This window comes from Bactrocera tryoni, chromosome 3, assembly GCF_016617805.1.
Source record: "Bactrocera tryoni isolate S06 chromosome 3, CSIRO_BtryS06_freeze2, whole genome shotgun sequence".
Lineage (NCBI taxonomy): Eukaryota > Metazoa > Arthropoda > Insecta > Diptera > Tephritidae > Bactrocera > Bactrocera tryoni.
This window is the reverse complement of record NC_052501.1, coordinates 39808128-39863357: the sequence shown is the minus strand read 5'-3', so window position 1 is coordinate 39863357 and position 55230 is coordinate 39808128. Positions and strand designations below refer to the sequence as shown.

Sequence of the window (55230 nt, the reverse complement as noted above, 5' to 3'; positions counted from 1 at the left end):
AAATAACATGTCATAAATTTGCTACCATTTTGCCTTGCCATCAATATAGAATTCATTGCGAATTCTCAAGAGCTGGCAAGTTTGTGTCTTAAGTCTTCAGTTTATGACTTGATATTGTGTTTTATACATGCCTGTGAATTTAGCTCAACCTTAATAGTAATAATATTATATTTATTAGGTCACCAAATACTAACTTATTTCCGGTTTTAGTCGAATTAAAAATATAAGTTATTAAACATTAATACAATGTGGAATATTATATATACTCAACAGTATACTATATACATTAACGGTGCTTTTTAACTTTTGGTGTAAAATATATATTTATTTTTCAGAATACGTTACACAAATGTACATCGTAAAGAACATATTTGATATATACATATAGTGTTTTACTTTTAAAATACAGTAAGGCCCCGCTTAAAGCACATAATGCGAAAGAGCGCTTAACCAGGCTATTATAATCATATCATGTAAGTAAGTAAATAATGGGGTTGGGGGTAGATATGTGGATAGAAAATTTGCTTGATATTAAGTTTAATAATTTTGTTTAAAAAATAAATCTTAGAAAAACGATATAAATGAATATACTTATAAAAAAATTAAAACTTTAAGACAGTTTGATCATTCAGTTAGGTTGTGTATCCGTTTTTTTTTGTTGCCTTTTTTCAAGAAGGCTTCTAGTGTAATTTGCGTTTTTCTTTAGCCTTCAGTTAACAGAGTTGATAAGATCAAAAAGCATCTTTAATACTCCATCTTGCGTTTGTAACTGAAATAAAGTTTAGATAATTTTTAATTAATTGTTCAATAATTTCAGCTATAGTAGTTAAACTCCATTTTACAAACTCCATCAGATGTTCTGGTCTTCTTCGAAATCACTACTCTCAATATGTTTGTTTTCTTCTTGCTCAGCTAATTCCTTAGAAGGACTAGCTCTTGTTTCTTGAACTATTTCAATCACACTTCTACATTTACCTTATCTAAACCGGATCTATTTCTAATCTCATTATTTTATCCATATCAGCAGAGTATCTTCGCTCTTAGTACATTCAGTCGAATGTTCTTCCATGATCCTTAAAATATATCTCTGTTAAAACCATTGTATTTCTGTTACCTCATTCCATGAAAAGCTATTGTTTTCTACAGCATTCACGGTATTGTAGTTTTTCTGAAATTCTCTTACTGATTGCTTCCCTTTTCCGTCTACTTTTTCAAACCTGTAATGTTCGCCGGAAGAAGTAAGCCTAAAAATTGAATATAACACTTTGGCATAATTCTTAGTGGAATTTCCGGGTCAAATTAAGGCCGTGCTCAGTCAAAAAGTAACATATACGTGAAATAATCTCAACTAAAAAGATAAAATTTAATATGTACATATATTGAGTATATGAGGAATATATCAGCTAATATAATACTTTCCGATCCTCTGGGATCATTATATTAGCTAGCAAATATAATTTGTACTAAAACTGGTCCGTTTACTTTTATAAAAATATCCCACATATTTGCGAAAATCAGAAGTCAATATATAAGGAATTTTGGGGCTGGGAGACAAGCTGCACTGATTCCATTAATAGTACGAACTACTGATATACTACACGAATTTATATCGGGCGGCATGAGTGCTTGCACAAGCTTGTATTTTGTACACTTTCAATTTCAGATTTCGATGTAAAATGAGCCAAGTTGTTCCATAAGTTAGTCCAACGATGAACGGCGCCGAATCGACTCTCCACGGTCTTCATGTGCACTCTCAGCTACGGGTGCTATATATTTTCGCATAGTACGCTCAGCTGTTCGATTATGTTGACCATAAGCTGAGCGAAGCGCGAGAAACACCTTCTTTACCATGATGATCTCCAGTCAAAAGAACTGGCGGCTAAAACACATTAGAAACTCCAAAAAGTTTGCGGAGATGCTGACCATTGTGAAAGGACGTGCCGTAATTTTTAATTCACGACCGACCGCATGAAGGAAGGCCAAAAACCGTTGAAAACGGTGAATCAGAGACATTGCACGATGAGGGTCCATGTCAATTGCAAGAAGAGTTTACTTCAACATTGGGAGTAACCCGCCAAGCCATTTCAAAGCGAATCAGACTCAGGTTACCCAGCCCGTTAAAACTTACTTGAAAATGCTTAAATTGGAAGTTCTACTCCATATTGCAGTGGATATTGCTCCACCGATTAATAATTGTTCCGTTCGATAGCATATGGCTCAGAAGCAGACGACATCGCAAAATGGCTTGAATCATACATGGTATCACCAGATCAACAGTTTTATCGTAATGATATTCGATCTTTGGCATAAAGATGGGAAAAAGTTCTGAGTAGCGATGGACTTCGAACAATAAAGTTTTAACCATTTCCTAACAATAAAATTGCGTTTTCGATAAAAAAAAACTATCCAAAACTTAGTTACGAACTTAATAAAAGACACTATTTGTGCAAACTTTTATTTCAATAACGTTATCGATTCTGAATTCAAATGCTTTAAATTGAAAGATTCAAATTTAATTTAAATTTGTGTTATATGGGTCTAGTCTTGGCTGGATTTCGCTCATCTTTAATGTATAAAATGGGAATTTCAATTTGCACTCACCCTCGCGCGAGTCTTTAAAAAAGAAAAGATGTATTTGTGAATTTAAAACAAGAAAAAACGTTAACTTCGGCTCACCGAAGCTAATATACCCCTCACAGGTGCATTACTTTTAGTAACTATGTGTTCAGTTTGTATGGAAGCTATATGATATAGTAATCCGATCTGAACAATTTTTCGGAGATTACATTGTCAAATGTGAAAGTTTTCCATACAAGCCCTTGATTCGGATCGTTCAGTTTGTATGGTAGCTATATGCTATAGTTAACCGATCTGAACAATTTTTTCGGAGATTACGTTGTTGCCTTAGAAAATAATCTATACGAAATTTGTTGAAGATACATTTTCAAATGTGAAAGTTTTCCATACAAGAACTTGATTCCGATCGTTCAGTTTATATGGCAGCTATATGTTATAGTGGTCCGATATCGGCCGTTCCGATAAATGAGCAGCTTCTTGAAGAGAAAATGACGTTTGCAAAATTTCAAAGGGATATAAATAACATAGGTATATACAGACGGACGGACAGACAGACAGGTATATAAACTTTATAGGGTCTCCGACGCTTCTTTCTGGGTATTACAAACATCGTGACAAACTTAATATACCCTTTTCAGGGTATAATGACCAATTTATTTTGAATGATCCTTTATTTACAGAACAACAGCTTAATAACCCATCGCGTCGAACTGTGTTGGATCGCTGTAAATCGGCGCGGGTGGAACGATGTCGAACGTAGCAAGTGTGGCACAGTGTCGAATAGAAAGGCCAAAATGGATCTTGATGTGCAAAATGCACGCTGATCAACGCATTCATTTGATCCGTGAGCGCCGTGGGGTAAGGCTGTCACACACCGGACTTTGTTAGTTATTAGATAGTTGTCATCTGCGGTGGTGATATTCAATTTGTCCCCAGGTGTTGTGTATTTCTCAGGGCAGTTGAGTTGTGCTACGGTGCGCCAGTTTTTCTCGGAGTGGGGGAGGCTTAACTCATTTACCAAAAGCCATTCCGTTCCACACAGTAAAATTTAATGCTTCGGACGTATTAGGTAGGGACTTTTCGTACTTATAGTAGCTTTAAATATAACTGTTGTATGAGGATTGAGTGTAGTTATACCCCGATATCAGCTACTTACTATACGGTTGACATAGCATTAGTGGTTTGTGAGATCAGACTTATTAGGGAGTGTGACCATGCCCTCATAGTTTCATATTTTCATTTGATTTATTTCAGGCAGTTAGTCGGAATTCAACTCGTCCTACATATCGTCATTTACATATCATCGACATGTCTATTTGTATATCTATCCTGATTAGTTTCAAGTGCTTAAAAAAACATAATACTCTGCAACAACATAATGCGATAGCATAAAAATTAAATAACATAAGTGTACTCTCAGAATAAATATAATATGTAAGTTATAAATTTATCATTTATTTATTTATTTAGCCGGATTCATGTAAGAGGCAGACACACGTGTCTAAATGCGGTCAAGAACCCTACAGTCGTTGGTATTCCCAAACTGTATTATTTATTTCTGATTGTAATGTTTATTACACATTATAGATAGAACTTTATTATTTATTTTACTATATACTTTTACGAACAATAAATCATCCAAGTAAAATGTCTAAATAAAGCGATCTGTGTTCAATTGCTATCCAATAATCATTCGTATGTTTTTGTTCTGCTTGATTTAATTAAAATTTATATGCTTTCAAGCACATCAAAATTAATTGTTTATCCGGTCGACATATGAAAGCGTCTAAGCATTTAATTGCGAAGCAGAATTCTGATAATCTTTTAACTCGCTGAAGTTTTCTAATTTTTTAATTAGATTTCACAAGTTACTATATGCACTATTGCTGTCTTCTGGTAAAGAGAATTATATTTTTAAAATAGAAGCAACTTTTAAACTCAGAGTTTAATTCTAAAAAAGTATTTTCGGACTGAAAAAAAGTGGAATGAATCAGCGATAACCTTTTATGTGCGAGGCGTTCTTACTCTGAGTTTACACGACTTTTCACATTGCACATTACGGGAGCGCTAATTATTACGTTGGTATAAAATTATTGAAAAATTGAAGTTATTTTGAGATTTATATTTTACTTATAACAAGTGGTCGCTGTTGTTAGGAATAGCAAAATGGGCTTGTTGTATGGTACATATTTTCCATAACATTCAATCCCTAGAATGATGTTTGGTTGATCTCCAGTGGCATCACTAATAAAATACAATACTTAGAACATATTACACAGATAATGATTTTATTTTTAATTTGCTTAATATTTAAAAAAAAATGTCTAATAAAATATATTCACAAAAAAAATATTTTTTCAGTTTGCATTATACAAATCAGAATCATTGCAGTTATCTAAATAAAACTTTGCACAAATGGCATACTCTTCAGCTTTCAACCAAAAAATTTTAAATTTTTGAAATCCAACTATAACCTTTCAAGCAAACATGAACCAAATATATGGACCCCAGTACAAATGGCTGATTTTTCGCCGTATATATCGGTCAATCTGTGAGGTATGTTATTGAAATTCGGGCTTTATTTCCTTGACAAAAATGTATTCCCATAAACCATTCCAAAACATTTTTCAACGTCCAGTGGAAGAAACCAGTACCTTCCGTACCTTAATATAAAGTTTTGTCAACACCACAAGGTATGTACTTCCTCGGCTTTGATTCTTGCGAGTTTCTAGAATATGAAATGTTAGTTTGAACCAAAACTGCCCCTCCTTACAAGTCACTTGTTCTTTTTTGTTGTATTTAAAATTTATATTTTTTCCCCAAATAATTTACATATAAACTAACCTATATTTTTAGTTGGGTCAAACAAGACACAGTGTGCTAAATTTAATTGAAATCTGTTCAGAAATTAATTAGCTAGCGCCGGGCAAAACATGACAAGTTATTCTTATATATGTGCATAGATTGTATGTATGTAGATTGTAGTGGAATTGTCTGTTTCTCAAGCATGCCTTTCTGCTTATTAACAGCAACAGATTGTGTGAAATGAGCCTCGTCATCAATAATTGAAACACAATCGTAAATGCAAAGCATGCCGATTTTGGAGAATTTTTTCATCTTATCCGTGATAAGTACTCAGTTAAGATTTTCAAAATATTCATAGCCAACTCAAACTGAAGGAAGTGCTATAGTGCTATAAAAGTTGTTGTAGCCTCTTCGAAGATTAGTTATCATTTTACGTACTATTAACAATTATTCCAAAATTAGTTGTAGTAAAACAGCAAGTGAGTTGTCATTATAATTTGTCACCCTGAGCGTAGCTTAAAGGAAACCCCCTCAAATATGCTGCCGTGCTTCAATTGACCAATTCTCAGAAATTATTGAGGCATTCAAGTAAAACGTCTGTCACTTGGATTACATGAAGCATCATTAAGTTTTAACTGATCGCTTTCATTCATTAACAGACGTCAACTCAATGCGATGCATGAGTTGTGTTGTTGAACTGCGCAGGTGATAGCGGTGATACATTACTAAATGAGAGAGCGAAAATCCAAATCGCCACAAATGAGAAGTTGACACCGCTCAGGGGTGTTGGCAGTAAACAACAGCCGCCCCCAAATCAAATAGTTGTTTTTGCCGTTTGAGTTGTTTTTGTTGCTATTGCATGACATAACAGTCTGTAAATTACTAGGCGCATCTGATTACTTTTACTTGTTCAATTTCAATTTATATACTTGTACATTTTCTCTATAAAACAACAATCACGTTCGAGATTCACTCCAAGTAATGTACATTTCGCCAATTTTTTATTTTATTTAGTTTAATAAAATGATTTGTAATCCTATATGCAAAGCTATTTTACGAAGTGTTGACAAAAATCAACTGCAATTTTAGTATATAAAAGTAAAGAGCTATTCCGAGACTCTTTTACAGTAATTTCCTTAGCCTTCGGCATTTGCTTAGTACTGGTACTGTTCGTGGTGATGCTGGTCGGCACCACCGGTAATCCCGTCGGCAATGCTGTGCTTAATTTTGAGATAGCCAATCAACCGTTAACTTTGTTTGATGTCGACGCACAGCAAGGACATGAGAATGAAGGCGATCGCTTGGCGCGGGGCTACAGTGGCTACCGTTGTGGTTATGGTGGTTATCGTGGCGGTTATGGTGGATATCGCGGCGGTTATGGTGGATATCGCGGCGGATATGGTGGATATGGCGGTCGTCATAGTGTTCATTATGGTTAAAGTGACGAGATATATACAAAAAAAATGTGTATGTTTAATTTAAATTGTGAAATTAAAAATGTGATTTGCCATGCTACAAAAATAAATATAACGAAGATTTATAAGAATTTGTTGTATTTTAGAGAAAACATCTACAATTTTGAGATGTTATTAAGGGGTTAGGGGTAGTTAGAATTTTCAAAAAATTAATTATTTTTTGCATTTTCGTTAAGTGTAATATCTTAAAAATATTCTCTGAAAAGTTCACGTTGATCCGATAATTAATTTTTGAGTTATTCGACAAATAACAAAGCTTGCTAAAAATGCTTTAAACGCGTTTTCCCCAAAACTATGTTTTTTGAACCGGTGACAACTGTAACTCGAAAACCGTTCAGTAGATTTTAATGCAATTTATGCAGCTTTTAGAATACATAAGAAACTCGTTCCCGATTGAAGGATTTTTATATTTTCGAAAATTTCGATTTTTTAAGACCAATTAACTGTTGATTTTTTCGCAAAAATTTCTTGAGGCCGCCATTTTGTTAATTTTGAAAATAAAAAACCCTTCGATCTGGTCCTAGTTTATCTATTTATAAAACTAATTTTTTCTGTCCGATTGATTTTAGATGAATATCCAAGGACTTATGCTTGTCACCGCAAGTACTTTTTTTGGAACAGGGTCAACACAAACAACTATAACTTTGGAAATTAATTTTTTTTTGAAATTTTCGTGACTTCACGTAAACACATCCTATAATAATGCCATATTACTACTTTTGTAAAATAACATGATTTAATAGCAAAACAAAAAAAATACTGAACATTTTTTCATGCCTCTGACTACCCCTAACCCCTTAAGAGAGGGATAGAGGGGGGGGTTTAAAAGCAAAAAAAGATATATTTGTGTATTTTTTGCGGCGACATGAGTAATATAATTTTATTAAATTTAATTACATATTATTGTACAACTTTTGAAGTATATTAGACAAAATTTCCAATAAAAGATATTAATAAATAAGCCTGTGGCGGTGGATCTCCAGAAGCGCTTGGAAAAAAGTGGTGACTATTATAACTCGTTACCGAATCATCTGAAACAAAAAAATCGGTATGCTTTTGTTGCAGTACTTGGAAGTGAAAAGCGCGATTTTAGCTCAAAAAATCGCGGTTAATTTGTTAATAGAAAATAGAAAAAAATGGAAAAAACTCCATCTGATTACTTGTTGATTTATGTGAAGAAGTAATGTTCAAATTTTCAAAAGGATCAGGTTCAGTAGATTTTGAGTTCTAATGTTTACGAATTTCAAAAATAAAATTTTCGGGAAAATCAATTTGAAGTTTTTTATACATCAAAAGTCAGGTATTACGGCCGGTCGTTTAAAACGCTGTAACTCCGATATTTTGACTATAATTGACTCAAAATTTGTACACAATATTGGTCGTTTAAAAAACAATAAAAAAGATGCAAAAAAAAAAATTGAAACCTAAAGCTAATGGTTAATAGATAAAATCGGGTCGATACTATCCTAAACTGCATTTTACTACATATAATTGTTTTAATTTTTCTAACAAACAAAATGTTCGGTTACATCCGAACTCAACACTTCCTTACTTGTTGTGTTTCAGTTTTTTGTATTGTAAAACTTTCCATATTTTATATCATTAAATTAAGCACCAGAGAGTAGTTAGTATTTAATTCGTTTTGAATATTACTGTCAACCGAGAAATTATTGTATTTTCAGATATGCCTATTTCCAAAGTAAATCTGAAGCTCCAAAATTTCCTATTGCATAAAATAATGCCATAGAATCCAGTAGGTCAATAATATCATGATTTCAGTATTCAGCCGTGTAAACATATGGATGAACAGCTAAGCTATATAGTTTTTTTTAACTTCTTCTTAGTATTAGGTCTTTTTGTCATTACGTGATTGATCATACGAAGAAAGATTCTTCCAAAATTGGCCGCTTAACATATTAATATATAAGTATTTTAGATTCCAAGGGCTTATGTTTGGATTGGTTGTGCTTTATTTGTGATTTTAAATTTACGGTATCTTTAGTGTTAGTTAGTAGTCTAACTTTCAAGAATATATATATATATATATACTATATATCAAAAGAGTGTCGAGACATAACAAACGAGAAGCGCCAAGAAATCACTGACAGGAATTAAAAAGCACTAAGTACCTTTTACAGACATATCGTTTATTCTATACAGCATTTTTTAACAAGTATCATTATTAGGAATATCGTGTCATTTTTAGTAAAACTATTAGTCCTTCCTATATGTCCGCTTAACCGTAAATAGTAGCAGGATAGGCTGCGTGGTAAACTGGATAGGTAGCAACAGGTACTGGAGCAACAGTGCGGTATACAGGGTACACAGATCTATAGACCGGATTGCTGACACCGTAACTAACAACGGGATAATAGCCACGCTTCTGACGCACATGTGAATCCGTTACTGCTGCTGCATCTTGCTCTAACGGTGCCTCGTTGATGTCCTCACTTCCGGCCGGGTAGCAGTACGCCGACGCCAAAATGACGGTGAATAGCAGAAATGCAAACAATTTCATTGTGGATTAAAAATAAAGATGTGTTTTGAGTTCCTCAAAGTAAATAATCACTAGAGTGTCGAAAGAATTCTAATGAAGCATCAGCGCTGAAGCTCAGTTTTATACTAATCAAACGGAAAACCGAATTTTGTTATTTTTAGCCAAGATTTCTTTTTTAATTCTTAACGCTTTTTAATGCAAATAAAAATTTGTAGTTTTGGAATTCTATTTACAACTTTGAGGCAACTTCTTTGGAAATTGCAGATATTGCTTTTTTGTGAATATCTTCTTTGAAGCGAATAATGGAGCGAACTGCGCACTTCGCCAACAATGAGTGGAATAAAATACAAAAGAATTGGAAATAGTGTGATTTCATAGCTAGCGCATCTGTTGGTATCTAGTTTTGCGAATATGTATTAGTAAAGTTTTTGTAAACAATAGTTTGTTTATAGGTCTAGTCGCGAATTTTGTGTTTATTTTTGGTTCATTCAAACTAAAGTACTAAAGAATCGGAGGTTCTAATGGTATTCAAAGCTTAAAGCTTTTCAAATGGCCTGAGGCTTAGAATTCACGAAAAAAAAATTAAAATATATTAGTAATAAGGAAGTTATAAGATTTTAATTTTGTCTTAATACAACCAGAATTTCGAATAAGGAGGCTATAAATGAGGCTATGGGCGTAGTGTAACGACACGTAAATCAACGACGCGAAGCTCCTAATATACATAATTCTCAAAGATCCGCATTTGATAGCATTGAACGAGATAATTATTTAGATATATGACACATAAGAGTTCGGAAATTTGCTACGCAATGAATTGCGGTAATACTTTCTGAACCAAAATTTTAAGTGCTTGAAATTCAAAAACTTTGATTAAATAATATTCTTCAACAAAAATAAATTAAGATTTCGGCTGCAGCGAAGCTATATTGAAAGTTTTTTTTTTTTGGATTATATTGGGAAGTCAAAAAAGTCTTTTCGTCTTTTGTCAATAGATGTCGTTGCAGTCGTAAATCTCCAGTGATTGGTAGCATACCATATAGTGTTGGAAAGATGGGATTTTAAGCTTCACTCAATATAAAAAAAATTAAATTCCGAAAAGTTGAAAAAAGTTGTAGTTGTTTAAATTTAGTGAAAATAATGAAGAAATTCGCTAATTTTGAAATTTTTGTATAAAAATGGGAAGAATGAGAAGATAAAAGTCGATGTAATTATGGAAAAGATTGACCAGGACCGTCACATAAGCAGCCGTGATATCGCTAAGGAACTTAATATTCATCATCAAATGGTTTTGAACTGTTTAAAAAAGAAAAGCTCGATGTTTGGGTACCACATGAATTGTCTGTGAAAAATTTAATGGACCGAATTAACGTCTGCGATTCTTCGCTGAAACGTAATGAAATCGAACCATTTCTGAAGCAAATGGTAACAGGTTACGAAAAGTTGATAAAATACGACAATACGAAAAAGATCATGATCCAAGCGTTGTGAAAAAATGACAAAAAGGACTCGACCAAAATGGTACATATTTGGTTTATTAAAAATTATTAGAAATAGAAAAAAATAAGTTGAAGTTTGATTAGTAATACGAAAAGACTACCTAATATGATAATATATCTAAAAAACATTGTCCTGCAGTATTGTCCAGGTCCACGCTATAATCTTCGAAAAAAATTTCCACATCAGATCACAACATCATATAACTGACATATAAACGGTATGACCAAAATCAATTTTCTTTTTTATGAAAGGTTTTCTGCACACTTAATATATGCTTCCATAAGTATATTTTAGCAGCTTAACTAAAACTTATTCTTGTTTAGATACAAAATAACTACATTAGAAAATACTAATTAATGGAAGTTGGTCAACTCATAAAACAGGTAGAAATTGGTTGGTTACACATACCTTGTTGTTGCTTTTAAATCTCAAAATTAGAATAAGAATAAAAAAGGTTATAAGGTATTATAGAATATAAAAGGTTATGAATGTTTAATGGTATCTACACAAAATGGTAACATTTAACTCAGTGCAAATACACAAACAGTTTACATATAAAAACTTTATTAAATGATAGCGATCATCCCTTTAGAGCTAATTTTTATTATAGACATCTTTTTTTTAACCCCAAAATATAGTCGACCTTCATCTATTATAGTATATCTTATTGGAAGCGTTGATGAACAAGTTCCGGAGTACAATCCTGATTTTCTGATTGATTTGGATGCTTTGATACAGGCATGTGCAATGACTTTATGTTGGATGGGTCTGTTGGTCGAAGACAAGTTTGACTATTGGGTAGTGAGTTTGAACTTGGATATAAGGTCAATTGTAGCCATTATTCCTTGGTTCGAAGTCATTGGTATAGCAAATGGTTTATGACTGGGTTCTTGTTTAGCTCAACCAAATAGCAGTCTCCCATACGTTACACAACATTTAGGTGGAATCCAGGCATAATGGTAATGCGGTAGTTGAATGTGTTGTGTAGCAAGTAGCTCCGTCTTGTTGGAACCAGGTGTTTTTTCAAAATCAATTTCTTCCAATTACAGCCATAAAAAGTTGGTTTTCATCGATCTATACCTCTCTCCACTGACAGTAAATGTGTCACCAGCGTCATGCTTTCACCAGACCAAAAACCACACCAAACTGACAATTTAGGTGAATGTTGTTCATGAATAAGTTGTGGATTTTCTTTGCACCTGAATCACCACTAAAATGAATGTGGGCCTCAAGCCTTAAGCCTCAAGCCTGCAAGCCCAAATCCTTTTCTAAAATCAGCCAAAAAAACAAAAAAAAAAAAGACTTGATCAATATGTTGAGGTATATTAAGGGGTTACATGGGTTACATCTTATTAAGTTTTACAACACCTCTAGAATATTTTCCTAAATTTTCAAGTTGGTCCCAATAATGGTTTCGCATTTTTAATTTTTCTATAAAAATGTCACCCAAAAATCTAATTTTCATTTTTTTTCCTTCGTCCAAGTTCTAAGTTACGGTTTTAATAAAACTTTTTTCGCTTTAGATGATCTTATAAGGAGTTATCCTGCCAACGCGGGCGCATCATTTATCACAGGGGTCGCCGGAAATGGCGTCGCGATGACCGAGTTTAAAATATATGTTTCCAAAAATTTCAGGACTTCTTTGTTAATATTGTCTGTAACAATAAAAAACAATATTAATAAATGTTTCATTTTTAATATGAGAAAAAAATTTTGAACATAGGCTGATTTTTAACCGAGGAAACTGATGTAAACCCCTAAGGGGGTCATAGCTTGTGTATCTCAAAAACGGCGTCACCGAATTGCTTTAAATTTATAGAGTATACTCATCACATATAAGGGAAACGTCTCTTATGAATAAAAAAAAACTTATAACAAGAAACAAAAAAAAAATAATAACAAAATACGTAAAATTTGGTACTTTTTCCAAATGGCTACAAAAAGCCCAATTTTTGGTATATTCATTTGGTAAAAGATCATGCCCTGTACTTAAGCTTATAGATTTAAGCAGAAAAGTTTTGTTTCAGATAAGTTATGTTATACAGCCTGAATTATTAAGGAAATGAGGTCCATTTTTTCGAACTGGGGCTGTCTAGAACGCTATAAATCATGTTCACGACAATATTTTTTAGCATAAAATTTATATTTATACTTTCGAAATTTATATTAAAAAATGGTACTAAACTTAGTTCAATCCTTTTACTGGCCGTGAAAATCCTAAAAAGCAGCCGTCACATGGAATGACCACCTTAATGAAACTTAGAGAGCATTTTTTTCTGGTAATCATTTTGAGTAATGCTAAAATGTAAAAAATCTGGTCAATACTCATATATACCTAATAGATGAATATTTTGTAAGCAAGAAAATTACAAACTGAATTATCTTGTGTGAATTTAAGTACAGGAGAATGTTAATCCAATCAGTCTGGACCTTTTTTTCCTCAAATATATATTGTATAATGATATCCGGCTTTCCAGCTGACTTTAAACCGTTTAGGTTGGTCAAAAATAGTTTAGCGCTGTATATGAATGAATTTGGTGTAGACCTTGAACGTTATATCCGTTATATAATGAATTTCGGTTCTTCTGTTCTTTTCAAATGACTTTAATTCAATAAATATGACAATGAAACTTATTTGGCATATAATATAACCTAATAAAATACCAAATTTGATTGTAAGAGGAATACACACGTGTTTATAAACGACCAATGGACAGTTCACTTGTTGGTATTCCCAAGCCTTTTAATTTATTCGCACGTGTATTAAACAATCATTTCAAAAGTTATAAATTGTACAGACTCTCCCACACATACTTTCTCGTTACTGCGTGTGGTCATTAAAAATGAAATAAATTCGATTACATTTTTTTGTATTATTGTTATTTTTTGTTTAATTTTTGTAAAAAATCATTTGCTATATATTTTACTTTCTCTGCTCCTGAAAAATAACTTATTGAGTGAGAGCTTCCCTGTAAACGATATTTGCTGTTAATTTATTTTGTGCCAGCTATATATGTAAATTGATTTTCAGGACCTCCGACCCGCGATAGACCAGCATACAGTTGGCCATTAGTAAAACTTTCTTTTCGTGGGTCAATCCCTACTAATTCGAAAGTTTGGCCTTAGGACTTGTTTATGGTTAGAGCGAAAGATTGGGATTGGCAGATCACTTGGGATCATCGGCATCTATCCAAATTTCTAAATTTTGGACTATTTCGCATAGAGACTCATCCAAAAGAAAATTGTAATTATTGCTTAACTTGGAGTGGGAAAATATCTTCCCCAAGTTTAGGCAGTTGCTGTGGAAAGTCACCATTAGTGATTTTGTATTTTCAATCCAAGTCCATAAGCGCGACGTTACGTATATTAGGCATTCTTTAATTCGCGTACCTATGTTAATGACAGAAAGAGTCTGTCGAAAATCTCAAGCAAATACAAAAGTTTTCCCGCCCATGAGAGCAGAGGAATTACCAAGGTCTTTTATTGTTCTGTCCGCGTCCTCTATATGCTCTTTATGGCTCAGGGTACATGCATCCCACATAATTAATAAGGCGTCTTGCAATAGTCTACCAAGAGGCACATTTTTGCGGATAGAACATATTGTTTTTTGTTCATAAGTTATGGATAGCGGAAGTTTAAAAGTTGAATGAGCAGTTTTTCCATCCTTTAGAAGAACTACAGCAATTCCTGACTAAGCAACTGCTAATGCTATCTTTCTTGATTGTCTTATTTTAGCAAGTATAAAATTTGCAAGAAATGTCTTGCCAGTACCAGTGTCTTTGAAATTTTCTCATAATTTTAATGGTTCCGAAGGTTTACAAAATAAAAGTATGACGACAAACAACTCTCTTTTCTGGTAAACCTCTGTCACGGCAAGCTGGCTGATAGCTTTTTCAAGAACTCCGTCTACGTTTTTTAAGTAATCGAATGAGGTTGGACCGCATACGTGATGTTGTTACATCTTAAGAAAAAACACTCTGAAGGATGCACAACGTAGACTCTACCTTAACCGGGTTTTTTTTATGCCTGGATGACCAAGTATGTCCTCACCACGTTTTCTTCTTTAAATTTGTTATTAGCCCATATGTAGTACAAGGGGTTTTTGTCTGATAGCGAGGCTGCGTTGCTGGTATAAGTCTTTGTCTTGCTTATTTCTAACAAAATTCTAAACTTTAGCAAAATTTGTTGATTCATGCAAGTTATTTCTCTACTCCATTTTTCAGTTTGTAACAATTTGGTAACACAAGCCTCCACCTCACTTTGCTATATATTAGGGTTGCTTCATTTTTATGAAATCGGCACATCTAATTCGTACGCGCCAAATATGTACGAATTGCATGTCAAAAATGTTAACAAAGAGAGACATCTTTGACTTGGTATTGTATATTTTGCTCAAACCTTTCAGAATTTACTCGCCCTTATCAGTATGTTGCAGCTTGGCAAAATGCTCAACAACAATCTCTGTCTAAATTTAACATTTTCTGTTATAAGTAATGATTTATTTTTGAATCTACGCTCGTAAGTCGGTTAAAAAGGAACATTATTTGATTTTTTTTTGTTTACACAGCATTCTCATTGGACTCACTTCAACATGGTTCAGGCCATTTTTCTTTCCATGTAACGGTTTAGTCAGCTGTAGCGAACAGACAAAAATCCAAATTATTTTTATACTCTCGCAACAATGTTGCTAAGGAGAGTATTATAGTTTTGTTCACATAACGGTTGTTTATAAGTCCTATAACTAAAAGAGTCAGATATAGGGTTATATATACCAAAGTGATCAGGGTGACGAGTAGAGTCGAAATCCGGATGTCTGTCTGTCCGTCCGTCTGTCCGTCCGTCTGTCCGTCCGTCCGTCTGTCCGTCCGTCCGTGCAAGCTGTAACTTGAGTAAAAATTGAGATATCATGATGAAACTTGGTACACGTATTCCTTGGCTCCATAAGAAGGTTAAGTTCGAAGATGGGCAAAATCGGCCAACTGCCACGCCCACAAAATGGCGGAAACCGAAAACCTATAAAGTGTCATAACTAAGCCATAAATAAAGATATTAAAGTGAAATTTGGCGCAAAAGATCGCATTACGGAGGGGCATATTTGGACGTAATATTTTTGGAAAAGTGGGCGTGGCCCCGCCCCCTACTAAGTTTTTTGTACGTATCTCGGAAACTACTATAGCTATGCCAACCAAACTCTACAGAGTCGTTTTCTTCAGGCATTTCCATATACAGTTCAAAAATGGAAGAAATCGAATAATAACCACGCCCACCTCCCATACAAAGGTTATGTTGAAAATCACTAAAAGTGCGTTAACGGACTAACAAAAACGACAGAAACACTAAATTTTACGGAAGAAATTGCAGAAGGAAGCTGCACCCAGACTTTTTTGAAAAATTGAAAATTGGCGTGGCCTCGTCCACTTATGGACCAAAAACCATATCTCAGGAACTACTCGACCGATTTCAATGAAATTCGGTATATAATATTTTCTTAACACCCTGATGACATGTACGAAATATAGGTGAAATCGGTTCACAACCACGCCTTCTTCCAATATAACGCTATTTTGAATTCCATCTGATGCCTTCTCTGTATAATATATACATTAGGAACCAATGATGATAGCGGAATAAAACTTTACACAAATACGGTATTTGAAAAATATGTAAATAACGGATAATGAAATCTCGATTATCACTTTATCATGCGAGAGTATAAAATGTTCGGTGACACCCGAACTTAGCCCTTCCTTACTTGTTATATATTAGATAACAACATAATCGTTCAACACCTCGTTGTTTAGATCTCTATTATTTATTTTACGAACAGTAAATCTTCCAAGTAGAAATTCTAATCAAAACTGTGTTTAGTTGCCAATTTATTGCTTTTGGCTCTGCTTGATTCAATTTCTACGCGTTTAAGCAATTAAAAATTAATTGTTAATCCGGTCGACATATGAAAGCATTTAAGTATTTAATTGCGATCTCATTAGTTACTAAACATGCGCTATTGCTGTCTACTTATAAGAAAAATTATTTCATTAAAACTGTGCAAAGTTCTTATTATTCAGATTTTAATTGTAAACAAATAATTTTTAGACTGAAAAATACAAATTAAATACATCATAGATAACTTTTTATGTACTAAGAGTTTATACGCGTACAGGGTGGGTCATTTAATATGCCGTTATGTTTGAGATATTATTACGGAACACATTTGTATACCCTTTCAGCATGTTGTTTCGACTTTATTAGATTAAAAAACTTCAAATATTTTTCCATAACTCTCGAGCATCTTTATAGGTTTAGCGCATTCTCTTGAATGAACCAGATTTGAAGGCCTGAACAGCCAATCAATGCGAGAACGATAAACGAACGTTAGACGAAAAGGAGTAGACTTAATTTTAACAATAAGTCATAATCAAAAGAGGCTGTGAATCAGACGAAGATAAGTTACGACAAACAAGCACTCGGAATTGTAATTAAATTAAAATGGTATTTCAAAAAAATTTATTTTGTTAAGTTGGTAGGATAGTCTTTAATTTTATGCCAAATATGGGTCAGACCAGTATGTTTTAAGGCGGTACACCTCAGTAGTGCGTTGCGATTTTTACAATGATAAAAATATCTACCAAAGGATTTGCCACAAACGAATTTGCCGAAACGCGTTTTTGCTCGACTGGTTCCGGTAAAGCTGTTTTTTTTTTTCAAAAGGAGTACCATAAACCGCTCACTTTAGACATGCTTGTTCGTGCGAATTCCGATTTTACATTCATGAAGATCATTACAACTGCCAATGAGAAATGAAGCCGACAATAATGTTACTCTCAGTGGGCGATGATTAATGACTTTTTCGTGCCTGATTTGGAGGATGTTGGTCTGGACGACTTTTGGTTCCAACAAAATGACACTACATAGAGGTACATATATGCCGTACAGTCAATAAAACATTCAATTTATTGAATAAGACTTTTGGTTAGCGCGTTATATCATGTAATGAGCCTGTAGCGAAGTCTTCAAGATCGCGCCATTAAAGTTACATACATATATGAAGTCGCTTGTCTACGCGGAACATAGTAACAACTCAAAAACTAATTTAATGTCAAAGTCAGTTAAAATTGAAGTACCGAGATAAACATTTTTACACCCTGTATGCACTTTCAAAAGAATTTTGATTGTTGCGCACTTCATGAATATCGAACAATTTTCTAGTTTTAATTAACAATTATTTATAACAATTTTTACTAAAACTGGTAGTACAACAACACTGAGATCATCATTAAATGAGAGCGTGCAAATCCGAGTCATCGCAAGTGATGGTTTGAGTTGTCAACTGTTGACTGTCATATCTGTAAACTGCTAACTCTAGACTTGCATATTATCTCTATTTTTATAGAACAACAATTACGTTCGATATTTCATTTCAATTAGTTTCCTTTAATATTTATATAATTTAATTTATTATTATATTTTCTAATCTACATAAATATTAATATCTGTCTAAATCTATGAACATCTATTTTAGTATATAAAAGCAAAGCGCTATTCCGAGTATAATCAAACCGTTAGCGGCTGTTCTAGAGGTACTAGCAAATATTCAGAACCGTCCTTGAAAAAAAATAATTCAGCAAAAATGCGTACGTTCGGCGTTTGCTTAGTACTGGTGTTGTTCGTGGCGATGCTGGTCGGCACCAGCGGTAATCCCGTCGGCGATAATGTGCTCACTTTAGAGACAACGGATCAACCGTTAACCTTGTCCGATGTCAACGACAAGCAAGGACATGAGAATGAAGGCGATCGCTTGGCACGGGACTACGGCCACCATGATGGGCATCATGAAAAGCATCATGATGGGCATCATGAAAAGCATGATGATTGGCATGATGAAAAGCATCATGATGGGCATCATGAAAAGCATCATGAAAAGCATCAAGAAAAGCATCATGAAAAGCATCATGATAAGCATCATGAAAGGCATTATGATTGGCAACATGGTGGGCATCATGGTTAAAGTTACTTCAAATTAAAAAAAATATATGCATATCTTTATTTTGAACGGTGAAAGTAAACATTTGATTTAACAAATTATTGAAATAAAACTAAAAAAAAATCTTGCAAGAATAATTTTTGTGTTCTCTTTAAAAATAATCACGAAATATTGTGTAAAATGAAATTTAAAACTCTCAGTATCAGCTAATCCAATGTTAAATTAAATTGCTATCTCAGTGCATAGATCTTTTAGAAGATCAAGGATTTCACTTTGGACTATCTCAACTGTTTTAGTGGATAATATAGAGTCGAAAATATGAGGTCAAAAAACTTTAAAAGACTTAAAATTATATGAAGGTAATTTAAAACCATGAACTGATAATGCGTAAAAAGCAGAAAATTCGAAATTTTTGACCTTTAAATAACTTGTTGACTAACTAACGTTCAACAAAACAAGAAAAACGCTAACATCGGCTGTACCAAAGAGATGCTTAACAGAGTAGCTAGCTGAGCTGAACCTACATCCATCTAAAACATCGTTACTGGTGATTTGTCGAGGAAGTGAATATGACTTCGAAACTGTTCGCACAAAATGTTATTCCAAAAAGGAGCCGAATCCAAAAAAATCACGACAAATTCGGCTAAAAATTATGGCGATGCTAATCGTGTTTCCACAGGGTGACACGGTGAACAAGAAATACTATTTGCCTATTTTGAAGCATCTGCGCAAATAAATTTTCCTTAAAATATGGGGTTTGTGGGCAAAAAATTCATGGATTTATGTTAATCTGGTTTTTTATTGACTTTCGGTCAAACACTTTAATTTAGTATAATCGTGTTCGTGTCATCGCTCAGCCAGAGTGTTCACCATATTTGGCTTTCTGTTACTTTGCTTCTGATTTCAAAACTGAACAATCCGCTTTCGGGAACGTGCCAGGAGTCCTTTGAAGCCATTAATAGTCATTGACTGAAGTCACTGAAGGCTATCCCAGGGAATGCTTATATAAGGCTATGGAAAATTGGTTTAAGTGTTGGCATGTTTCACTTGGATCAGAAAATAATGTTTTTGTCCGTCTGGGTTAAATTTGGTGAAAAAGTAGAGCATCAGAGCCTCCGACAGAAAAATATATTTGACTTAATGAAATTAATTACGTGCCACAGTTTCTTTTTAACTTAGCAAATTCCGAACTTTAATGATATATTATTCGAACGACTTAGAATGCTGCTCTCAATATAGATTGGCGCGATATTACAAATGGATGAAGTCGGCGTTTTACTCGCTTCATTTCTACTCGGAGATATTTTACGCGAGTAAGTGCAACCCACTTTTTCACCACGTGTTAAATGATCTACTTGGATAATATGTACAAACTTTCTTTACAAGAATAGACATCACATAGTGTTAACTCGGTTGCATAAACAACTTTGGAGCCAGGTTGAAGGCCAGTCAGCTGATGTTTGGAGCTGATTCAATGAGGTTTCCCATGTTGAATCCCCCCTGAACTATTGATAAATTCTTTTATATTGACTGAATTTAGAATTTTAACAATAAGTTTCTTTATAATCATTTTTATACAAGTCTCATACCAAGGACAATGAACCACCAAAATAAAAATTATGCTCTTGACGAAGCACGACTTAGAAGTGAAATAATACATTTAAGAAGTTCTGTATACAAAGTCCCTAAACTTGAAACTCTCTAATTGTCTGTTGAGTGAGGCTTTCATTACGAATCCTATCTAGTCAACAAATGTGGAACAGTAACCTGGATTCAGTTTTCGTACATTTTGCAGCATATGTATATTAGCAATAACGCGGCAACTCTTCCAAGGCGACAATCGTCTCGAGCTTTTCTCGCTTAATCCCACAAAAGTTAAATCACACGATCTTGGAGATCAATAAATTAATTATGTCATTAGCTGCATCATATTGCGCCTTTTTGTTGGAGTCAAAGTTCGTTGTCATCAACATCCTACAATTCAGGCAAGAAGAGCACAAACAAAACAAAAAAATCAAGAAACAGCTGCCAAGAGACCAACTCCGAAAAATATGGCCACATTAAAAACAACATGTTTAAAAAGCACTCGTTAATATAGCAATAACAATTAAATTTTAACCCATTTGTGCTGAGGATATATCAAATCAACCGTTTAGAAAACATACACAATTCTTCGAAATATACTAGTATACTTATATCCCTGAAAAGTATACCAGATGTCCCTCGAATTTACTGAGTGGAATTATAAAAGTACTAAATACCATATATTTATCGTTTATTATAACATGCCTTTGTACCACGTATCATATTCAAGAATATCGTATCATTTTTAGAAAATTATAAGTCCTTCATATTTGCCCACTTAACCGTAAATAGTAGCAGGATAGGCTGGTTCGTAAACTGGACAGGTAACAACAGGTACTGGAGCAACAGTGCGGTATACAGGGTACACAGATCTGTAGACCGGATAGCTGACACCGTAACCAACAACGGGATAATAGCCACGCTTCTGACGCACATGTGAATCCTTTACAGCCGCTGCATCTTTCTTCAATGTAATATGATGAATAGTACAAATATTTACAAACAATTTCATTGTGGATTAAAAATAAAGATGTGTTTTTTGTTTCTCAAACTAAACAATCACCTGAGCGTCGAAAGAATTGTAGGGAAAGAGCAGCGCTAAAGCACAGTTTTATACTAATCAAACGGAAAACCGAATTTATTTAAAATTTATTTATTTTGCATTTTCATGCAAATAAAATTTGTTTATTTGGAATTCTATTTACAACTTTGAGTTAACATCTTTTGAAATTGCATATATTGCTATTTTATCATGAATATCTTTTTTCAAGCGAACAATGGAGCGAACTTCGCTCCTAGCCATCAACGAATGGAATAAAATACCAAAAAAATCTAGATGTAAATCTTTCATTCACAAACGCATTTGCTGGTCTCTAGTTCAACGAATAATAGTTTGTTTATAGGTCCAGTCGCGAGTTTTTCTTATATTTTTAGTTCATTTACACTAACTATATGAAGAATCAGACGTTCTTATGGTATTCAAAGCTTGAAGCTTTCTAATGGTCTGAGGTTTAGAATTCGCGAACATAATTTGAATATTTTAGCTACTATAAGAAAGCTATAGAAAAGCGATTTTCGCAAATATTCGCATAATACATATTTAACACACAAATGGGGAGAATAAGGAAGCCAGAACATTTTAACGTAAAAACCTTACGATTACCCTCCAACGCGAAGGCCGCAATCCGCATACATACGTGCGGAATTAGCCGAGCCTGAAAGGCAAGAGAGATTTTAAGCGACGAAATCTAATACTGATTAAAGGTTAGCTAAATTCAAAATTTGGTATACAAATTTTAACAGTAAGGGTCTAAACTGCCTCAAGGCGAGAACCGGAATATTGAATTTAATTTCAGACAGGAGAAAAGAACTGCAAACTGTTCCATTTAAGATTTTTGCTAAAAATGTTACGCAAAGCATTTTCCTACGACTAGTAAGTGTAGTGTTCCATTCCTAACTACGAATCCCAGCCAAGGCGGAAAGTTAAAATTGTTATTGACCATACCCTAACTTATCAGAATGGATTTGCTAATTAGGGTTTTTCACCACAGAACCCTAGTAAAGTGTTGGTCTAACCAAGTTATAAAAGGTGTTTCGGATCGCTAAATTCTTTAAACCAACATTTAACAAAACAGAGAATAACCTTTGCTTTCACGACTACGGTATCAAAATGAGGTTTAAAATTAAACCTGAAGGCAATAGGAACTCCACAATCAAAAAAGTTAAGAACTTACCTTAGTCTCTAGTTTTTAATTCCATTTCAGCAATGATCTACGGAAAAAGCACATCGCCTTACATGTTTGGAGATTCAATGGCAAATCATTTCTCTTACACCTAGCAACCAAGGTGTTTAAGAATCTTGTGTTTTATTATAAAGATAAGAAGAGAAGAGGAAACTAACGGAGATATCGAAAAAGTTATATGGTGTGCAATGATAGCTTCAAATAGTTTCGGTATAACTGAAAGTTTTGCAATACCTCTATAGTTTTCAATGTATGTATAATCTAAATCCGATTTTATGCGAAGGGATTATAAATGGTTGACCATGTTACGGTAGAAAGTCCTCTATTAAACTTTTTATACTCTTGCAACATGTTGCTACAGAGTATAATAGTTTTTTTCACCGAAAGTGTGTATGTATTATCTAAACCCAATCGAGATAGATACAGGGTTATATATGTATGTACATTCTTATCTATTGTATAGTTCTATAAAAGACAAAGCGAATGAGAATTGGCAAAAAGTACATCTCATGTTTAATAGAGACAGGTGCAAATGTATCACTTAGGCAGCAATGTGTTTATGAAAAAAAATTGATTACAAAAATGTCTTGTGAAATTTTATGGTTTGGGAATAATTGCGATTGCGGATAAAGGTTCGTTATCGTTAGAAGTTGAAGTTGAAGTTGATAATATAAAAACTGAACACATTCTTATCGTAGTTGATCTTTGTTCCAATTACATAGAATTTAATGCTAAGAGATATTTTTTCTCCGGTAAGACAAATATACACGAAAAGGTCGAATTAAAATGCGTATGCAATATTATAGAAAAAGTGCCAGAAATTGGTGTCCCGTCCCAATATAAAAACGATGCTATTAAACTAATTAATGAATACAATCCTGCAGTTAACCCGATTGAACATCCTTAGCTGAAAATAGTCCCAAAAGACGACCTGTTTATCTGCAGCAGAGCGTATCGTTGTTACATAAGAGTCAAGCATATGTATGAGTGGTTAAAACTTGGAATACGCAAATATAGCCAGTAAAGTAGTCCGCAAAGAAAAAAGATGGAAGATGTCGTGTTTGCATAGACTTCTCTTAAAAGATAGTTTCTCTGTTCCAGTGAACGACGAAGTGTTAAAGAAGATGCAATCAGCGAAATTCGTTTGGGAAATGGACCTCAGAAACGGGTTCTTTCACATGCCAATCGAAGAAAGTAGTAAAAATTATACAGCATACCAGAGAATATTTATTTTAATTTGTTAAGACACCCTTTGGATTTTGTAACCCACCATCAGTGTTCATACGGTACGTAAGCTGTATTTTTCGGCAGATGATAAACGACGGTATCATGGAGTTACATGTAGACGATACTGTTGCTTTCGGTTTTGCAGAAAAAATGTGTTTTTTGGTCTGGAAGAGGCGTTCAGGCATTTTTACTACAAATTCAGAAGGCACAACAAAATGATGAGCACCTAAAAGCGATAACTGCAATTCACGACGATAAACCATACGCATATTACGTTATGAAAAACAGAATGTTATATAAGCAATGGAAAGGTCAAGAGCTATTGGTAGTACCGAGAAATATGGGAAAAGATATATGAACTCGTAGAAAACGATGCATGCGATCGACCAAGATTTTTTCATAGCACATTGAGAAAAGAAGGTGAAGTAGCACATATCAAACTGCGTTGAGTGTATAGTACTCATCGCAAAGCAGGAAAGCAAGAAGAATATTTGCATTGTGTAGTTAAGAGTAACTTCCCACTGGCAATGCATAATAAAGCATTTGAGTATTTGGCCACCATTTTTGAGAATCCGCAACGTATGTATAATCAGTAAAGAATTTTGTAACGAAAATAATATTGATTGGCGTTCCGTGGGGCAATGTCAATTGACAATCTACAAATGTTGGCGAAGTTGTCAGCTAATGATCCAAAAAACGAAAAAGCAGTACAAAATACCAAAAAGGAGATTTCTTCTTCTTCTTTACTGGCGCACCATGCGTTTCTTTATTTCGAAAGGTGGCGCCAATTGCAGATTCCAAGCGAAGCCAGGTCCTTCTCCACTTGGTCCTTCCAACGGAGTGGAGGTCGTCTTCTTCCTTTGCTTCCGCTGGCGGGTTCCGCGTCGAGTACTATCAAAGCCGGAATGTTGTCGTCCATTCGGACAACATGACCTTGCCAGCGTAACCGCTGTCTTTAAATTCACTGAATTATGTTAATGTCGTCGTATATCTCATATAGCTCATTGTTCCATCGAATGCGATATTCGCCGTGTCCAACGCGGAAAAGACCATAAACCCTTCGCAGAACTTTTCTCTCGAAAACTCGCAACGTTAAACAACTCATCAGTTGTTGTCATCGTCCAAGCTTCTGGACCATATAGCAGGACGGGAATAATGAGAGACTTTTTGGTTTGATTTGGTTTTTGTTCGTCGAGAGAGGACTTGACTTCTCAATTGCCTACTTAGTCCGAAGTAGAAGCTGTGACATTGTTGGTGGGGTTTATACTGGTTCCAAGATAGACAACGGTGACGTGAGAGCCAAGTCGCGAAAGCAACGACTGTTAGTTTGATGACAGGAGAAATTTCATCTTGCTCTTGTTCACTACCAGACCCATTTGCTTTGTTTCTTTGTCCAGTCTGAAGGAATCAGAACTTACGGCGCGGTATTAGACAAATTTATAAGTGCCTCGTTAAGGTGAAATCATATATCTCCGGTCCAACTGACCGATTCCTATGTCACAGTGTGAAAATGGAAATCGGACTACAATCACTCCCATTTTTCATGTAACAAAATTTTAAATTCGTTTTGATTCTTTCTCTTATATAGAAATCAAGAAGAACTTAACATAACGAGAAAAACTTAGTACGAATAATTCCTTCAGAGTATGCTACATTATAACTAAAAATTGGCCAAGTCCAGCTAATACTATTCTTGCTTCCGGTACCAAATATGTTGTGCCTTTACACCGAAAATATCGTGCATTATATGGGATATACAATTGAAACTTAGAGATATTGTTTTTCGGATAATATTATGTCAGTATGTCTAAAATTATCAATACTTCCTTCAGCTCCCATATACCTACTACAACGATTTTTGAACTTCCGGATGACCTTATACCGTATAAAACGGCCGAGCGTATTTTGCGGATAACAGTGTGTTTTTGTGCCTAAAATATATAAAATTTGACGAAAACTTGACCTATCCCCCATATGTCATATATCAGGATTTTCATACATCCGAATAACTATACCTTATGAAACCCAGGATACATAAGATAAAATCGGATGACATTACCCCAACTCCCATATACTCGTACTACAAATAATAATTTTCGTTTCTCTAACAAACCTTCTTCCGAATGTGGCGGTCAGTGTATGTATGAGTTATATAAAGTATACAAGGTGTATTCCAAAGAAAACCGGACTTAAAAAAAAAAAACAGAACAAATAATTTTTTCGGAAGAATCAATTTATTTTATTCAAAGTAGTCTCCTTCTGCTTCGATACAGCTTTTTGCACGGTCCAAAGCATGTCGAACGAGTGTTTTAGATCGTTGGCCGGTATGCCGGTGCAAGCTTTTTGAATGGCCTCTACGTCTGCATAACGCTTTCCTTTCATGGGCAAATATGCAATGCCATATCAGGTTAATATGGGGAGTGGTTAATGGTTAAAATGTGATTTTTATCAAATAATCGGTCACAAGCGTTGATCGAAGAGATTATTATTTCGGCTGATTTTTGATAAATCACGCAAAATTTCGATGGAATTTCTGGTGATGACGGATTTTGATTGGCCCACATGTTGATCGTCATTTAAGTCCTCACGACCACTGTGCAAAATCCGAAGCTGTGCGGATTTCTATGTAACCAGTTTTTTTCGTGCACATACTTTATGTAATGAATCTCGTCATCAACAACTGAACGGACAATTTCAATGTAAAGTATGGCGATTTTGGCTTATTTTTGCATGTGATTCATGATTGGCATTGCGCTTACATTGAGATGAGATTGGTTTGATATTGAAGTACCGAGATAAAATTTTGTGCACCCTGTATGCACTTTCAAAAGTATTTTAATTGTTGCGTACTTCATGAATATCGAATAATTTTCTAGTTAGAATTAACAATTAATTATAGCAATTTTTACTAAAACTGGTAGTACAACAACAACTGAGTAAGTTAGCTCATTATAATGTGTCCCATAGAAGGAAAACCGTGAAAATATGCTGTCGTGCTCGCATTGACCAATTCTCAGAAATTACTGAAGCGCTCGAGTAAGCCGCACGTAATTTGGATTACACGGAGCATTAGTCAACTCAATACGATGCAGAAAGCGAATGAGTTGTGTGGTTGACCTGGTTAGGTGATAGCCGTGATGCATCACTAAATGAGAGCGTGCAAATCCGAGTCATCGCAAGTGATGGTTTGAGTTGCCAACTGTTGACTGTCATATCCAGTGGCGTAGCTACAACTTCGGGCGCACGGGGCCAAGGATGTTCTGCCGCCCCCCTTTATCTACTTACCTACAAGTTTCATGAGGTGGTTCGAACAAAAGTGAATTTTTACAAAATACCTTCGATATTAAGTATATAAAATTTAGGAACTAGAAGCCACGCATATTCTGAAGTTCCAAAATTCTCACAATACAGTTTTTGAGGAAATAGATAGTAATGAAAATTAACAGTCAACCTCGGATGAGAGACCCTCCTTTTTATGACGACCATGGCAAACGAAATAAGGACTACGATTTGAGGGCATGGGCCTGGAATGTCCGGACCCTTAATTGGGAAGGTGCCGCTGCCCAGCTGGTTGATGTCCTCGCGAAAATAAAGGCTGACATCACCGCCGTCCAAGAAATGCGATGAACGGGGCAAGGACAAACACAACGAAGGTTCGACGTCGAGAAGCTGCAATCACAACAGACAGCCGAACGATTTTCTACTCGGCTTGCACTCCTGCTCTCTGAGAGCCCTCGTCAACAACTCGGTATAAGGGAACTGTGGGATGGCATTTCAAACTCTTTACGTACAGCTGCAACCGATACCATTGGTTTTCGGAAAGTGCAAAAGAACAGCTGGTACGACGAGGAGTGTCGTGTCGCAGCGGAGAGAAAACAGGCTGCCTACCTCGCAACGTTACGATCGACCACTACAAGTGCGGGATGGGATAGATACCGAGAGTTGAAAAGGGAAGCGAGACGCATATGCAGACAGAAAAAGAAGAGGCTGAAATGCATGAGTACGAAGAGCTTGATAAGCTGGCCGACAAGGGTAATGCTCGAAAATTCTACGAAAAAATGCGGCGGAGCATACTCGTGTAGAACCCCCAAAGGTGATCTAGTGATCGATGCCCAGAGTATACTTAAATTATGGAGGGAACACTTCTCCAGTCTGCTGAATGGCAGTGAACACACAACACCAGGAGAAGGAGAACCCGATTCCCCAATCGATGACGATGGAGCAGACGCTCCATTACCCGACCATGAAGAAGTTCGAATAGCAATTGCCCGCCTGAAGAACAACAAAGCGGCAGGGGCCGACGGATTGCCGGCCGAGCTATTCAAACACGGCATCGAAGAACTGATAAGGAGCATGCATCAGCTTCTTTGTAAAATATGGTTGGACGAAAGCGTGCCCAACGATTGGAATTTAAGTTCGCTATGCCTAATCCATAAAAAAGGAGACCTCACAATCTGCGCCAACTACCGTGGGATTAGCCTCCTCAACATCGCATATAAGGTTCTATCGAGTGTAACGAGTGTGAAAGATTAAAGCGCACTGTCAATAAACTGATTGAACCTGATCAGTGTGACTTAAGATCTGGCAAATCGACAACTGACCAGATATTTACCATGCGCCAAATCTTGGAAAAGACCCCTGAAAAGAGAATCGACACACACCACCTCTTCGTCGATTTCAAAGCTGCTTTCGACAGCACGAAAAGGAGCTGCCTTTATGCCGCGATGTCTGAATTTGGTATCCCCGCGAAACTAATACGGCTGTGTAAACTGACTTTGAATAACACCAAAAGCTCCGTCAGGATCGGGAAGGACCTCTCCAAGCCGTTCGATACCAAACGAGGTTTCAGACAAGCTGCAGAACTAAATAGAAAAGGTACCATCTTCTATAAGAGTGTACAGCTGCTGGCGTATGCCGATGATATTGATATGAGTCCACGTTACGAGTTTTCGAGAGAAAAATTCTGCGAAAGGTTTATGGTGCTTTGCGTATTGGCCACGTCGAATATCGCATTCGATGGAACGATGAGCTGTACGAGATATACGATGACATTGACATAGTTCAGCGAATTGAAAGACAGCTAGACTCTGGCTAGGTCATGTTGTCCGGATGGATGAAAACACTCCAGCCCTGAAAGTATTCGACGCAGTACCCGCCGGGGGAGGCAGAGGAAGAGGAAGACCTCCACTCTGTTGGAAGGACCAGGTGGAGAAGGACCTGGCTTCGCTTGGAATATCCAATTGGAGCCACGTAGCGAAGAAACGAAAGAAGAAACGACTGGCGCGCTGTCGTTAACTCGGCTATAATCGCGTAAGCGGTGTCTACGCCAATTAAGAAGAAGAAGAAGATAGTAAATTTACAAGACATCTTATTAAAAGCCTTAGAAAAAAACCATTTTCGCCCTATATCTTGTACACTTTTGACAGAATTTGCAGGAATTTTTGCCCGAATTGGAGTTTTTAAATACCATTTTGCCGCTTCCCAAGACGTTGCCCCCGGGGCGGCGGACCCCTTCACCCCTTCCCCTAGCTACGCCACTGGTCATATCTGTAAACTGCTAACCACATCTGAATACCTTTGGCTGTTCAATTTCCATTTCTACAATTTCTAGACTAGCATATTATCTCTATTTTAATAGAACAACAATCACGCTCGATATTTTATTCCAAGTAATTTCCCTGAATATTTATATACATAATTTAGTTTATTATAATATCTTCTCATCTTATATGAACAGCTATTTTTGTATATAAATGCAAAGCGCTATTCCGAGTATAATCAAACCGTTAGTGGCTGTTCTAGAGGAACTTTCTTAGCAAATACTCAGAAACATCCTTGAAAAAAAAGTAATTCAGCAAAAATGCGTACGTTCGGCGTTTGCTTCGTACTGGTGTTGTTCGTGGCGATGCTGGTCGGCACCAGCGGTAATCCCGTCGGCGATAATAATCCTCACATTAGAGGCAGCCGATCATCCGGTCATTCAACAATCTTTGTCAACTGTCGACGACCAGCAAGGACATGAGAATGAAGACGATCGCTTGGCACGGGGCTACGGAGGCCACCATGGTGAGCATCATGACGGGTATTATGGTTGGCATCATGGTGGGCATCATGGTTAAAGTGACTACAAATTAAAAAAAAAATATATATCTTTATTTTGAATTGTGAAAGTAAACATTTGATTTAACAAATTATTGGAATAAAACTAAAAAACTTGCAAGAATAAATTTTGTGTTCTCTTTAAAAATAATCATGAAATATTGTGTAAAATGAAATTTAAAACTCTTCAGTATCAGCTTATCCAATGTTTAATTAAATTGTTGTCCCAGTGCATAGATCTTTTAGAAGATCACACATTTCTTTTCAACAATTTCAACTGTATTAATGAGTTCCTAAAGTTAATAGTAAGTGCAGAATTTTAATTGGTTAAAATAAGAAATGTGAGGTCGAAAAACGTAAAAATACTTAAAAATATATGAAGTTGATTTACAACCATAAAGTCGATAAAAAATGCTTATATCAAGTTGGTGATTGGACGTGGAAGTGAATGTGATGTCGAAACTGCTCGACGAAATGTCATTCCAAAAATGAGCCAATCAAGGAGATGCTAATTGTTTTTCCACAGGGTGACACGGTCAACACGGAATACTATTTGTCCATTTTGAAGCGTCTGCGTAAAGAAATTTGTCGTAAACGACGGGATTTGTGGGCAAAAGTTCATTTATTTGTCGATAATCCAGAACCAAAATACCTCAGTTTCAACTTCCTGTACTAAACGGTACAACACTCGCTCTATCCCCCCAGCTAAATACTTGGGAGTGGAAACTGACACCAAACTGTCCTGGAAAATAAATATAAAAAATGAATAAATAAAGCATATTTGGCCTACTATATTTGCAAGAGAATCGTCGGAATGTATATATCCAGTATAATCATGTGGATGTATACGGCTGTCATAAGACCAATACTTACATATGAAGCTCTGGTATGGTGGCCAGCGGTAAACAAACAGTACAACATTAGAAAATTAAATGGAATACAAAGAGCAGCATGTGCAGGAGTTACTGGTGCAATCAAGTCATGTCCGACTGACGCGCTCAATGTGGTCCTGCATCAACTACCCACGGACATCTTTATTCACAAAACAGCAGCATATGCGGCGATAAGAATAAAATAATTGGGTGGTTGGAATCAGCAGAACTACGGACATAGTGTAATACTAAACAAGCTCACCATTAGTAAATCAGACTACATTATCATTATCCCAAAGCAGGATTTCAATAGACACTGCTAGGTGAGGATACCATCTAGACGAGAATGGAGATGACGTTCAATAGGAGAGGAGGATACCATCTCAGTCTATACCGACGGGCCCAAAATGGACTGCGGAGTAGGCACGGGGGTATTCTCCGCTGATCTAGGCATATCTCTATCTATACTTCTACCGAACTCGGGTAGCATCTTCCAAGCAGAAGTACTAGGCATAGAAAAAGCCTGCAAAGTTCTTTTAGAAAACCACGGGAATATACATAAAGCAACTATATTTACGGATAGCCAGGCGGCGCTCCTGGCCTTCTAGCATAGTTGACAACTGCAAGAGAGCACTACGCTCAATAAAAGACAAGCTCCAACTAGACTTGATCTGGGTTCCCGGCCACAGGAACATTTTCGGTAACGAAAAAGCAGACGAGTTGGCAAAGGCAGGAGCTTTCCTCAACGAATCCGAGGCGGAGCTAGAATAGATCAAAGGAGAGATCGATAGACAATTTCAACAAGTTGCAAATAACAGGTGGAAAAACATTACAAAATGCGTCATATCTAAACAATTATGGCCAACATATGACAGGAAGAGAACCAACGACCTACTAAATAGGTCAAGAACAAGCATCTACAGAGTAACAGCTACCACAACAGGGCACTGGCCATTTGGGGAACATGCGTCCAAAATGGGTATGCACTACAACAACATCTGCCGAGGCTGCGGAATAGCAGGGAACAAGGAAACAATTTTCCACTTTCTCTGTGAATGCCCAGCCCTAGCACTGATCCGACACAAAACATTTGGAATCCATCAAACACCAAACCTTGAATGGATTTCTACTAAAAGCTTATCAGATAAGTAGCTTCATCGAAACCTCAAAATGGTTTGAAAGGGAAGGTGAAACGTGATAGCAGATACAGAAGGTTCTACGAATAGTGTACCAAAATGGCACATCAAGTGCTAATTGTGACCGGTAGGGCTGCACTCCTACCTACCTACCTACCTACCTGTCGATAATCACATTCTGGTTTAATTTGTTTGAACTTTCGGTCAAACTCGAAAAGAGAGCGTTGGCTCATCCAGCGTGCTCGCCATATTTTTATACCCCGAACAGGGTATATTAAGTTTGTCACGAAGTTTGTAACACCCGGAAGGAATCGTCGGAGACCCTATAAAGTATATATATAAATGATCAGTATGAGATATGGTTTTTGGTCCATAAGTGGGCGACGCCACGCCCATTTTCAATTAAAAAAACGTCTGGGTGCATCTTCCTTCTGCCATTTCTTCCCTAAAATTTAGTGTTTCTGACGTTTTTTGTTAGTCGGTTAACGCACTTTTAGTGATTTTCAACATAACCATTGTATGGGAGGTGGGCGTGGTTATTATCTGATAAAAAAAACACATAAAAAACTACCGAGTAATGACAAACGAACTAACAAAGCTGGTCTGAATACCTCTATTATCTTTCCATTTACGAAAAGTGAGTCAAATAAATCAAATGTGCATTAATGAAAATTAAAATCATGACAAATGCGGTGAAAAGGTTAGTTAAGTTCAAAATTTGATTACAATATCTTAAAAGTAAGGGGTTAAACTGCCTCTAGGAACGAACCGGGATAAAATATTTAATTTCTGACAAGAGAAAATAACTGCAAACTGTTCCATTTAGGGCACTTATTATAAATATTATGCAAGGCATTTCCTTACGACTAGTAAGTGGCTAATCCTTAACCTCAAATCCCATCGGAAATGCCCCAAGGCGAAAGTTATAGTTGTGTTTGATTATCAGAATAGATTTGCTAACTAGGGTTTCACACTTCCGAACCATATTCTAATATAGGTCTAACCAAAGTTGTAAACAGTGGTTTAATAATATGCGGATCTCTAAATTCTTTAAACCAACATTTAACAAAACAGAGAATAACCTTTGCTTTCAAGACTACGGTATCAAAATGAGGTTTAAAATTAAACCTGAAGGCCACAGGAACTCCACAATCAAAAAAGTTAAAAACTTACTTTAGTCTCTAGTTTTTTATTCCATTTCAGCAATGACTTACGGGGAAAGCACATCGTCTTACATCTTTGAGATTCAATGGCAAATCATTTCTATTACAGCCAGCAACCAAGGTGTTTAAGTCTCTTCGCAAAAGAAACCTTTCATGAATTGAAGTATATGATTTAACAAGTTTTACGTCGTCGGCATATTACAAAATATTTTAGCATTCTATGACGGAAGAGATACATATATGTTATTAATTAATATTATAATATATCTACATATCTACATCTACATACATATATACATATGTAGAAATAAAAATGAATCGTCAAAATGTATGTACGCTCATAACTCAATAACGCCTGGACCAATTTGGCCAATTCTTTTTCTTTCTTGTTCGTTGAAGTTCAAAGAAGGTTTTTACGGCGAGAAAAATTCGAATAATTTCCGGAAAACTCCTAAAACAGCTTTTTTCTTTTCCCCATACAAACGTTACATACATACATACATACATACGTATGTACATATGTATATAAAAATGAATGTTTGTTTGTTAGTAACACTAAGAGAACGATTGATGAAATTTTTAAAGGTTTTTTGTTGTGGATCGGTAAAGGTTTAGAAACAAATACCTTATACTTTTCATGAGGAGAAGTCGGAAAATTGGACAATTCCAAAAAGTAACATTTTTCATAAACATTTTTTTTCAATTTTTGTTTGTTTGGTTTTTCAATATTTTGATTTGTAAATTATTTGAATCGTTCAATTGCGGTCGCTTGCTTTTTTATTCCGGCTATCCAAAGGAAAAATTATTGAAAATTATTCAGTGAAAACTTTATGTGTGTTTCAGACGAAGTGATCAATTACTGATTGAAATTTGTTACGAAGCCACGAAGAGGTCGCGCTAATATTTGTCGGCGTTCTTTTTGCCATCAACGTATGGCAGCCCAAAGAAAGGCAAGAAGTACTCCCAAAATGTGATGACATACGTGCGGAATTATGGATCGCGGTCAATCAGCTAGCGATCGTAACGATATCACAGCACGACTTTTTAAACAATAGCTGCGATGTTTGACGGTCTTTATCTTGAAGAAATCTATGGTATGTATATATGGTGCTGTTAGATGCTGAATGTATTCTGTTGCGTGTTGCCGCGCGCACACATTCTTCTTTGGATGCGGATGGTGATTACACCAGATCAAATTGATGAAATCATTTCAGCGGAAATTCCTGATTCAGAGATAGATCCAGAATTATACGAAGTGGTGGAAACCAATATGGTTCATAGACCTTGCGAACCTTACAATCCCACTATGGTTAGTATGTCTGACAATAAATGCACGACACACTACTCATTTGTTTTTCATTCGGAAACGGAAATGGGAAATGAGGGATATTCACTGTATCGGCGTCGCTCACCAGACGACAGTGGCAGAACATTTAGCATTTAGAGGCGTGAATATCGACGTTAACAACACATCGAAGTTGAAAACATATGGATCGTACCATATTCGCCACTTTTGTCTAATTCACATTCAAAACCCATGTCAATGTTGAATATTGTAGATTGGTGAAATCGATCAAATACGTTTGCAAGTACGTCACCAAAGAAAGCAACATAGCGGTTATTCGCCTTGAACAATATGGATCAGCAGTATCAAATGGGTCGATATGTGAACCGCAATAAAGCGCTTTGTAAGATGTTTACTTTTGCAATTCATGAAAGTTTTCCGACTGTTTTGCGTGTCGCGGTTCAACTTAATTTAAGTCATTGAGTATTGCGAATGGTACAGTGCGTGCAACTTTTTGAGAAGCATGCCAGCAGTTGCGTTTGCTGGAACATGCTAATCACTGGAAACAGACGAAGGACAATGCAATAGTTACTTCGCATGCCACTGAAGTTCACATAGTTTCCGCGAAGATCATTTCGACATATCAGCCTTCAAATTCGCGTTAATTATGGGATACGAAAAAATGACATTGCCGATGACATTTTACATTGTATTCGCTTAGAATTGGGCAAATTTCGGTTGATACTTCCAGTTTTTCCTTTTGTCATTTTACTTTAACGGAAGATGAACTCATCTCGAATGTTTATCCGCACATTGGTCAAATTATCGTAACTGCAATTGCTTGAGTGCACGCGCAATTTTAGCTGCCAAAAATACCGATGTTAATGTCTTAAACTGGAAGATTCAAAGTCAAATTCTGGGAGGTTTGCGCTCATATAAATCGATCGATCGTCTTGACAAGGAAGACGAAACCGTAAATTATCCAGTGGAATTTCCAAATTGCGTTTCACAGTTGGATCTGTCATTATTACGTTTCATAATCTTCATGCGCCGAAACTGTGTAATGGAGCCCGACTGATTATGACGCAGTTATCGAATACAAGGGGCAGCCATTTCATTTCAAACGTATTCAATTTCCAGGGAAAATTGGCCAGATATATGTGGCGTGTTGGCGAGTTGGAAACCCATCTTCTTTGTTTATTTACGCACCAGAACAGAAATCAAAAAAATTATGTTTATTAAGCTGCGCTACATTGAAAAAATGTAGAAAAATCGAAAATAAATCATTTTCGACACAATATAATTTCAACTTTTTTTTCATTTCAAAGCATATAATTTCACGCAGGACAACGGCTGCGGGGTCAGCTAGTAATAATATAAGAGACTATAACTGAATCTGAAGGAATATCCTCAAATATAATTCGTTGTGTTCCATTACAAAGATAAGAAGAGATCAATTTTATGAGGAGAATCGAGAGGTTTACTTTATCGGAAGCTTTGCTAAGGTCAGTGTATATGCATAACATCCCTATGCTTGTGTTTCCTAGAACTCAATGATACATGTTTTACAAATTCAAGTAAATTTCTGAGAGAAGATTTCCCTTCACAGGATCCTTGTTAAGAAGTAGAACTTAACGGAGATAGCTTAAAAATGTTTCGGTATAACTGAAAGTTTTGCAATACCCTTACAGTTTTCAATGTATGACCTAATTCCGTTTTTATGCAAAGGGATTATATGTGAATGACTGTAATAATTTGATTGTCAAATTTAAAGTTGACGAAATCATAGAACAATTTTAGATTACGTGCAATACTAACTTTTACCTTAATTAGTTAAATATTAAAATCTTATTTAGGTCTGAATACTGTCGACACAATCACAATACAGAATATTTCGTCTACAAGAAAATCAGTTTACTTAAAATGCTTAAAACCTCGGGTTTTTCTGTTTTTTATATCCTCAACAGGGTATATTAAGTTTGTCACGAAGTTTGTAACACCCAGAAGGAAGCGTCGGAGACCCTATAAAGTATATACATATATAAATGATCAGTATGTTGAGCTGAGTCGATTTAGCCATGCCCGTCTGTCTGTCCGTCTGTCCGTCTGTCTGTCTGTCTGTATATATACGAACTAATCCCTCAGTTTTTAAGATATCGTTTTGAAATTTTGCAAACGTCATTTTCTCTTCAAGAAGCTGCTCATTTGTCGAATCTGCCGGTATCGGACCACTATAACATATAGCTGCCATACAAACTGAACGATCGGAATCAAGTTCTTGTATGCAAAACTTTCACATTTGACAAGATATATTCACGAAATTTGGCATAAATTATTTTCTAAAGCAACAGTGTAATTTTTGAAGAAATTGTTGAGATCGGTTAACTATATCGTATAGCTACCATATAAACTGAATGATCGGAATCATATGCTTGCTTGGTAAACTTCCTCATTTAACGATATATTCTTCTTCTTTACTGGCGTAGACACCGCTTAAGCGATTATAGCCGAGTTAACAACAGCGCGCCAGTCGTTTCTTCTTTTCGCTACGTGGCGCCAATTGGATATACCAAGCGAAGCCACGTCCTTCTCCACTTGGTCCTTCCAACGGAGTGGAGGTCTTCCTCTTCCTCTGCTTACCCCCCCGGGTACTGCGTTGAATGGCGTTTTCGTCCATCCGGACAACATGACCTCGTCAGCCTAGCCGTAGTCTTTTAATTCGCTGAACTATGTCAATGTCTTCATATATCTCATACAGCCCATCGTTCCATCGAATGCCGTATTCGCCGTGGCCAACGCGCAAAGGAAAACTCGAAAACTCTAAACGTCGACTCCTCAGTCGTTGTCATCGTCCAAGCCTCTGCACCATATGGCAGGACGGGAATTATGAGCGACTTATAGAGTTTGGCTTTTGTTCGTCGCGAGAGGACTTTACTTTTCAATTGCCTACTCAGTCCGAAGTAGCACCTGTTGGCAAGAGCAATCCTGCGTTGGATATCCAGGCTGACATTGTTGGTGGTGTTAATACTGGTTCCTAAATAGACGAAATTATCTACAACTTCAAAGTTATGACTGTCAACAGTGACGTGAGAGCCAAGTCGCGAGTGCGACGACTGTTTGTTTGATGACAGGAGATATTTCGTCTTGCCCTCGTTCACTGCCAGACCCATTTGCATTGCTTCCTTGTCCAGTCTGGAGAAAGCAGAACTAACGGCGCGGCTGTTGAGGCCGATGATATCAATATCATTTAACTATATATCTTTACGAAATTTGGTATAAGTTAGCTATAATATAAAAATGAATCGCAAAATGTGTTGCTAAGCGCATCACTCAACAACTCCTGAACCAATTTGGCCAATTCTTTGTTTTAAATGTTCGCTGAAGTTCAAAGATGGTTTTTGCGGCGAGAAAAATTCGAATAATAATTTTTCCCATACAAACGAATGAATGTTTGTTTATTAGGAACGCTCGAGAACGGCCGAATCAATCTTGATGAAATTTTCAGAAGTTATTTGCTGTGGATCGGGGAAAGTTTAGAAATAAAAAAACTTTATGTATCTCATGAGAAAAAATCCGAAAATTGGACAATTCCAAAAAGTAACAACATACACACACATCCAAATTTTTTTTTTTTTTTTTGTTTTGTTTTTCAATTATTTGAATTGGTCCAATTTGTCGTTTGCTTTCTTTATTCCGGCTATTCAAAACAAAAATTATTGAAAATTTTTCAGTGAAAACGTTATGTGTGTTTCACGCAAAGTGATCAATTACAGATTGAAATTTTTTACGAAGGCACGAAGAGGACGCGCTAATATCGATCGGACTTATTTATGCTATCAACGTATAACAGGCCAAGGCAAGGCGAGGCAAGATACGATGACATACGGAATTATGGATCGCGGTCAGTTAGCAAGCGATCCTCATGATGTCACAGCACGACTTTTCAAACAACAGTTACGATGTTTGATGGACTTTATCTTGAAGCAATGCGTATATGTGGTGCTGTTAGATGTACTCTGTTGAGTGGCAAAAAAGAGATTCGCCGCACGCACACATTCTTCTTTGGTTGGTGGATGGTGGTTACACCAGATAATATTGATGGAATCATTTTACCGGTACGTCAATAAGTACGTCATCAAAGGAAGCAACATGGCGGTTATTGGTCGATACGTGAACTGTAATAAAGCGATTTTTTGAATATTTACTTTTGCAATTCATGAACGTTTTCCGACTGTTGTGCGTCCCGCAGTTAATATGGACAATGGCCAAAGAGTGTATTTCAACCCAAAGAATACAGTACAGCCAGTGGAAACACCGCCAGCAATAAATTTAACATTGATGAGTTTTTTCTCAACTTTCATCAGTGATCCGTTTGCGAGAATATTGCTCTTTTCGGAAGTGCCTTGATATGGAATGCATCGTCGGAGAAATAGTTACGCAGAAAGCAAGGCCAACCAGTAGGTGGACATCCAAGTGTCTTCTCAACTAATGCATTAGGACGAAGTTACGCAATCCACCCGAAAAACGACGATTGCTTCTTCCTTCGGTTGCTATTGATTAATCTACGCAGTTCAACTTCATTTCATTGCGTACTGTGAATGGTATGGTGTGTACAACTTTTTGAGAAGCATGCCAGCAATTACAATTCCTGGAACATGATAATCACTGGAACCAAACTATGGACGATGCGATTGCTACTTCGAATGCAAATGAAGTTCGCACACTTTTCGCGATGATCATTTCGGTCACCCTTCAAATTTTAGCTGTCCAAAATACCGATGTTGTTGACTAAAACTGGAAGATTCAAAGTCAAATTCCAGGAGACTTGTGCTCATACAAATCGATCGATCATCTTGACAATGAAGACAATGCCGTGAATTATCCAGTAGAGTTTCTAAATTCTTTGGAGAGGCTTGGTATGCAACCGCATCATTTGCGTCTCAAAGTTGGATCTGTCATTATTATGTTTCAATACATTCATATGTATTCCGTTTCCAGTGAAAATTACATTTGAGATGACAATCAACAGGACGTAAGGATAGTCGCATAGTGTGTGGCGTAAATTTGGAAATGCTATGTTTTTGACACGGCCAGATATACGTGGCGTATTCACTAGTTGGAAAACCATCTTCTCTGTACATTTACGCACCGGAGTAGAAACCAAAAAATATTGTTTATCAAGCTGCGTTTCATTGAAAAACATTTAAAAAATCGCAGATAAATGATTTTCAACACAATATAAATTCAACTTTCATTTCATTTCAAAACACATAATTTCACGCAGGACAACGGCTGCAGGGTCAGCGAGTTTTTCATAGAAACAATGTAATATCGAAAGAAATTGTTCAGATCGGCATAAAGCTGCGATCGGAATCAAGGGCTTGAATGGAAAACTTTCGCATTTGACGTGGTATCTTCACGAAATTTTACATGGACTACTGCTTAAGGTAATAACATAATCTCCGCAAAAATTGTTCAGATCGGATTACTATAGCATATAATATAATACAGCTGTGAAGGGTATATTAGCTTCGATGCAGCCGAAATTAACGTTTTTTCTTGTTTTTTTAATTTATACAACACTTTCGATTCGATCTCCATTATAATGAGGCTATGTTACGGTAGAAAGTCCCCTATTAAACTTTGTATACTCTTGCAACATGTTGGTAAGGAGTATAGTATAATGGATTTTTTTTTACCGAACTGCTGTACGTATCATCTGAACCCAATCGAGATAGATACTGGGTTATGTATATGTAATGTTGGCAACACCCTGTGTGATGTTGTTGCGTGATGTTGGAACCTACTGAAAAGCAAAAATATGTAAATGCGAGGAATAAAATGAGAGAAACGGCGAGTTTTTCGAACTTCTAATCTTTGTGCGAATCTCGCAAAGAGGAATTCGGTATAAAGTTCAACAGTGCTGACATGACACGGATGTTCGAAAATTCTGATATTAGTTATATAGGGGCTTGGCCAAGTTTTCGCTCAAATTTATCTATCTTGGGCACAAAGATACACAGTTATGAGCACAACATGTTCTCTTATTTATTTGGCCGATATACATACATATGCGGTTCAAAGTTACCCGAAAGTTCGAAAATCTTTACATTAGGTATATTGGGGCTAAGGTAAGTATTGGTGCGATTCAATCCATTTTTGACATACCATTGTTAAAGAAGTGCTATCCCTGAATTTCAATTATAAATCTCAGACATTGGCCGATATTTTCGAACAAAATTCAACTATAGGTACTCGGGTCCAAATATTCGGTACCTAGGAACTTGAACAGTTTTTATTGCATTTGAACAATTTTTTACCAAAACGTGGCATATACTAAAGGCATTAAATAATAAACTTTGTTAAAATCGATTTCACCAAAAAGTGGGCGGTGCGACGCCCAATGTCCAATTTTCACCACGGCTACTATAAAGCCTTGTCTTAGCATCCTGGTGGCAAATTTTTATTTTTTTGGCGCATTTAGTTATCGATGTATCATGCTTTTAGTAGTTTTGAACAGTACCGTTATATGGGGAGTGAACGGGGGTTCCTTTCGATGTCATCCATTTTCACACCATCGATAGGAGTTCTTGTAATATTTGTGCTGTGCGAATTTGATTGTTGTACCTTCAGTGGTGTTTTTCCAAAATTTTTTGCCCACAACGAAACCTACATTCCAAGTTTCATTAAGATATCTCAATTTTTACTCAAGTTTCAGCTAGCGTGGACGGACGGACGGACAGACAGACAGCCAACCGGATTTCAACTTTTCTCGTCACCTTGATCATTTATATATATGTATAACCCTATCTAAGAAGTATGGATTTGCGGCAACATTAGTACAAGAGCATGAAAGAAGAATGACTGCACTTTCACGAAGTAAATGATGCATACTTAGCCACGAGGAGTATACGTAAATATTTAATGGGAATACAATTTGATTTCGTTACTAATTGTTGGACGTTTAAGATGACTGCCACGAAAAAAAAGTACGCAGAGAAGGGCTTATGTATTTACAAGATTTTAACTATAATATTGAACATCGATCAGAAGAGAAAATGAAGCACGTTGACAGCTTAAGTTGTTATCGAGTTATGGTCGTTTCAACGCAGATACAAGTACAAATTCAGAAGGCGGGATAAAATGATGGGCACATAAAGCGATAACTGCAGTTCTCGATGATAAACCATACGCAGATTACGTCATGGAAAACGGAAAAGTATATTAGCAATGGAAAGGTAAGAAAAGAAGATGAAGCAGCACATATCAAACTACGTTGAGTGCATAGTACACAATCTCAAAGCAAGAAAGCAAGAAGAATTTCGCGTTGCGTAGATAAGGGTGGCTGCCCAATTACAACTATCCATGTCGATCACTTAGGTATCTTAGACTCCACGTCGAAGAATTATAAGTATATTTTCGCAATAGTTAATGGTTATTCTAAATTCGTTTGGCTATTACCAAAACAGACGCTCAAGAGGTAATAAAGCATTTGAGTACATGGGCCACCATTTTTCGATATCCGCAACGTATAACCAGTAACGAATTTTCTAACAAAGATAATAATGCGCACATAAAAGTAACCACAGGCGTTTTGAGGGGCAATGGACAATGAACAAATCGAACGAGTCAATAGAGTAATTATTTCTATGTTGGCGTAGTTGTCAGCTAATGACCCAGTTAAGTAAACATGCACGTTCACTCCTCAAATAAATTTACACTATACGAGAATATTTTTGCAGTAAAATTGGAAAGCGAAATGCCTAGTGACAACTTGTATAAAACTACTCCAAAAAGAATTGTTGGAGGTATTCCTAGAGGATCGTCGTACACTGAGAGAAGAATGCATATAAATAGAGAACAGAGTACAGAATAGAAAGAAAGAGATTTAGTTGCTATAAAAGTAACTCAATTTTCGAATAAAAAATTACCAAACAAATTTAATGGACCTTGTACCACAAAATCATCGAAATGAAACGTAATGGGAGCTATGCTGCCGAAAAAGCAATATATAGTGTTGATAATATGAAGCTCTGGGCATATATCGAGGTTGATGAAGATTTGTCATCTAGGACAGATGACGAACAGGTTGACAGAATGCAATGCATGATAGTGGCAACCAGCAACTTCACATCTCGAGGTGTAACGACAGTTGGTGAAGTAGGCAACAGCGAGGAAGAACTTGTGTAGCGGATAATCTATTTTCCTATTCAATTAATTATGAGTTCATTTTAACTTTGTACACATGTCAAAAAAGTAAATGGCTACAATATATTCATCAAGGCACACTGTAAATTGAAATCTCCCAAAAGAGTTATGGAATCAGAATAATTTATCTCCGAGATAACACTATTTATTAAAGAAGCTGTTGCATTTACACATATAGATAAGTTCTATTGGGGATGTATATAAGACAAAGTTAAATAAATAAAGCAACTACTAACAAAATTCTGTAACATTTAAATTCAAATTAGTAGAAGAAGAATGTACGGCAACTAGAACACCTCTTCCGATTCTGTTCAGTCGATTACATTTAGATGTTTGTTAGGTTTTAACAATGTTTCTCTAAATCTAATTATAGGAAAATTACACTTAGTACTGTTTAATTACAAACCAGTTAATCAAATAAAGGATTCTCAAATTCAGCTCTCGCTGTTATTTTCTAAGGCTATGTGCAAAGTGTAACGACACGAAAATCAACTACGGACTACTGTGATCAAATCGGTAAATTTTTTTTCTGTAAGTTGGTAGTACTGTTAGTGACATCTATGCTAAATTTCATGTCAATATATTCATTAGTATTAGAGAAACGCGTCAGTTAGTGAGGCTCTAAAAGTGAATTTTTCGATTCTTGCTATGTCTGAATTTATTGAACAAAGAACTGCGATAATGCACCATCTTATACTGCATTGGTTATTCGAGATTATTTCACCACATTTTCAACTAATATCGTGCCGCAACCACCACATTGACCTAATTTACCTTCGTGTACCTTCTGGCTATTCACCAAATTCACATGACCACTCCGAGGACACCGTTTTGTCTCAAATGAGGATATAAAAGCTGAATCGAAGAAGGCTCTGATGGCCGTCACGACGGAGGACTTTTCCAAGTGCTATGATGACTGGAAAATTCGTTGGCATAAGTGTATTGCAACGAGAGGGGATTACTTTGAAGGAGATGAAATGGACAAAATACACCTTTCAATTTGATCACAGTAGTATAACATTATTCGGGCATTTTTTGCCGAAATTTCAAATTGTAGCAGGGATCGAAATAATTAGTATGAATTCGTGGTGAAAACTATAAACAGTAATATCGGATCGTATATATAATATATAAATTGTTTAAATTTTGATTATTTTGAAAGTTGTTACTTGATTTATATTTAATTTGGTTTGTTGTTTCATAATGAGCAAACACGGATCGCTTTCATCTCACATTTACTTCAGTGGATAATGCGCACCGAAATCGCTTTTGCTGCTATGGAGCAGAGTAACAAAGAAGACCTGAATGAGTACATCCACCATTGCGCGCAATAGTTGAAGCTGTGTCCACCCACTTCATGGAAAAGGAAGGATCACTTATAAAATCCAAATCGTGCAAAAGTGAAAACGAACGCATCGCTCGTTCGGTTATTAGGCCCTAAAGGAGATAGTTTGAGTTGTCTGTTGGTCGATAGCGCGATAACATCAACCAGTTAATAGCGCGCCAGTCGTTTCTTCTTTTCGCAACGTGGCGCCAATTGGAAATTCCAAGCGAACCTAGGTCTTTTTGCACCTGGTCCTTCCAACGGAGTGGAGGTCTTCCTCTTCTACCTCCGACGAATACTGCGTCGAATACTTTCAGAGCTGGGGTGTTTTCATCCATACGCATGACATGACCTAGCCAGCGTAACCGCTGTCTTTTAATTCGCTGAACTATGTCAATGTCGTCGTATATTTCATACGGCTCAGCGTTCCATCGAATGCGATATTCGCCGTGGCCCGCCCAGAAAATCATAAATCTTCCGCAGAACCTTTCTCTCGAAAACTCGTAACTTCGATTCATCAGATGTTGTCAGTGCTAGCGTTTGATCAGCGTTCGTTAAGCTCCCGCGAGGTCTAGAAATTCATGCTTAAAGCTGAAGCGAAAACGCTAAATCCAAAAAGCGTACAGCTTAAGTCCCAATTCGTTAGTTATTATAAAATACTATTACTCGATATTTTTCCAATTCTCGGAACAGTTATTAAAATCAATTTCCGGAACATTGTGCCTTAAATATTCTACGATTTTAATTTACCACAATATTGCTTCAGATTCAAACAAATTATTTTTGGATTCTTTCAGAAAGAATACGTTGAGTCCATTTTAGTGCTCACTTTATTGAGCATATAGAAAAGCGGAAAACTATGGAAAAATATTTAAGTTGTGAATAATAAATAATATACGAATATGTAATACACTTGGTATCAGAAGATTGGCAATTAAAAACTACTTTAGTGTAACTAATGGCAATTAGGATTTTAGAACCTAATAAAAAAACGTTAATGGCGGATACACCCTTCACAAATACAAAAAACCAAGATACCCCTTTCAAGAGCGTGGAAGTGAAAAGTTTCAGATTTATATCTCAAAATTGAGGGATTACTTTGCATATGTCTGTATATATTATATGCAACGGACCGGCGAACGAAGCTAAATCGACTCAGTTCGACAATCTGATCATTTCTTTCTGGGTGTTACAAACTTCGTAGCAAACTTTATATGCCCTGTTGGGGATATTTAAAGTTATCGAAGCACAACTCTTAAAACTAATATATCGTTTTCCGTTGCATATTGATCGATTGTGAGCTCGCGCTGAATCCACTTTGAACAGAATCTTCACATATCCAAATTTTTGACATTTTTCTCTAGGATTTTACGTAATAATATTGATTTGGGGACACTTGGCTCCTTCTACCATTGAGTGCACCTATCTATTCCCATAGCCTTAAACAAATTTCCAAACATTTTGTGGACCAATATTTCAATACCTTGCCAAAGTCGTTCGTATTTTTGAATTTGAAAATATGTCACTTTTCACTCCGTTTCTTCGCTAAAGCAAGAGCTTTTATTCGATTAGTCTCTTATCTGGCTGAGGTATTCCAAAGCCTGAATATATTAAAAAATTTACAATTTTATTAAAATCGTTCACATAGTATTATCCAAATATTGTAATTATTACAATTTACTGACAACATATATTAACGGTTAAAGCTTTAAGTCCGTTTTCGAAATGTTGCAGAAGACACCGCTTCTATTCAGTTTGGATTCACACAACTACTAAGTCTGGCTTTCGCAGCGCTAATAATTTTAGTTAGTCTTTAAAAGCACTATTATATAAATACGTCACCTCAACGGATCAGGTGTTATTAGAGCCTTTCACGAAATCAAGTTTTGGAAACTATTTTGTGATTTAAATTAAATTAAATTTTTATTATAATTAAAGAATTGCAAAATAATAAATACTATAATTAATGCCACTTTTATGGAAATTTCTTATCCAAAGTAGCCACCGGAGCTTGCGCTTGCAGATGCACTAGAACTACTATAACTTCCGCCATAACCACCATATCCTGGACCTCCTCCAAAGCCGCCGTATCCAGGACCTCCACCGTAACCACCATAACCGGGTCCACCGCCAAAACCACCATATCCAGGGCCTCCACCAAAGCCACCATATCCAGGACCACCTCCAAAGCCACCATATCCGGGACCACCGCCATAACCGCCATAGCCACCATAACCACCAAAACCACGATGACCATGACGTGCTACGCGAATCAGTGGTTGGGCTTGCCCCTCAACAGCAATCACCACAGGCTGTGCATCTTCAATGCTCAAGAGCGTTTCACGTTCGACGGGCGCAGCATGACAAACCACCACGCACAGGCTTAGCGCCAAACACAACGCGGCAATAAATTTCATTCTTCAAACACTTCTTCGCACTATTTCTATTATACCAAAAGTGATTTGTTGTTTACGGTGAGATGCTTATTAGACTTCTGCTCATCCAGAGCGGCGGACGTGTGTTTTATAGCTGCGTCTTGGATAAAAGAGCTCTAGGCGATTCCAAAGACTGCCCGCGATTTTAGTTAGCTGTGAATGTGTGTTGTTTTAATTTCTATACTTTTTTTAATTTTTATGGGAATTTTTAAACTCAAGTAAAATGCTGCTATAGAGTAGAATAGTTTTGTTCACCTAACGATTGTTTGCAATACCTCAAACTTTTCGAGAAGCTCTAGACAAAGAGATGGAGTTACATATACATAAATGATCGGGGTTAAGAACCGAAATGAATTCTGCGTAGTCTGTCCGTTTGTGTAAGCCATTAATGCAACTTTATTAAAAATTCAGTCACAAGTGTTCCTTAACATTGCCAGGACCACAAAATGCGGTTTAAGGTTAGGTCCAATCATACCGAACTTATCTGCAACGACAACCGACTTCACTTAAGGGGGTATTCTGGTTTAGAAATTCGAAAAAATGGATTTTTTTTCATATCTTTATGGCATAACCCTTCAAGAAAATGTCATTAAGAGGATTCATTTCGTGACTCCGACTCCGACTGCGCGCGACTAGTTCTCAAACTTTAAACTCGTTTTCCTCAGAACTACTTTTCTAGAAAAGGTGTGCATGATTCTCAAGTTCTACTCAACCTATTCACATGAAATTTTACACAGAGCTTTCATATACATTACAGTATCGCACTACGAAGAGCTTTCGAAAGATTTTTTTTCTATTTTTAAAAAATTCCGAACCGCAAAAGAACAGGGAAAATACGAAACTTTTTTTTCAAACCTCCACCATTTTGTCAACAATTTTTTTTTCAAATATGTTTCTTAGTGCGATAACTACACTTTTACTCTTCACGGATTTCGCATGAATTTTCATTTTAGGTCCCGGAAAGGATTTATATCCTGCACACCAGGACAAGCCATTGTTTCATCAGTCTCTACTTCGCCGACCTGCAGTTCTTTTAAATTAAATTTTTTTTCTTATAATATTTATGTTTTGTATTCTTAGAATATCAATAAAAAGCATGTAAAAAATGGATAGTCAAAATAATTCTTGATTTTTTTTATCGCGTCAAAAAAAATACCTCTAATTCGGGCTTTAAACCAGAATACCCGCTTAAGGGGTTACATGGGTTAACGGGATTCAAAAAATGGATTTTTTTCATAAATTTTCACATTGATCCGAGTAATAGTTTCGGAGATACGAGTACATCTTTGAGAACTGTGCGCTCGAGGCTAGCTAGGCTAAGTGCGCCGTCTTGAAACGCGTTTTTCTCGAAACTGTGTTTTTGAAGTCGGTCGGCAAAATATCTCGAAAACTACTCAGCCGATCTTCATGAAATTTGACAAAAGTCTTTGAGATACAATTCTTAAAGACTTGCACGAAGGATTTTTTTTCGATTACAACTATTTGAAGTAAATATGTCGTGAAATTTTAAATTGTCTGCCAAAAATCTAATTTTTAGTTTTTTTCCCTTCCTCAAAGTTCTAAGTTAATGTTTTAACTAAAACACTTATTTTTTCACTTTAGATGATCCTGTAAGAAGTTATACTGCGAACAGGGGCGCATCTTTTTTCCGCGTGGTCACGGGAAATGGTGTCACAATTTTCAAATTTTCAGAATTTCTTTGTTAATAGTGTATGTTTGTAATAATAAAAAATTATAATAAAATATTTTACTTTTTATATGAGAAAAAAATTGACTGTTGTAAAAAAGACTGGTTTTTACACGCGGAAACTCAAGTAACCCTTTAACCGTACAAAATATATTCCAGTGATGTTAAGTCACATAATTTTGGAGAACACAATCACAGGCCCACGACGCGAGATATCATGCTCACCAAAAGTTTCCTTTAATAAATCGATTGATTCGTCGTAGCGCCGTCTTTTGGAACCAAAGTTCGTTCACATCAACATCCTCCGTTTCATCCGCGAATATTTCGGTAATAAATTTGGCTTACATAACAGTTTTTAACATACCTAAAATTTAACAAACAATTGAAAATATTTCTCCGCCACTATTCGGGGTACATTGCGAGAATACAAAATATTCGTTTACGTCCGAACTTGGCCCGCCTTACCTATTTTCGTTTACTTTCGTTCGCTACAAATTTTTGGTGAATTTGCAAAAGCTCTTTTCTCAATTCATCAAGTGGTGGTAACGGCAAACCTGCTGGGCAATTAATCGTGTTTGAAGAGGCTAACTCAAGTGGCTTATGAGCGAAATACATACTTTGAAAAAAAGGGGATTTCATTTTTGGTGCTTATAACTATGATATTAATGTTGCCTTAAAAAACAAATATGTATTGGATGTAAAAAGAATGTGCGTCATTTTTGTTATGTGACATATTCGCCACAAATTAGCAAGTAAATAGAAAATAATAAATTATTTTGGATTAAATCATGCAGGATGAACTCATCAAACACTCTGTTTGTCATTGTAGGGAGACTATATAAACAAGTAGGGAAGCGATAAGTTTCGGTGCAAACGGAAATTAGATGCTCCTTCAATTTATTAGAAATGAAGGCGTGGAAGCAGTTAGGTATATAAAGTTTATGGTAGTTCATGAACCAACTTCTCTTACTTTGGGACCATAGTATATATACCGATAAATACGATAAAAAGGAAAATATATTGTTATTAGATATAAGGACATTAGGTATATCTGTGTTAGGAGAAGTTCTGAACTGAATTGATAGATTTTTTACACCAGACCACATTATTCTAAAGAAGATATCGATCTAAGTCCATTAAAATATGTCACAAATTCGTGTAACCAATTAAAAAAGCCATAAATTCAGTTTTGAAAATTATTTTTATTTATTTTAAAGTACAAAATGTAAGAAAATAATCATAAATTTAGGACCAATTAACTTTTGCTCGATATGACCACCTGTTGCTTTAACTATGGCCTTGAGACGGTCAAAAAACGCATCGCAAGCTGCCCGAAGGTGACTTGCCGCTATTTTGGCCCACTCATGGACAATGGATTTCTTCAGCACCTCGAGACTGGTGCATTTTTTACTTTAGACCTTGCTCTCCAAAATGGCTCAGAAAGGATAATCCATTGGATTCGCATCTGGTGAATTCGCGAGCCATTGTGTGGTCGTAATGATGATAAATGTTTTTCAGCCATTCTTGGTTCACTCGCGCTTGTGAGACGGTGCTGAGTCTTGTTGAAACATCCATGGTTTGCGACCGAAATGTTTGTTTGCCCACGGCTTCAAAGCAGCCTCTAGAACACTGTGCTCACAAAATAAGGTGACATTGTATTTATTTTGAAAATTCTTTATTTATTCTTCCAAATCAATTTCATCCCCTTCAAAGTAATCCCCTCCCCATTCAATGCACTTATTGCCAACGGATTTTCCAATCTTCGAAACACTGGTTGTTGTCGCTTTCCGGGATGGCCTTCATTTCCGTCTTCGCTGCGGCTTGAATCTCCTCTATCGTATAAAAACGGTGACCCCGGAGCGGTCTTTTGAGCTTGGTGAACAGCCAGAAGTCGCACGGCGCCAGATCAGGTGAATACGGTGGTTGCGGAACGATATGGGTTGAGTATTTGGCGAAATGATCACGAATTACGAGGGCAGTATGGGATGGTGCATTATCATGGTGTAAAAACCAAGAATTGTCTTTCCACAATTCCGGCCTTTTTAGGCGGATAGTGTTACGCAAACGACGCATAACGTTACACTAATATTTCTTGTTGACTGTTTGACCGGTTGGAAGGAATTCATAATGCACAACACCACGCTAATCGAAGAAAACATTCAACATGACCTTGATTTTTGAGCGACTTTGGCGCGATTTTTTTGGTCTCGGCTCTCTTTTGGCACGATATTCGCTCGACTGATCGGTTGTTTCGGGGTCGTGAGCATAGATCCAAGTCTCATCGCCAGTTATAATGTTTTTCATGACACTCTAGTAGTCGGAAAGCATCGTTTCACACACTTCAACGCGACGCCTTTTTTCCAAAAAATTCAATGTTTTCGGTACCAGTCGAGATTTGACGCGCTTGAGACCCAAAACATCCTTCAAAATGGTATTGGCTGAGCCTTTCGATATGCCAACTTCATCAGCAAGGTCTCTAATTGTTAATCGACGGTTTTTCAACACCAAATCTTTGATTTGTTGAACGTGAGCTTCGTCGGTTGAGGTTGATGGTCGCCCTGGACGCTCTTCGTCTTCGACACGTTCACGGCCGTCTTGGAACTCACTATACCACTTGTAAACATTTTTTTTAGACATAGCCTCATCACCAAAGGCTTTCTGCACCATCCTCAACGCATCTCCAGTTGATTCCGTAAATAAAATTTCATGCAAATTCTTTGCTCAGCAAATTTCGACATCGAATCATCATCAAAAAACGAAAAACTCACTTTTAGCAGCTCACAAAACGACACGTATCTCAAACACTAATGAATATTTTGACAAGAAATTTGACATAAATGTGACCGACAGTACTACCAACCTGAAAAAAAAATAATTCTCCAAATCCTTCGACGCGCGCAGTTTAAATTCAAATGACACCTTATTTTTTGTCGCATTTACTTTGACGCCAGGCTCGATGAAAACAATTGGAGAGCGCCCATCTGCGGTGACTTCGGCCCAAACCATTATTTGTGGCGGTTGCCGCCTCCTGGTGGCCAACCGATGACTTAGCTTCTCGTCTGAACGGTTGGACAAGTAAACCCTATCATTTGAGAGTTTACGAATTGCTCAATTGGAAAAATTTTTTCGTCAGAAAACACAATGTTCGGAATTTGACCGCTTTCAGCCAAGCGCAGCAACTGCCTCGCTCTCTCAAGTCTTACTTGTTACTGCTTCGGTGTGAGATCATGGGCTTTTTGGAAATTGTAAGGCTTGACCTTCAGCTCATTTTTCAATATGCGTCGGATGATGCGGTCGGATATTTTCAGATCTTTAGCCATTTGACTGGCACTTCGTCGTGGATTTCGTCGCTTCGTCACTTTCCGAACCATTTCACGAGACGTTTCAGTCTTTTGATGACCACCTCCATGGCGTTTTGCGATGCTACCAGTATCATTGTAACGAGTGATGGTGCGATAAACAAAAACTTTATTCACATTAAGGTGGTTGAGCTCACGAACAATTGTTGGCTGTGATTTTCCAGCTAAATATAAAGCAATCACACTATTACGTTTAAATCCCATCGCTGATGCTGAACGCTTTTGAACACTTGTGAACAATATTCCGAACTGTCATTCAGGAAATTTATAAACAGCTGATTGTAGTGCGACAGCTGCGCGAACGGTCTTCGAGTGCCGGACCCTGCATTTCAGAAAGTACATTCACAGAATGTGAAAAGTCTAAGAGCTGTCCTACCTTTACAACGACGCTACATTCTTTACATGTGTGTGTAACGGGAATACACCGACGAAGAAGACTTAGTTGACCCAATAAATGCGGACAATTCAATGAACATCACACTGGTGAACGAAGTATACTGGAGGATTATCCAGAAATACGCAGCAAGTTTGCTTCTCAAGCAAACAGCGGGACCTGGACGCAGGTGCCCATATGAAAATCTCTCAAGGAGAAAAATGGAATGTCAGTAATGCAGTTTTCTAAAAATGCAAGTGACACTTACCGTTCCTGTGATGACAGCGGAAGGTCCCCTTACCAACAAATGATTTACAGCTTAATATGTCACTTAGTTAGAGCATTTTATATATTGTTTTACGGGTATTGCAATGTTTCGATTTGTCCATCTGCAAAACTTATTAATTCAAAGTACATAACGTTTGAGCATATGACTTCGTCATTCTGATCATTTTGATTCATATTACAACGAACCAATGGCTGCAGAAACCTATTATACTCTTTTGCAACATGTTGCCAGAGTACCATGTAAAACTCGTCAAAAAGTAGCACGTGCTTATCGAGTCGATTAATTATAATGTTCGTGACTAATCTGTAAAATTTCAGCATATTTTGTTTATATTTATATGCTTAATACGGGGTTTTCCAATAGGGATGATAAGATTTATAAGCGTCATTGTGGCTATTTTTAATATGCCGTGATTTTTAATTTTTTTCATTGTAATCAGTAATGTTTATAATTTCATCATGGAGAGGTATACGCAAGAACAACCTTTACAAATTTTTCCATTTTATTATCAAAATAATCGTGTGTTTTTGCCATTTTATGCTCGCAATAATCGTCCCACCTCGCTATTCATCAAATTTTTGAAAATTTCGAGCGTACAATTTCTTTACATAATGTTCAAGTGCCAATAAGTGTGTGCTGTAATCATCGGTTCATACTTCTCTCGAAATGAAGCTGGTGACACCTTTACTGACAATGATGAGAGAGAATATCGATGATAACCATCTTTTTATGTCCGCTATAGAAAGAAGTTGATCTTGACAACAACTGGTTTCAACAAAGCGGGGCTACGTGTCACAAAACACGTGCGACAATCGAATTATTGCCGCGAAAAGTTTGGAGATTCGATTATTTCAGGAAATTATGGCATTGAATTGTCTCCAGAAAATTGTTATTTAACACCATTAGACTATTTTAATTGGGTTATTTAAAGTCATTGGTCTTTAGCAATAAACCAGACTCTCTTAAAGCTTTAGAAATTAATAATGAACGTTATATTTATGACATACGTCATGATTTAGTGGAAAAGCACTCGAAAATTGAGTTCATTGAATTCGTTTGCTGCGAAAGAAGTCGTGGAGGCCATTTGCATGATGTTATTCGGGCAATGGAACATCTGTTCCATCGTCATCGATTGGGGATTCGGGTTCGCTTTCTTCTCGCCATTCAGCTTACACTGCCATTCAGCAGGCTGGAGAAGTGTTCCCTCCATAAGTATGCTCTGGGCATCAGAATATCTAAGAGTATGCTCCGGTCTTGAAACCTTCCGTTAGTTGCCGCATCTTTTCGCAAGATTTTCGAGCATGACACCCGTCGGACAGCTTGTCAAGCTCTTCATACTCATGCATTTTGGCCTTTCTCTTTTCTTTCTACAAATGCGTCTCGCTTCCCTCTTCAGCTCTCGGTATTTATCCCATTCCCATTCATATCAGTCTTATTTGAAAACCCTGTACATAATTATCTTGAGTGGCTAATTGGACAAGTAAACTTTCGCTGATTAATACAAAATTTTGATATGAATTTATAACTGCACTTTCTCTAGTTGAATATATGATACTTGTTATTCGAACTTATAAATAAGTTACGGACGTTTTCTTCATATAAATACTTTGTATATTGTCCATAGCAAGTCCACAATATCACTGTCAGCGTGATCGATTAACATATCATTATTTATGTTGTGTCTACAGCCTGAACAAACTTCGTTACTACCACGATCGTGCCGTGTTTAGCGAAACAGAGTGACCAGTTTTAATATTTTTAGAAACAATAAATTGACTTCAATCAGATTTAATTGACGAGTTGTTCTACAAATTCCATCATTTTACTTGGAAAGTACAAAGAAAGCAAAAAAAAAAAAACACATCTTCTATTCTCATTTCCGTTCACAGAAGTTTTGGTGTCATATCATTATTTTATACAAGCAGACTATGAATATCCATAAAATATTATATTTATACCCTGAACAGTATTATAATAAGATTGTCATGAAGTGTATAAATGAGAAGCATGAAGAGCTAAATTAACATACCAATATGAAATTTTGCGTACTTCCTATTCAAGATACGCTCTACCGTCGATATTGGACCATCATAGCACATACAAACCGAACGATCGAAATCAAGTTCTTGTATGTAATCCAACTTCGGTACAACCTAAGTTAAAATTTATTTTTGTTTTCTTTGAAACAGGGTGAACAATAATCAGAGTTGTTTCCAGACACTTTCTCCTCCACTGCGCGGTTTTCGCTAAGCTCAAAATCAAACGCCACGAAAAGATAACTTCGACGTTCGGAAAATTGTTATTAGCCGCATCAACAAATTTGACGTACCTTGAAAGGACTTTGTCAATTTCTGAAAGAGTTTATGACAAATGAGTAGGACATCATGGCATCATAAAAGTCCGATATTTCTTAGCGGTCCGGGTACGAAAAGTCGTAGCTCATCGTGTTGGAGAAGCCTCTTATTCTAGCTTAACCCAATGGTGTTTTGCAACGGAAATTGTTTCCAATGACAGTCCAGATCGTTGCTCGTTGTTTAACACTTGTAATACCCTACGCTTACTCAGTCTCCAAAGCGATAGCTGTTTACGCACACTTTAGTAAAAAAAACTTAAAAAGAGAAAGAAGTTTGAACAGAAACTGCAAGTTTACGGTCAGCATATTGCCATTGCCTAAGAATTTATTGCTACAATTTAGATGTTCACATTATATTTATAATTATGAATACTTTTTCAGGCCATTATTGTTCACATTTTACAATTTAGCCATTGTACCCGGGGTAATTTCCAGCGGTGCTAACTGCATTTGCATTTGCAATGGCAGTGGAACTGCCAAAGCCGCCAGGGCCAGCGCCGCCATTCGAATTTGCAACAGCATTTGATTGGGCCAGACTAGTTGCTTGCCCGATTGGAGCTTGTTGATATGGACTAAAGCCTTGTTGATATCCTGGATAACCTCCGAAACCCTGGTTATATCCGTCAAATCCGCCGCCATAACCGCCGCCATAACCGCCACGATGTCTATGTGGTTCACGTTTATGACGCACTGGAGCTTCTTCATTAAACCAAATTCCACTTAACGGATGTACCGGCACCTTCGCATAATCGTCG

General features: G+C 36.4%; 3 protein-coding genes and 1 pseudogene across 3 annotated transcripts; 3 read left to right on the top strand and 1 right to left on the bottom strand.

Annotated features, from left to right (window-relative positions):
- The first annotated feature begins 6351 nt into the window (after positions 1 to 6351).
- LOC120772039 (neuropeptide-like protein 31) lies at positions 6352 to 6822 on the top strand. Its single transcript, XM_040100410.1, has one exon. It carries the CDS (start codon positions 6561 to 6563, stop codon positions 6819 to 6821), a length of 261 nt encoding a protein of 86 aa, XP_039956344.1. The 5' UTR covers positions 6352 to 6560; the 3' UTR covers position 6822.
- An 11578-nt stretch (positions 6823 to 18400) lies between these two features.
- Positions 18401 to 18975, top strand: LOC120772855 (histidine-rich glycoprotein-like). Its single transcript, XM_040101671.1, has one exon. It carries the CDS (start codon positions 18485 to 18487, stop codon positions 18860 to 18862), a length of 378 nt encoding a protein of 125 aa, XP_039957605.1. The 5' UTR covers positions 18401 to 18484; the 3' UTR covers positions 18863 to 18975.
- A 10664-nt stretch (positions 18976 to 29639) lies between these two features.
- Positions 29640 to 30119, top strand: LOC120771852 (annotated as a pseudogene).
- A 15848-nt stretch (positions 30120 to 45967) lies between these two features.
- On the bottom strand, positions 45968 to 46396 carry LOC120770206 (keratin-associated protein 19-2-like). Its single transcript, XM_040097457.1, has one exon. It carries the CDS (start codon positions 46394 to 46396, stop codon positions 45968 to 45970), a length of 429 nt encoding a protein of 142 aa, XP_039953391.1.
- Positions 46397 to 55230: the final 8834 nt, after the last annotated feature.

Coding starts and splice junctions, on each gene's coding strand:
- LOC120770206 (XM_040097457.1), bottom strand. CDS start 46,396: ATGAAATTTATTGCCGCGTTGTGTTTGGCGCTAAGCCTGTGCGTGGTG.
- LOC120772039 (XM_040100410.1), top strand. CDS start 6,561: ATGCTGGTCGGCACCACCGGTAATCCCGTCGGCAATGCTGTGCTTAAT.
- LOC120772855 (XM_040101671.1), top strand. CDS start 18,485: ATGCGTACGTTCGGCGTTTGCTTAGTACTGGTGTTGTTCGTGGCGATG.